This window comes from Tasmannia lanceolata, unplaced genomic scaffold (genome assembly GCF_043159265.1).
Source record: "Tasmannia lanceolata isolate RefF3 unplaced genomic scaffold, GAP_Taslan_0.1 ptg000002l, whole genome shotgun sequence".
Taxonomy (NCBI): Eukaryota; Viridiplantae; Streptophyta; class Magnoliopsida; order Canellales; family Winteraceae; genus Tasmannia; species Tasmannia lanceolata.
The window spans coordinates 40,451,056-40,523,144 of NW_027518679.1; the positions used below are offsets into that span (position 1 = coordinate 40,451,056).

General features: G+C 40.0%; 3 protein-coding genes and 1 pseudogene across 3 annotated transcripts; 2 read left to right on the plus strand and 2 right to left on the minus strand.

Moving 5' to 3' along the window:
• Window positions 1-1,324: 1,324 nt before the first annotated feature.
• On the plus strand, window positions 1,325-3,568 carry LOC143891713 (uncharacterized; annotated as a pseudogene).
• Window positions 3,569-7,656: 4,088 nt separating this feature from the next.
• LOC143884818 (uncharacterized) lies at window positions 7,657-19,499 on the minus strand. Its single transcript, XM_077388627.1, has 7 exons — window positions 19,232-19,499; window positions 19,005-19,110; window positions 9,559-10,716; window positions 9,300-9,362; window positions 8,993-9,213; window positions 8,755-8,873; window positions 7,657-8,066 (listed from the first exon to the last, which is right to left on the minus strand). Exons 1-7 carry the CDS (start codon window positions 19,295-19,297, stop codon window positions 7,955-7,957), a joined length of 1,845 nt encoding a protein of 614 aa, XP_077244742.1. The 5' UTR covers window positions 19,298-19,499; the 3' UTR covers window positions 7,657-7,954.
• Window positions 19,500-44,388: 24,889 nt separating this feature from the next.
• On the plus strand, window positions 44,389-49,747 carry CHIL (Chalcone-flavanone isomerase family protein). The gene is made up of 5 exons (XM_077376739.1): window positions 44,389-44,575; window positions 45,347-45,430; window positions 46,061-46,216; window positions 47,937-48,163; window positions 49,284-49,747. The coding sequence occupies exons 1-5, from the start codon at window positions 44,404-44,406 to the stop codon at window positions 49,443-49,445; spliced, it is 801 nt and encodes a 266-aa protein (XP_077232854.1). The 5' UTR covers window positions 44,389-44,403; the 3' UTR covers window positions 49,446-49,747.
• Window positions 49,748-59,378: 9,631 nt separating this feature from the next.
• LOC143884826 (non-specific lipid-transfer protein 1-like) lies at window positions 59,379-60,631 on the minus strand. The gene is made up of 2 exons (XM_077388640.1): window positions 60,222-60,631; window positions 59,379-59,554 (listed from the first exon to the last, which is right to left on the minus strand). The coding sequence occupies exons 1-2, from the start codon at window positions 60,569-60,571 to the stop codon at window positions 59,545-59,547; spliced, it is 360 nt and encodes a 119-aa protein (XP_077244755.1). The 5' UTR covers window positions 60,572-60,631; the 3' UTR covers window positions 59,379-59,544.
• Window positions 60,632-72,089: the final 11,458 nt, after the last annotated feature.

Sequence of the window (72,089 nt, forward strand, 5' to 3'; positions counted from 1 at the left end):
AATATTCACCCCATTTAAGGGGACCTCCATATACTCTCTATTTCTAAACAAATTCTTAGAGACCTCCACTCCATATATATTTTTTGAGAAATTTTTCTGCTCCCCTATTCGGCTTTTCCTTTTATGTTAGGGTTTGTGCGAAAAAATTGGTTCAGTTGGGCGGAAGAAGAAGAAGAAGAAGAAGAAGAAGGAGAAAAGGTTAGTATTATTCTTTTCTTTTTCCCTCGGTATTTCTAAAAAAATTTATTATTTTAGTTCTTTTTATTTCATTCTTTTTAGGGTATATATGTTAATGCTCTTGTTTTGCTAGGGTTCTTTCCTCTTCAGCTCTTCTCTTCTGATTTTTATTTTTAGAGGGAGAAGGGGAGAGATTTGAGACTTGAGAGGGGCAGAGGGCCGATTGAGATTAGTTTTTTTTAGAGTTCTTTCCTCTTCTGATTTCTGTATTTTTAGAGCGAGAAGGAGAAAATTTTCAGAATTGAGAGGGCTGTGGTGATTGAGGGATAATGGAGATGTTCTACCAAATTTGATGGGTCACCATGACACCATTGCGCAGCATTAAACAGTGAACTTTGATTAAGAAAAACCCTAAGCAACAAATAAGAAAAATGCCCTTAGGCCTAAGCCATAGAGAATCCAGTATAATTCAAGCAATGGCATAGAGAATTCCCTCTCTAGAGAATTCAATTACCTGGATCTTAAATGCCCTGAGCCATAAATATTCGCCATTAGAACAAGAAATACCCCTTTTCAGAATAAGAAAACCTAGAAAGAAGAAGATGAAGAAAACTGAGATGTTTAAACAAGAAAACTTAGTTTGTGTATGGGTTGATACGTTGAGTTATGAGTTATAAAAGGAGTCCTCTAGATGCCTAGATCGTTTAGAAGTTTTATATTTGCACAACCATGATTTAATAATTGTGCAAAGTCAGCTCATCATTTACATTGATTCCACTATCTATATTTCTATCTCTACTTCTCACAATCTTGACTCTTGAGGTGTCCTATTATCAATCTTCTTATTTATAAGATTAGTGGTTTATAAAATCCTTGAAAAATATTATACTAATTGATAGATAAAATTTTCAGGTTGTTTATTAATCCATATTCACTCCTCAAAATTATAAGTTGAATCATGGGCAAACCAAAAACTATTGATGCATTCTTCAAAAAAAAGAATGTTAATGATTCAGAAGTCAGCACACCTTCTCCATTAAATTCTGACATGTCAAATGTTGAGCAATGTCCTTCTAAGTGACCAAGAACCCATCTTGAAGAGGTTGATACCACTTCCTTAGAACGTGATCCAGGATTGCGTCATCAAATGTGGGAATATCCTGTTAATCAAAGAGATGAAATTTGTCGTGCATATCTTATTGCCGGAACATATCAATATCAACTTTCAGAGTATCCTCTTTCTGGAGCAGAGAATCATCTTCGCCGATTTCAATCTTCTTGGTTCAAAAAATTTTGTTGGTTAGAATACTCCCCTTCAAAGGATGCTGCATTTTGTCTTCGATCCTATCTTTTTTGTAAGGAACCAACAGGACGCCCGAGATTAGGCGCGTTTACAAGTGAAGGGTTTCGAAATTGGAAAAAAGTGAATGATGGATTGAATTGTGCATTTTTAGGTCATGTTGGAAAAGACCATAATTCACCACATAAAATTGCTGAGAAAGCTTGTCATAATCTATTGAATCAATCGCAGCATATTAACAAGCTGATAGAAAAACAAACATCACAAGAGATTGAGAATAACCGGTTGCGACTCAAGACTTTCATAGACACCGTTCGTTAGTTAACATTTCAAGCATGTGCTTTTAGAGGTCATGATGAGAGCTTAAGTTCAAAAAATCGAGGTAATTTTATTGAAATGATAAAGATTTTGGCAGATTATAATGAAAAAGTTGCTGGGGTTGTCTTAGAAAATGCTCCAAAGAATGCCAAATACACATCGCCTAAAATTCAAAATCAAATATTGCATATTTTCTCAAGTAAAGTGCATAGTGCAATTCGTGAAGAAATTGGGGATGAAAAATTTTGCATTGATGAAGCTAGAGATGAGTCTATGAGAGAGCAAATGGCTCTTATTTTGAGATTTGTTGATAAGGATGGTTTTATTAGAGAACGATTTTTTGATCTAGTGCATGTTAGAGATACTACTACATTGACTCTTAAAAAGGAGATATGTGATGTTCTCTCTCGTCACAGTCTCAACATTCAAAACATTCGAGGTCAAGGATATGATGGTACTAGTAATATGCGTGGTGAGTGGAATGGTTTAAAAGCCTTATTTCTTAAAGATTGCCCGTATGCATATTATGTGCATTGCCTAGCTCACCAATTACAATTAGCATTGGTTGGAGCATCCAGAGAAGTAATGTCTATTCATCATTTTTTCTCAAATTTGTCTTCCATTGTTAATATTATCGGTGCCTCCTGCAAACGTCATGATGAATTGCAGTCTAACCAAGCGGATGATATTGCATATTTGATTTCTATCGATGAGATTGAGTCTGGTAGAGGGGCTAATTAAATCGACACTTTGCAACGAGCTGGGGATACTCGATGGGGCTCCCATTATAGATCTATTTGCAGCTTACTGAAGATGTTTTCTGCTACTTGCACAGTGCTTATAAATATCATTAATGGAGGAGGAGCCACTTCTTCTCAACGTGGTGATGCAGATACCGCTTATGATGTGATGACATCTTTTGAATTTGTTTTTATATTACATTTGATGAAAGAAATCATGGGAATCACTTATGTTCTCTGCCATGCTTTGCAAAATCATTCGCAAGACATTTTGAATGCTCTGCACTTAGTCTCAACTACAAAATTACTCATTCAAAAGTTGAGGGAAGACGGTTGGAATAGTTTACTCGAGAATGCGAAATCATTTTGTGAAAGACGTGAGATTGAGATTCCTTATATGAGTGCCCCTTACACAGCAGGTCGTGGTCGGTCACGTGAATCACAGGATCCCATTACGATGGAGCACCATTATCGGGTTGACATATTTAATGCTGCAATAGACTCTCAATTGCAATAGCTAAATAGCAGATTCAATGAGCAAGCAACAGAGGTCCTTATTCTTAGTTCTGCTCTTGATCCTAAGGAGGCTTATAAATCTTTTAAAATTGAAGATATTTGTAATCTTGTGGAGAAATTTTATCCTCAAGATTTCTCAGAGCATGAAAAAATTTATTTGAGATTTCAACTGCAGCATTATAAGCTTGATATACTTCAGCATCCAGATTTTCAAAATATTTCCACAATTTCTGAACTTTGCAAGAGATTAAGTACAACGGGAAAGTCAGCGATCTATTATCTGATTGATAGATTGATACGTCTTGTGTTGACTCTTCCGGTTTCAACTGCAACTACAGAACGTGCATTTTCAGCTATGAAGCTTGTTAAAACAAGACTTCGTAACAAGATGGAAGATGAATTTCTTGCAAATTGCTTGGTGGTATACATCGAAAAAGAAATCGCTGAGAGTTTCAGTACAGATATGATCGTAGATGAATTTTATGATATGAAAAGTCGACGGGCACAACTTAAATAAAAAGATTTAGGTTTACTTTTTTTGTTTTCTTTTGTCGGCTTCAATCAAAGTTGGCTAACACGTTCGCATATTCATGGAGTTATAGCATACTCTTCGTGTATTGAAAGTCCTATCATAGTTTTAATTCATTAGTTTAAATTTATGGTTTAACTTTTTTATTCTATGAAAGTGTGTGTGTGTGTGTGTGGGTATCATGCATTTTTTTTACAACTAGTCCGGCCCCCCAGGTGTAAATTCCTGGTTCCGCCCCTGGCCACGACGTCTGTGTTTGTCCTCTTATTCTATACAGTGACAACTGACAACATTAGCACCTCTCACAGTTAATCCATTTTTACGTGGGCATACCAAACACATTGAGGTGGACTATCATTTGGTCAGACGTGATTGGCTGTGTTTGTTACGTTCAATCAACCTTCTGATATATTTACAAAGGATATTCTTACACTGACATTTCTCAACTTTCAATATAATCCATTTGTATATACTGGTGTGTGTGTGTGTGTGTGAGAGAGAGAGAGAGAGAGAGAGAGAGAGAGAGAGAGATGTTCATTGTATAATTATATTTTGCCAATCTTGCAGCTAACAATATTGGGTATTACTATCCTTACACAATACCCAATTATGTGATTATCATACATATAAATGCCTATGAGGAGTTTTCAAATATTAATATTAACAGTAATAAAAGGGGAAGTGAAGGGGAGAGATAAGGGTGAAAAATAGGCAAATTTAACGCTTTTTTACGTCAAATCACGTTATAATTAAGGGGGCGCTTGCGTAATTGTTGGGGGTGGGGGAGTGAAAATATCATCGCCCTTTTTATTTGGGTTTTAATGAAAAAGTGCAAGTAGGAGCCATTGTTTGTTGTGCATGGATTCAAACGAATGGTTGAACAACTCTTTTGTTACGGAAGGTGTTAGGCACCAACTCTGCCCTATCGCATTTACTTACTAAATATGCATGGCCATATCGCTTTTTTTGTATTGATATTTCAATAAAGGGGGTTTTACAAAAGAAGTCTTCTACTTTGCTTTATTGGCAAAAACAGTCTTCAAAATTTGCAAGTTGAGGCACCATGTTTTCATGCCTTAGATTTTTTTGACCCGTAGGCCCCGTTTGGATACCCACAAGATTTAGATTTGGATTTCTCACATTTGCAGTTGAGATTTGGTCTGGATCGGATCCTTCGATTTCCAAATCAGCTACAACGGTGAAAAAAATTTGATTTTCAAATCTTTTCTGCAAGGCATTATTTGGAAATCCATACTTGTGGCAATTACCTTCACCCTCCCTCACTGCAGCATCAGCAAGTCGCCACTCCCTCCCTCCCTCTCTCGTACAACATGAGCATGAGGATGATTGATGTATTTTGTATCCAAAACTCATATCCAAATCTAAATACAAAAACATGAGGTATCCAAACGTGACCTAAAAGACCAAAATATCTTTATATGTGAATAGACGAAAATTACCTTGTAAAAAGACCATGATGCTTAGTTATATGCACAGTTTGAAATTGAGGAAAAGGATTGTGAGCTTGAGCGTTGGAACATATTCGTGAGCTTGAGCTCAAAAACCATTGAGGCCCACATTGTTAGGATGATCCAAAGCATTCACTAGAAAGGGCCTTACATAGATAGGGTGTGTACAAAAATCAGCTCCATAGGATCATCCTAACCCATCCATTTGTGGAGGTCAAAATGGACAGACCACAAATCTGCCCATTTTTGCCCTCCACTTTTGGAGGGGTTAAGATGATTCAATGGAGCTGATTTTTGGTACACACCCTATCTATGATAGGCCCTTGCAAATGAATGGTTTGGATCCTCACAGAAATTGTGGGACCCATGTGAATGGTGCACTCAAGCGCACCATTCCTTATTAGAGCTTGAGCGCACGAACATATTCCTCTTTGAAATTTCGGTAAATAGGCGCGAAATGTCGTTTTTTTGGGCTGAAAATTTTGATAATTTCGGCTGAAATTTTGTAAAGCAATAAAAAATTAATATTTCTTTTGAGATTTCGACGAAATTATCGAAATAACTGAAATTTCAACCGAAATTCGGTACGTTTCGGGCATTTCGGATTTCGGCCGTTTCGGTGTCGGTCTCCGAAATTTCGGATTTCGGTCGAAATTTAAAACCATGCTTATATGTTTTGATAGGATGGATCCCACCAACTCAATTCAAACCCATGCACCGGGTAGAGCTCCACCATTTTGCCTCATGTTTTGATGGGGTTGGTGCCACGACCTCCGCCTGAGCCCCTGTATATTGTAGGGCCCACAATTTTACACGTCATGTTTTGATGGAGTGAACCCATTTTTTCACACCCATCGCCCATGCATGAGTATATGTAAAAATGATATTCCCACACCCTTGATTCAAAACTTATCAATGATTTTCACGGCCATTTTGGTCCTTTTAAAAGGTATTTTTTGTCCTTTCACATATTAGGACATTTTAGTCTTTTTCAATGAGTCAACAGAATTTACATGGGTATTTTGGTCACAATTTGATAGCACAACCTGATTTGCAAAATTCAATCAGACACGATGATTTCCCCATCTGCTCTGCCCTTCATCTGTTTATGATCTTGTCTTTATATTGCAACAATAAAAACAGTAGGGTCTTGTGAGCTTCCTTGTTTAGGTAAGGGATAGTCCGGGGAAGAAAAGGGGGTGAATATATATCACTTCCCTTGTGAAAATATCAGCATAAAAAGCTTTGATGAGCTATGAATAACAATGCTTCAACCTCTTTGTAATACAGTATAGTGGTTTCCACCTTTGATTGATCCAAACCATTCATTTGATAGCACTTGCTTTGGATCTCCAATGGATATCATGCAATCACAACCAACACATATTTGTACTAAAGGCAGAATGAGTCTTGATTAGCTTCATTTGGTTGTCACCACCTGCGGTCACCCTCCGATAAGAAAGATCAGACAGTTGTTACTAGGAAAATGATATAAGGACATGCGGGGAAGGCATAAGGGTGGGACAACCACTGCCTCCGCACCTCGTTCTTAGTCAGTTCGCTGATCATAGTAACAAATATCTCCAATATTTTTAAAACTAATGCAATATATAGCAAATTTTTGATAAAACGATAAAATCCCAAAAATTTTCCAAGATTTTGAAAAATCATCAAGATATCTTGATATTTTACATTTTATCATTAAAAATTCCCAAAACAATAAACTCCTAAATTTTCACACTACGGGCTGTTTGGATACACAGATTTTAGAATCCAAGTTTTAGGTTGAAAGCGGTGTAAAATTCTAGATTTTACAATCCATCATCTTGGATTTTAGGTAAGAAATCCAGGTATTAGAAATCTCTCCTCCATCCTGAGATTTCTAAAACCTAGAAACATGGAACAATCTCCTATTCTCACTCAACGAAAAGAAGGGCGAGAGATCAGAAAACGACAGATGGTCTCCTCTCGTCTCCCATCCAAGATTTTGAGGAAATCCCCAAGATTTTGAGGAAATATAGATATCCAAACAGACACTATTGTTCTAAAAAGATCCCAATTTTTCCCGAGATTATGAAAAATCATCAATTTATCTTGATATTTTACTTTGGAAAACACCTGTTTAGAAAATAAAGATGATGAAATTGACCGATGATTTAGTTAGTTTCAAATTGATTTTGGCTTTTGTGGGGATTCCTGCCCCCTTCTGTCTTCTTGCACACATGTCACAAGAGAGGCTCTGGTCTTGTTTTCCAAATGGGATTCCCGTTTTGCTCTTTTACTTTTTACCTTGAAAATATCGCAATAAAATGATGATATTATCTCTTGTACAAATTTTGTTCTTAAATTGACAGTTGTATATATTGTTAAATTTTTTATTTTATTTTTTTGAGTTTTTCCCTTCCCGAGAAATTCCTGAAGTAAATAATTGTGACTATGCTGCTGATCACGCTCAGCGCAGCGGAATTAGCTTTCCTGGAATTGGTTTCAGCCTAGTTATCCTGCGCCAGGAGTCCTCTTGCTATCAATGGATTGAGCTGAAAAACAGTGCAAGTGTGACAAGATGGAATCATCTTTCAAAATATTAAAAACAATTTGGAACCACAATTGATGAATGTAAGGAATTAATAAGCATTCTCAAATTAGAGAAATTGATATTTCATATGAATTTTTCTGCAACTCAGTGATAAAGTTCAGACTATCAGCTTACAATATGAATAGAAGACAATGGTTCATCATTTCAGATATAAATGATACAGCATGGTCAATTAAACACCTTAGACTAACGGTACAGGAGAGAAAAAATGAAAAATACTTAAACTTGTAACTTACTGGTTAATCAATGCACAACAAGGGATGGAAACAGCTCATAAAAATTAGAAGAAATCAGAGGTGATTGATAAGCTCAAAAGCATGAGACATTTTCAGCTGTCATTACCAAATTGCATGTGGAGTAAATGGAAGCGGCCGCTGCCCTGACAGCACATTCCCTGTCCAAGACTTCTGCTTTATTTGATCTGTTAGAGGCACATAAAGAGTGGTTCACTTGGTAGACAAGCAAAAAAATTCCGTTTGTTTTGGGTTTTGATAATCGATTTAAAGTTACAATGCGAACCAAATACCCAATTGTTTTAAGAATCGGTTTTGGACTCGAAATCGATTCTCAAAATCCAAAACAAACAGGACCTACTAGAGATGTATAATCCGCACAGCTTATAGACATGACATGAATTGATAAAAACAATAACAGGGTTCTGGTGTCCTATCATATTGCACCACCACCACTCCCAACCAGTGTTTAAAAAGTCAAAGTCTGACAAAAACTCATCCAAGGTGAAGGGGGTGCAACTTGGGTCCGATCGGGTCGAGCTTTTGCTAAAAACTGAATTGGAATGAACCTGACCCGATTTTATGGTACTAGCTCAACCCAAATTCCCAAAAATTGACCCAAGTTGCACCCTTGAACTCAGGGGATGCGATTAAGTTTTCATTAACTTGGGCGAGTCAAATGAGTTCTGATTGTCTTGGTAGGGCAAACCTCAGACTCGGCCAGGGTAAAAGGGAGACTACTCGGGTGAGTAGACAATTGACTCAAGATGATTTTCAACAGTGCCCCAACAGCAATATACTATAGTTCTTATAGCAAACAACATCAACAGGAATTACATATAAGTATTTGTCGTTAATCATAGAAAATTATCATACCTGGAGTCCTTTCCTGATGGGTCTAGATGTTGGAAACCATCTGTTCCTGGAATGTTGACAAATTGCAGGCCTAGCTCACAATGTGATTGCATTGCTTTCACTTGTTTCAACCAGCTTTCCTGGACCAATGACAAGCAAGTAAAGATAGAAACTCTAAAATGCAGGGGAAAAATATTAATAAAATGGTAATGGTGTAAAAGTGGTAGAATGAAACACTTGTTGTTCATATTAAACTCACCAGATGTTTTCCCTCTTCAGATAATGCCTTCTCCATCTGATTGAAAAGGGATCTCCACCTTGCCAAATGCATATTTGGATTTGCATCTTTGGAACATCCAGATCCAGAGGATTGCCCGAAATATGGGTCATTCTCTTGGTTGGATAAGAATTCTCTGGTCATTAGAGAAGGTAATTCCCTTTGAATTGTGGTCCGTACTCTCTTCTTACTACGCCGCAATGCTGCAGACACAAAAAAGAACATGAGAACAGTATATAAGGATCTCTTTCTACTCTTGCCACCCTCTTTAATGTTTAGGAAATCATGCCTGAGAGGCGTCCTCTGATGTCCTGATGAAGAAGTTCCAACCATTGAGAAGCAACAGTGGCAGCTAAAAAAAAACATCCAAATCAGTTCTGAGTATTTGTAATTTCTTCAAATTAATATATGAAAAATAATTGATGTGCAAAACTTTTTATCATCTATATGCAGTGCTTGGGGTTTCTGCCAATGCTCTTCTACTATATGCAACTACAGGAAAAGGTAAACAAAAAAATTTGAAGATTATGGTTTGGAAAGACTTTCACCTTTCACAGAAAGTGAATTAATACTTTCTTGGTTTGCAGAGAACTCCTCACTGGACCCACAGCTAGCATTTTCTGATGCCATAGTCAAGGACGATGACAATTTGAGAGTATGTGTATCAGCCTCACCCTCCGATTTAAAACGAGAAGAATTGGAAGCTTCATGGTAAACATTTTTGTCTGCATTATCAGACCAATACACTCCACCCTTGTAGTCCAAGCTTGAAGGAATCGACATTCTATTTAAAAATTTAGTGTCTCCATCCTGACAAGAGAGACCGAGTTGGCCAGCTCCTAAATCTTGTATATTTCCTCCATCCTTCTTCCTATCATTAATTTCCTTACTATCTCTTCTCAATTGGTTTGATGACCTGTCTTGATATTGATTATCGAGCCTTTCAGATTTAACTATGGCCTCGATTATAGAATGCACCTGTTTACTATTTCTCACATGATTTATAATCCCAGGATTCAGTCCAGTAAGCAATCCGCTCGGCCCTGCAATCTTTGTTACCATGTTGACCTGTGCTCTCTTTGCAATCTCAATCTTTCTCTTCAGGACATCATTTTTGCTCTTCCTTGATTGACCATGACGTTTTGGTATTGGTATGCCTCCATGTGAACATGAAAGAAAACCGTTTTGTTTCATTGCTTTCCACACTCGCAGTGGTTCATTCTCCTCTAAGGGACCAGTAGTGCTCCCACACTCTGAAGCCTCTTTAGATTTCTCATGCACCAAACTTTTGTAAGGATAAAATGGGTTTTGGTCTACTATGGTAGGGACATCTTCTGAATTAAGATCCACCCCAAGGCCAGATGAGGATATAACATTAAGGTCGAGATCTTTGTCGAGTTTGGTGGGCAAAGATGGTTTGCTAACACCATCAGCATTAGAAGAGGTGGCATTATTATTGGGTTGGTTAGCAAATTGGGCTCTGGTTTTAAGATTCATAGGATTGCTACAATCAAGACCCAGATTTAAACAAGCAGCGTCCCCTAAAAGAGAGAGAGCATTTGGGCATGTTGTTACTCCGGTGAGTCCGTCTGAAAGCACGGATACAGGGACCTCTGTAAATTGAAAAGTTTCCACCTTGTTACTGAGATGAGCATGGGCTGTGGCATCTTTGGTTGTCAGAGATTCCGAATGACGGGTTTCGCTCCCTGTCAGAAGTGAGAGGTGTGAAAAAAGCAGAAGTAATATATTACCAAGCATCCATTTCGAAAAAAAAAATATTACCAAGCAGTTTAACAATTTGAGTGGTATAAATCTGGGGCATTATTATGAAAATAACCGAATGAGACTACATTGCAACTGACTACATGAATAACGGGAAACAAGTCGGGTTCCATCATATAGACAGGAGTTTAGTTTTGCAACTTCCTAGCTTAAGAAGTGTCGGTAATAATCTGAAAAATAAAAGGAACCGAGTTGATGAACAAATGGAATTTCAACCAAATTTTAGGACAGTTTCCTCATTTTCACAGACGTGGATGGAAGATCTAAAAATTGATCTAAAACCCTGTACATAACTTAGAAGCTGTTAACTTACCAACTTCTCCAAAAGCTTAAGCTATTGGAGAAAGGCAGTATTTAATCTTTTATACTTTAACACTCCGCCGCACGTGTGGCCCACTTGGCAAACACATAGCACATGTGGTCCCACTTTAGGCCGACCATCGCATGTGGAATTGCTATCCGGGAGAGTTTGAACTCGAGACCTTTGGCTCTGATACCATGTTAACTTACCAACTTCTCCAAAAGCTTAAGCTATTGGAGAAAGGCAGTATTTAATCTTTTATACTTTAACAGAAGCAAACGATGATACAAAAGATTCTATGAATAAATGCAAAGCACAAGGAAATTTGGGGGTAATGATTACGAAAACAAAGCACAAATACCAAGCATTTACATAAATCTGTCAGGTAACCATTGACCCAAAGTTTATTGAAAGGTTATGTTAAAGTATAAAAGATTAAATACTGCCTTTCTCCAACAGCTTAAGCTTTTGGAGAAATTGGTAAGTTAACATGGTATCAAAGCAAATGCCTAGGTTCAAACCTCCTTGATAGCAAAATCCACATGCAATGGCTAAACCCAAAATTGGGGGCCACATGTGCCACGTGTAGGCCAGCCCTAGAAAGTGGGGCCACACTTGAGGGGGAGTGTTAAAGTATAAAAGATTAAATACTGCCTTTCTCCAACAGCTTAAGCTTTTGGAGAAGTTGGTAAGTTAACAGGTTACTTATTGTAAAGAACAGCACCATCATTATTACACCGATAATTCCTGAAAATCAGAACAATTGATAAATTTACAATGGCCCTATTCAATGATAATTGATAAAGAATAAGATGTGGTTACACCCCGCATCAATTTATAGTCAATATGTATAATTCCTTGGCATTTTAATGTACTAAGTACTCACAAACCAGCTAGAACCGTGGTGACCAGTAATATATTAGAAAGAGGTCAGTCTCAGTGTTCCAAAAACTCAATTTCGAACCAGAATTCGACCTCCGTGAAAGGGAGGAGTTGGCTCGGGTGAGTAAATGATTGACAAGGTCAATTTTTGTTAACTCCGACAAGTCAAAGGAGGTTTGGTTAACTTGGTAAAGAAAAACTCGGAGTTAGACGAGAACTCAGCCAAGGTTAAAGGGAGTCGACGATTGATGTAGGGAGTATTGAATCTGGGCCTAGTATATAGACCTGGCAAACGGGTGGGTCGAGCTGGGTCAACCCGCGGGCAAGGTTTTAAATCTCGGTTTCGGTTTTGGTCATCACCGAAACCGAAACGTTTCGGTTTCGGTACGAAATTTCGGACGAAATCATGTAAAAATTTCACCGAAATTTCGGTGAAATTTCGAAAATTTCCGAAACGTTTCACCGAAATTTCCAAAATTTGACCGAAATTTTGTACTTCACACTGGTCGGGTGAGGAAATGACCCGCATTTTTGCGGGTCAGAATTTAGGTGACCCGCGCGGCCCGCGGGTCACCCGCAAATTCAAACAGTAGCTTATTTTGGGAAATGTTATCACTGGATTTTGATGAGGGCAGTATGGCCAGCACCGTGGGATGATCCAAACGGTCCATTAGATGGCCCACAGGCTAAATAGGTGTTGCCCCAAAAATCATTTCAATAGGTTGATCCTAACCCTCCGATCTATAGAGGGTTAGGATCAAGTGATCAACCCTCTAACATTCAAATCGGAGGGTTGGGACCAACCTATGGTGCTAGCCATAACCTATTCAGGCATCAAACCCTTAAAAAATAGATTAGCATGACAAAATCACCATCCTTAGCATTAGAAAAAAAAGCCATCTGACTAGATTAACATAACAAAATCACCACCCTAAAAAAGCGGGTGCTCGCGGGTTGACCCGACCCGTGTTTTTGCTGGTTGGGTCACCCGGCTGGTTAGTTTTGACGGGTCACTAAAACTCAGACCCGTGCCCGCAAATTTGCGGGTGGGTCAGGTCGACCCGCGGGCACGGGTCGCGTTTGCCAGGTCTACTAGTATATAACTTGAAGTTCCATTTCATCTCCTATGAAACCATTAGATAAAATCAAATCATTAACAATCTTGATGTTGTGGGCCACCCCGATGAGGTGGCATCTCTTTAGTTTGGAAACAAAAACATGGATATACTTTCCTTTAAAACCAGTGTCCTTTCTTGACAAGTATCCTAATAGAAATAGAACCCTTAGAGAATGTGGGAAAGTGGGAGTTGGACTTACCTTTTATAAGTGGGTATTTTGAGAGTAGTAGAAAAACCTTACACCCCCTTAAGATGGTTTGGACATATCCAACGTAGGCCTTTGGATGCTCCGGTGAGAAGAGGCGACTCATGCCAAATTGATGGAGTAGAAAGAGGTACGGGTAGACCGAAAACAACTTGGGTAGAAAAAGTGAGGAAAGACTTGATAGCTAGGAACATAACAAAAAACATGACCTTGGATAGCATAGAATGGAAGAAAATGATCCACGTAGAAGAACCCAACTAGAGCCAGAATTAGAGCCGGGTAGATTCCTTTCACCTTCTTCATGAAATTTTTCTAAAGGATTCATTTAGCCGACCCCAACTAGTTTGGGACAAGGCTTTATTGAGTTGAGTAGAAAAACATTTTATCTGGTGTTATGAGGTTTTGTTCGCATTTGGAATATCTCATATTTTGGGTGACATTCTTTACCTTTTTTCCTTTGTTTTCGAAGGCACGTGGCCTTATTGTCATGAAAAAAAAATGCTCTGAAAGGTGTATGATCCATGACCTGCATAACACAAGAGCTTGGGAATATGGTATTTTCACCTTTAATACTTTACTTAGTGGATTGGGTCATTCTTTAGCAAGCTATTTCTAAATCCTGGATTTGTCATAGTGATAGGAATTGTAGGGTCCCGTTTCAGACTTATTCTAGGCGCGGCCGCAAACTTGTGGGGGCCCAATAAGTGACATAATTGACCTTTAAGATTAGTTAGTTATTTTCATTACTTTAGTACATTATCGTAGTGTAGTTAATTTACTTATCGCATTTTGTGTTGTATATCAGCACCCTTCCACCCTTGTTTATCCTTGGTTCATGAACATAGGCATCTGATCCCAAAAAAAATAGAAGACCGAATTCAATCCCTTGAAGATAACATGAACACTCTTAAAGAATCGATAGACTAAATCCACGAGGCAGTTAAGCAGTTGACCATATGTGAACGTATCATCACCAACCTTCTTCAATACCTATCCTTTATTAGTTGTTTAAAGTTTTTATTCTATAGCTATCTAATTCTATTGGGATAAATATTAGATAGAGTTTCTGTTTACTAGGACTTATAGTAGATTAGGTCGAAGAGTTTGATTTTATCTAGTTTGTTTGTAGTTGTCAAATAAAACTAAACTACTTGATGTATAAAAAGAAGGGAAAGTGAATGTGAGAAATGACTTCCACGGTTTTATTACGTGTATCACGATTTTGCAAAGCAAGTTCTCACTTTCTCTTGTAATTTCAATATTTTGCTCTTCTTCCTAAAGTACCAAAGAAGATTTACAAGTGAATCATAGCCAGATTTCGATCGGAATACCGGTTTGTTCTTTGGATTGCTTCGAGGTGATATCGAGGTTGAAATACCGGTTTGATCTTTGGTTTGCTTCGAGGTGATATCGAGGTTGGACAAAGGAGATGGCGGAAAACGGTCTGTTGGCGAGGATCGAAAAGCTCAACAATACCAACTACATCTATTGGAAGTCGTGCTTGGTGTCTTCCCTCCAAGGCCGGCATCTATGGGAGATAGTGAACGACAGCGACACCGAGGCACCAGGAGAGGGAGTGGATGCACTGCGGAAGTGGAAGATCAGTGCCGAGAAAGCGTTGTACGTATTGAAAGCGTAAATATAGGAGTTGATCGAGCATATCAGAGATGCAAAAACTCGGACAGAAGCACGAGAGGCACTTTCATCTCTCTTTTCACGGGTGAATGAAGCACGGTTGCAAATGTTAGAGAACAAGATTGGTTCAATAACTACTTTAAGTGTTTCTGCTTACTTTATGAAAGTTAAGAACTTGTGTAATGAGATCTCTCAATTGATGAGGAATCTAAGGTTAGCGAAAACCGGATGCGGAGATTGATTATATGTGGCTTAAGAACCGAGTTTAATGGATTTATCACCGCTAGGGGTGCAAGTTTGGCCCTGTCAGCCCTGACCCGCCCTGACCTTCCCTGAGCCCGAACAAGGTCAGGGCTGGATTTTCCAACCCTGAAGGCGGGTCAGGGTTCATTTTTTTAGACCCTGACTCAGGTCGGGTTGGGTTCTGGGTTAATGCCTCGGGTACCCTGACCCAGCCCGACCCTAAGTTTTCTATTATAGAATTGAACCATCTATGCATGTTTCTTTTGCTAATGTTTTCTATTATCTTGGATTGGTGTTTCTTTAGATTATTATTATTAATTGTCTCTATTGCCCGTCATGTTATTGAATTCATATTGTCTTATTTTGTTCCCTTTCTCTGTTTATTGATCATTTTGTTCTATATGATAAGTGGTTGCTTTATTTTTGGCACTCTTACAGGTATTTGCACTAGGGTCAATTAGGGCCAGCCCGGGCCGGCCCTGCCCAAACAGGGCCAATCAGGGCGGGCCAGGGCCAGCACTGAGCCCTGTAGGGTGGGGCATGGGTTGAGGTTTTTCGGCCCTGACCGTCAAGGCCGAGATAATGGGATCCAGGGTTGGGCTAGGGTTTTGAAAAACCCGACCCAACCCGGCCCTGTTGCAGCCCTAATCACCGCTATACGTGGTTGGCCAATGCAACCATCTCTCTTGCAATTGGAAAATCTTTTGATCAATCAAGAGATGCTGGCAAAACAGATGACCAGATTGTCTGTGAAAGAGAGTGAGGAACCGCTCGAGGTGACTAGCAAGCAGAAGCGCCGGTGGTGACTAGCAAGCAGAATTGGTAGAAAAATAAGAAGCCAAATGATGGCTATATGAAAGGTGATCAGGCTAAAGATAATGATAAATCACATAAAAACGTGATTTTTATTGTTATCGTTGTGGCAAGCTATGTCATTTTAAAAGAAATTGTCGAGTGAAGATCGAGACCGATGATGGAAATGTTGTCATCGAATCCAAAGACAACGATGATGATGATGAATGGGATATGCATGCTGCTTTTGCTTGTGATGTGGCAGTGGAAGAGACTGCTACGAAATATGACTTTGACAGGGAGGTTTCTTTTGCATTAAATGTTGCAGAATCCCCTATTGTGCAGAGTCGTGAGTCTGAAAAATTTGATTTGTGATCAAGATCAAGAGATACTTACGGTAGATTATAATATCTAAGAAGATTGTAAGGTAGAGGAGCTGACTTCTTTTGAAGAGGTAAAAGACACCAAGGAGTGGAGTGCTTTCTCTTCATCAAAGAAGAACATGATGATTTGTGTGAAGTACCTCTTACGATTTTAGAGATTGTGGATGTCGCCACTTTAGAGGACACAAACAATGGTGATCGAATAGTTAATTCGAGATGTTCGAATCATGAGACAGATGTTACGTTTGACAGTGACTCTAGTGGACATGATGTCGAATCAGAAAAACCTCAGGATGAGGTTATGCCTAGAGAAGAAAGCTCAGAAAGTTCAAATTCTACAGATGTGGCATATGTAGCAATATCAATTAAAAAACTCAATATTACCGAACCAACGTCTTTTGAAGAAGCCCAATGTATTCCTAAATGGAAGGAAGCAGTGGAAGAGGATATCCTAGCAGTGAAGCAGAATGAAACGTTGGATCTGGTTCTACAACTTGTCGGAGTATCACCTATCTCGTGTAAGTGAGTGTACAAGGTAAAGACGAAAGCGGAAAGATCAGTAGAGAGGTTCAAGGAGAGACTTATTGCTCGAGATTTCTTGCATAAGTACGGGCGTGATCATGATGATATGTTCAGTCCAGTAGCCAATGTTACATTGGTTCGTGTGTTCGTTGCCCTTGCTGTTTTTGAATGGCTGTGCTACAATAAGTTTGCGACGTTTATAAAGGATCTTGGCATCACCGCTAATTCATGCATGATACAAGGCAATATGCCCCTCGAAAATCAAAAAAGAAATCGGAGGGGACGGGCCGACGAGTTTGATTCGTAGTTGATTTGATGAATACGAGTCGGTGCTGAGGGGGAGAATTGTGAACGTATCATAACCAACCTTCTTCAATACTTACCCTTTATTAGTTGTTTAGAGTTTTTATTCTATATCTATCTATTTCTATTGGGATAAATATTAGATAGAGTTTCTATTTACTAGGACTTATGGTATATTAGGATGAAGAGTTTGATTTTATCTAGTTTAGTTGTAGCTGTCAGATAAAACTAAACTACTTGATGTATAAGAAGGGAAAATGAGCGTGGGAAATGACTTCCACATTTTTATATCACGATTTTGCAAAGCAAGTTCTCACTTTCTCTTGTAATTCCAATATTTTGTTCTTCTTCCTAAAGTACCAAAGAATGTTTACACAGCGGTAGGCAAGCACCCTGTCGAGAGCATTTCTCCTAATGATGAGAATGGCAGACGTAATATGTTGGATGAAGGGCACTTCCCGCAGTTTGTACAGGTATTAACACGTCCCAAAGATGTGGTGGAGTTTGATATCTCTTGCTAGGTTAGACTCCGGGGGTTACAAGTACTCAACAACAAGTGGAGCCATGAAAATCATATTAGTTCCGATGAAGAGAGAGAAGTATGGTGGATAATATTGTTGTGATGTATTGTACTGTATCCGTGTATATTTAGTTGTATTTAAATATCTTATTTCCTTTTATATCTTTTTTCTCCTTCATTAATTGTATTTTAGTCATTTGTAATACATTATTCTTCATATATAGAAAAGGAGCTCATTTTCTCCATATGCTTTTCACCATAAACTCTTTCTTATTGTGTCCATGTATATTTAGTTACCTACCAAAAATCTATATTTAGTTGTATTTAGATAGTGTGTTTCCTTCCTTTTATTTCTTTGTTTTCCTTCATTAATGGTATTTTAATCATTTATAATAAGTTATTTATATATTGACGCGGGGAATCAGTAAGCTCTCCTGCTTCTCCTTTATTTTCTTGCATTGAATCCATCTGGCAATCATTAATTCCTCCCTCCCTCCCTCCCTCGCACATTTTTCTTCCCTCTTTCCTCCCTAGCCCCAACCAGCAAGCAAACTCCACTCCATAATAAGAAGGGCGTGATAGATCTTACTACATTTAATGGCTCCCATTAGTAAGGGGTTAGACTTTATGAGTATAGTTCCATAAACCGCTTCTACAGCTGACAACTCGTCTTATTGCTTGAATCAAGCTTGGAAGCTTGACTCTCATACCTATAGCCTATAGGTACAAACAGAGGCACTTTGTATACTATTAGAGGCCCGATAAGACTTGTCACTTGCTTCAAGAATGATAGCAATAATGTTCGTTGTACAACATAAGTAAGACCTCGGACACTCCAATGGACGGTCCAATTCAAAATGGGTTGTGAACTAGACTTATAAAGTAGGATTCGAAAGGATCTGAATGGATCGTGACCAAGACATAGGTGGATCCGATCCGAATTGGATCCATTGAGATTTGAAACCACTAAATATTCAATTCTGATTTTCAAAACCTTCGATATCAGTTCTCACTGCGTGGATATATGCATCATTGCCTCAAATCACGTAAATCTTGTGTGTGAATGTGTGTTTTAATCTTTCCATCATCTTTGTTTTGCTTTGGAGTTGGATTGTGTTTGGCCCATCAATCCCCTTACTTAGAGATCACAAAACATGACTCAAAAGAAAAAATCAGCTAAAACAAACTCAAATAAAAATCAGAAAAATGCGGTAATCATTACGAACTATAACCTAATTCACAATCCATCCATAAAAATTCAAGAACCCTAACATATTTTAAACAAAAATCAGAACTTAATAAAATTACCTTTGGAACACATCACTGATTCCAGATCACGCATTTTAATCCGCTTTCGAGGGATCTCCGATCTGCCTCCAGGCTCCACGCCACTCCTCTTTTGTCGCCCCATAGACTATCATCAGAACATAAAATCACCAAAAAAATGAAAATAAAAATAAAAAAGAATAAAATAAAAATTACAAAATTCACTAGAAAGAATATTAAATTCAGAGATCAGAGAGGCTGAATTCAACCTTGGAAGTAGATCTAGGGTTTGAGACGGACAGATCTAAGTCAGATCTTGAATCCAGTCCGTTCATTATCAAAATCGTAAGAAAATCTCAGATCAACCAATGTTCAAACGAGGATCTAGTGTTCGAGTTAAGAAACCCTAAGTTAGAGAGAGAGAGAGAGAGAGGTTAGGGTTTTGATGGTTTTAGGGCTTTTGAAAGGAAGAGAGCGCGCGCTGAGAGAGGGCGCTTTTCTGGTCGTTTTGTGTTTTCTCTTGGATTTTACAACGGTGGGTATTTGTATTTGCGTTTTGAAATTCAAATGGATTGGGGAAGGAGCCTTTGCCGTGTTAATTAAAGGGTAATGATAAATTCGCATCCCCGGTAGGATAATTCGCACCACTCTATGTGGCAGACTTCACGTTACATTGGGATGAATTATCCTATTATGGGTGCGAATTTATCATTGGCCTATTTAAAACTTGGAACGATGCATGTGTCTGACGGGACCACCTTACCCCAATTTTCATTTGCGGGAGCTCTACCAACAAAACAAGGAAAAAGGGGACGAACTTCTCATTTCACTTCCATTACCCGTCAATGAACCCCTTTGTTCCCCGGGCAACCCCCTCCAGTGTATTTATGACTTCTCTTTCTACAATAAAGTGGGTGCGCAAGAGAAGAAAAAAGGCGAATACATCTTTTCATTCACATGTAAGGGTGTCAATTTTGGCTCGGGCTCGGAAACTCGCTCGGCTCGAATCCTTAACGAGCCGAGCCGAGCCCGATTTAGGCCAGGCTCGGCTCGTTAAGGCTCGAAAAAAGCTCGGCTCAAGCTTGGCTCGAATCCTTAACGAGCCGAGCCGAGCCCGATTTAGGCCAGGCACGGCTCGTTAAGGCTCGTTAAGAATTTAATATATTTAAATATATATATTATATATTAATATATACACTAAAAGGGTTGTCCAGAGAAAGAAAGGGGGAGGCAAAATATGTCACTTCATTTTTGGAACCCCATTTGTTACTTGGACCACCCCCCATAGTATAAAAAAAAGTAGTCAAATTACACTAGATAGGGCTGTCCAGGGAAGATGAGGGGTGTGAACTTAATATAACCCGAGCTCGGTAAGGCTCGCAAGCCTGGCCGAGCCTGACCGAGCCGAGCTTTTGAGCTTAACGAGCCGAGCCTAGCCTGGCCAAGCTCGGCTCGACTCGGCTCATTTACACCCCTATTCACATGTCATTGACACCAATTAACTGGCCCCACGATGTGGGACCCATTCTCAATGGGTCATACATAATAGATTAAATGACCCTTAACTACAAGATCAATCAACAGAATGTGAATTGTGGTTAAGTTTTGGTAAGAACATAGTTTTAAAAAATCAGTCCTTTAGAACATTGGTAAACATTAAGGTATATTTTTTTTCATGATAAATTAGTGTCTCCAGGTCTCGAGAGAGGGGTGAGGTGGGGGGCAATAGGAGAGGGATTTGAAAGGGCGCGATTGAGATGATGGTGAGAAGTGGCCAAAAATCACGAAAAAGTCCATCTTATTTTGAGTAGAGTTTTTTGTTTCCTAATTTTTAGTCACTTCTCACCACTTGGATATGCAAGTTTCTTCATTTTTGTTTCCTGATTTTTTTGCCACTTCACCTGCCCAACACCTTTCTCACCACTTGGAGACACTGGTTTATCCTGAAAAAAAAAAGAGATCAAGCTAGCCAACCATGGAATTTTTTTTCCTGGTATATTAGCTTACCGGGAGAGGATTAGATACGAGAGGGACGGAGCAAGGAGAGGGTAAGGGAAACCTGAAAAACAATAAAACAAAAAACCTTACTCAAAATATGATCGAATTTTTCCTTGTTTTTAGTCCCCTTCTCACCCTCTACTCATTCGTGCCCTCTCTCCTCCTCCTAATGGCACTACCCTTCTCTCGGCACTTCGAGAAACTAATTTATTTATTTTTAAAAAAAAGATGGCTATACATTTTTTAGAGATTTTATATGGTGTATAGGGTTAAAGTCTAGTATTTTTTAATAAGTACAGTTGGTTCCTCTATAGATTGTCGGGTTACGATCATCCTAAGGAGACGATCTAAAGGGGTACAGCCATAAAAGCCTATTTACGTCATGGCTCAACAAGTGAACGGTTTGGACCATCCTATGAAGTGAGCCCCACTATACCTTTTTTGCAAAAATACCGGACTTTAGTCTGAAGTGCGACAGACCAGCCGTAAAAAACCTTTTGCGATGGAGCTTAGCAAATCCCTAACAACAATAATGCTTATAATTGAAAAACGAAAAAAATCTTTTGTGACAAAGGTGGGAGCCTCATGCACTGGGCCGCCCTTAAATTTTGTTATGATCAAGTTGGGCGCATTGTAAATGTGGTTTGCGTTCCAAGCCCAACTTCAACCTATGAAATTTATCAAGCTTGGTCTGGCGTCAATGAGCCTGATCCACATGCTAATCGAATCCAAAATATACCTTCTAATTGGTTTGAATCCAAATTTTGGGTATCCATTTTTTAAACAAACTGGTAATTGAGTCCGATCCATTGAAACTCTTAAATGCGATCTTGACAGGCTAACCATCTTGACTAAATATATGTAAAATGATTTGGAGAAGATACATGTTTTGTTTTGGTATAGTGGTGTTTTTCATCTCTCTACTAGCTGTTCGAGTCCGAGATGAGGAGGTTTCAAATTCCAAAATTTGAAATTCTAAAAGGGCCATGGCATGGACATTAAAGTCTCTCGTGGGCCCATTTGTTGTTGTTTTCCATTGAATACATGGCCGTGTGAAAAGCCACGAAGCATAACAAGAAGTCAAGACCACTACGAAATCCAGGAAGCCTAACTTCAGAAGCACCTCGCGTTTTCATCAGAAATAACAAACATGCCCCACAGCTCTCTAATGAAAGGGGCCGGAGGAATGCTAAATTGAAGGGCGCTCTTACAGAAACAGGCTACTAGGGCGCCTCCATTGGGCCATCTCACCAAAGTGCATTATAATTGCACTAATAATTGCAAAGAAAAATATAAAATTAAATGAATAATAAATAAAAATTGGTGAGAAATGCTAATTATAATGCTAAATTGAAGGGTGCCCTCACAAAACCAGCTTGAAGCGTGCCCGGTCTCACCAGAGTGCATTTATAATAGCGAAAAATATAATATTTAAATGAATAATAACGGCACTATGGTGAGATGGTCCAATGAGGAAGCCCTTCTAGCCGATTTTTCACTTTGGTGACATGGTCCAATGAGGGAGCCCTTGTTGCAGGTTTTTTGTAAGAGCGCCCTTCAGTTTAGCATTCCTTTTGCAACAATAGTGGCTCATCCATTTTTCAATCTCGTTAGATTATCTTACTATCTCATTGATTGACCGCAAAAATGTATGGTCATAATAATTGATGGACTCAAAGTAGCTTAGCCCCATGGGTCACTCCAATATGTGGTATGCTAATGAGAATGTGGCACAACACTTTCTTAATTGTGGCACTGTAGGGTTCGTTGGGGTTACTATTTCAAAATACAATACGATTAAGGTCTGTTTGGTTGTCTTATGTCCCTGTAGAGTAGCGGTTAAATGCACTCTTAGTGAAACAGTAGTGAAGTTGTTATCAAATAGTCTTCAACTGGACCTCCCAACGCAATACGTTAGTATCTTTTTGGTTGTTATGTAAAGGTCTAGTAGAACTAGAAAAGTACAAGATGTTCCATTTGCTAGTAGTTGGTGAGGTCTAGGACTTTATCAGGAAGAGAAGGCCTAGTAGTTTTCGAAATAGGACCGACAAAAACAATGCCTTGGGACCATGGTCTGAAATTTTGGTTTCGGTTTCGGTGAAAATCTTATAATTTCGGCTGAAATTTTTAAATTTTAGTCCCGGCAGAAATTTAAAACCATGCTGAGGAGTTGTAGAATCTAAAAACGTAGAAAACCCTATTATTTTTTCCAGGACTCTTGCTAGAGGTTTAGTGGTTAAGTTGGATGCCTGCTAGGTCAAACGGGTAAGTAGTCTTCTAATAGTCCACCAACTATGTAGCAGGCAAACAACCCTAGCTAGTTACTGGCGTGGCACTCCAAGACCGAGAATAACACCTAATAAACCCGAGCTTTCGGGCAACCAAAAAGTGTCTAGGAAAGCATTGTTTTCGTCACTTCATTATATGATACTAAGCAGAGGACCGTTAAATTGAAGGGCGCCCTTCCAAAGAAGTAGGAGCAAGGGCCACCCATTGGATCCACATCACTCATTAACTACAGTAGTAAATGCAAAGTTAAATGTAGGTGAGTGACATAGATCCAGTGGGGGCGCTTTTGAAGCATAAATGACTAAATAAACCAACTCTATCAGCTTAAGCTTTTGGAGAAATTGATTGTTTCACATAGTAAACCCAACAACTCCTTGATATTAAAAATAAATCCACATGTATGGCCGACTAGAGAAGAGGGGCCACATGTATTCATGTAAGGCCGATCAAAAAACAGGAGCCACGCGTGAGGGGGAGTGTTGAGGTATAAATAATTAAATAACATCAGCTCTATCAACTTAATCTTTTCGAGTAATTGCTTGTTTAACAGGCTGTCCTTTTTTATTTTTTGCAAGCACGCACTTCAGTTTAGCATTCATCTACTAAGTATGTGTTATTATACTGTTCTTTTTTCTTTTAAATTAGTACTAGAATTGTGAATCCTGTAGACTGGGGGGGATCATTTTATGAGAAGAGTACTGAATGTGGGTAGCAATTACGGATTTAGGGTACTTTTTAAAACAAGCATCAAACACGGGTGATTCTCCAAAAAGGGGTGGGGAAAAGACAGCAATACCCTTCCGACATGATCAAAGTCCTCGTATGTTGCCCTTCTTGGTGGATGAGAAAGTCAATCATTATTTTTAAAAATTGGGAAAATTACATTTACACCCCGTCTAGTTTCTGACACATCCACTTCCGCCCCTATAGTTTAAAACGTGACAAATACACCCCTGTAGTTTCAATTTGTTTAAGGTAGGCCCCCTCAGCTGAAGGTTCGTCCATAGATTGAAGGGTTAGGATGATCCGATGGAGCTGATTTTTTGGGCACACCCTATCTATGTCAGGGCCCATCAAATGAAAGCTTTGGATCATCCAAACAATGTGGGCCCACATTATTTGGATGATTTTTTAGTAGTGTTTGGATTCGGGTATGGGCCCACATTATTTGGATGATCCAAAGCGTTCATTTGATGGGTCCTGACATAGATAGGGTGTGCCCAAAAAATCAGCTCCATTAGATCATCCTAACCCTTCAATCTATGGACGAACCTTCAGCTGAGGGGGCAAACCTTAAACAAATTGAAACTACAGGGGTGTATTTGTCACGTTTTAAACTATAGGGGTGGAAGTGGATATGTCAGAAACTAGAGGGGGTGTAAATGTGTGGGACATGATCCCGCGAGAGGGGCGGGGCGCGAGCCGCCGCGCGCTCTCCTTTGGTCTCTCGTTCCCACGCGATTGGCGTGTGCATTTTAATATGAGAAAACATTTCCTACACACTTGTGTAGGTAAGTTACCTACACACTAGCTTAAAATACAGTGGGGGCCTACATTGTTTGGGTGATCCAAACCATTCATTTGAATGGTCCTCATAGAGATAGGGTGTCCACAAAAAATCAGATCCATAGGATCATCCCAACCCTACGATTTGTGGAGGTAAAATGGACGTGTATAAACCTTCACAAATTAGTCCATTTTTTGCCTCCATAGTTTGAATGGTTGGGAGGATCCTATGGATCTGATTTTTTGTGGACACCCTATCTATGTGAGGACCATTCAAATGAATGGTTTGGATCACCCAAACAATGTGGGCCCCCACTGTATTTTAAGCTAGTGTGTAGGTAACTTACCTACACAAGTGTGTAGGAAATGTTTTCTCTTTTAATATTGATTTGAATTCGTCTTTCCTGTGGACTTGGGATCACTAAGGCAATCCGAATTCCACACGAAAGAGACTGACAGAGTCGCCACCTAGATGTGGGATCTAGGACCCGTAATTAACCAGAAATCTAGACTCGCTACCTGGTTACGAGAATGGAAGGTATGGGGAGTTATCCGCCACATGCACCATTCCTGCCCGATAATCGGTCTTCGATTCCAAAAGCTAACTCTTTTAAATTTATTTTAAATGGCTCATTCAACTCTATGTTAATGTGCGAACTAAGTGACATGCATCCTAGAATCTAATTTCAATGTGAATCCTAGATGTGTATCTTGATTTATTAATTTGTCTGGATTCATTCTACGTGAAAGTTCTCCTAGAATTCTAATTTCATGGAAAACCCTAACTGATTTGATTAAGTATTTACAAGAAAATTAATATACAAAACACCACAATTTGTTGTGGTGCCGACTCGCGGGTGGTATGCCGTCAGACATCCAAGCTGCCTACGTACCCAAGCCTCACTGGGATCAGAGTCGACGTAGTTCGGTGCACCTAAGCCAAGCTACTTATGCCTAACTCAACTAGGACACCGACCTAGACAGAATTGACTGTTTCAACAGTTTTGAGAGAAGTTATTTAATTCAAGTTGAGGATTTTATTATCTTAGGATTTCATCTGAGATGCTATATGATTCTTATCTAAATGCAAATTGTTCCTTAGACTAATGCAGGTTTGCCTACATCCTAGGTTACTAGGCTCGTCTTAAGGAAAGATTGGGTGACTAGTGTGACTAGACCTATGGCACGGTTGTTATACATAACAAACGTCCGTGATGAGGCTGGACTCCTAACTCTAGGACTCCCTAAAACTTAGGACACGACACAACACTAGTGTTCCTAAATTGGGCTCTAATGGTTCTTAGATTGGAAACCATAATCCAATGGTTCCGGAAGACTCGAGACAAATCGATTTAAGTTCTCGAGGTTAATGAGTTTCAGATTTCGAAGATTTTCAGTTTCTAGACATTTAAGGATTACCAATGGTTCTAGGGTTCACCAATTTCGGCCTTGAATGGCATCCAAAGGAGGGAATCGTGCGCTCTTTCCTTGTGCAATTTAATACTTAGGTTATAGCATCTTATTGCCTGGCAGAATCTCAGGATTTCCGTGGACAATAACCTCGGAGCCAACAACATGCTATAACTTAAATATTCAAATTGTCAAAGATCAAGTTGCAATTGGGATACGATTATGGATGCACTGGCCATTTTTCCAGGAAAATCTAAAGATCCTAAAATTTCTGTTTTAATGGATTAAGGAGTGAACATGTGACAGAATTTTAAAGTTCTTTAGGAATTTTTATATGATTTTCAATTAATTTCGAATTTTCCATGGATTTTATCAATTTTAAGCATATGAGCGGTTTTACAAGTGAAATTGTTGCAAATAAATTCGAAATGATTTGAAATTTCTACAGCAGCAAGATGAAAATGTATGTAGCTTACAGGATGAGTTTTGCATATTTTTACATTAAATTCACATTTAATCTTGATTAATCCATTAAATGTCCAGATTGCACAATTAACACATAAACTAGTAGAAATACAACTCTAAATTCTATGAAATTTCTACAGAAATACTATATGAATCAAAATAGCATGCAGTGAGATTTTCATGAATTTTAGAAATTATTTACTACCAATTTCGGATTTTACAATTTCCAGACCAGATTATAAATTAACACTACATCCCATATTAAAACAGATCCAAATAACACGAAAATTTTACAGTAACAAGTAATATGGAAGATAAGACTACTGTAAAAATTTTATGAATTTTAATGATGATCTGATGTTAGTAAAAAGTCTCCTAAAATCTGATAAGTTTCAAAGAAAATATTAAATAATATACCAAATAAACTCCAAAAATCTTTATAAATTCATGGTAAAATGAATCAGTAACATATTATTTTTCCACAAAATTTCATTAATTTTAGAATCTGTTTGGTATATAATTTAATTTTTCTTCGTCAAAAGATGTTTTTTGAAGAGTTTTCCATTTTTAAAACACAATTTGCGGAAAAAATCAGAAAAATTCGGAAAAATACAGAAATATTTTGAGAACAATGCACCTACCTGTGGTGAAGATCTCCGCCCAATCCAAAAAAATATAAAAAATCCTGCCGCCGCCGATCCGCTCCGCCGTCTTTCGCTTTCTCTGGAGTGTTTAGAGGGAGTGATTGAGGGAGTGAAGAGATAATGGAAGAAGAATATTAGGGAGAGGGATGGAAGAATATATTGAGGAAAGGGATTGGAGGGAGTGATTAGAAGAGATAATGGAAGAGAAAGAGATAATGGAAGATAAATTTCTCTTTTTCTTTTATGGATGGGAAGGAAGATATATATAGGGAGAGAAAGAGAGAGAGAGAGATATGTTGGTGGAGAGCTCATCATGTTGTCCCTCTTAGTGGAGAATCCATCATTATTGTTCTTAGTGGAGGGCCCATCATGTTTCTTAGTGGAGAATCCATCATTATTGTTCTTAGTGGAGGGCCCATCATGTTTCTTAGTGGAGAATCCATCATTATTGTTCTTAGTGGAGGGCCCATCATGTTTCTTAGTGGAGAATCCATCATTATTGTTCTTAGTGGAGGGCCCATCATGTTGTCTTAGTGGAGAGCTACCATCATTGCTCTTCATAAGAGGCCTCACAAGAGGCCCCATTGAGGCCCCACAACGCGGGCCCCACAACGCGGGCCCCACAACGCGGGCCCCACAACACGGGCCCCACAATGTGGGCCCCCGGTTGATTCAATTTTAAACAAATGTTCAATGCGGGCCCACCAAACGGGTACAAATTCTCCCTTGCTCGGATTCTCACGAATAACCCTTCTCCGCACTTTAGCGAAAAAAATCAGAACAATGCAGAAATGACCAGAAAGATTTGAGAAAGCGTAAGGGACGAACACCGGAATAGAAAACATTGAAAAATTGACAGCGAAACCCTAATTTCTTTTTTAATCAAAGCAGAGCAAAATGGGGTGTCTACAGATGCCCCTCTTTGGTAGAGATGACGTAGTCATCGAATACCAAAGTCAAAATGACAGAACCATTTTGCGTAGCTTTAATCGACAAAAGACTCTACGGAACCTAGACGCAAGCATTTACTACCTAATGTAAAACCCAAAACGAAGTCCTAGAATTGGAATGTAGTAAAAAAATCCCGCTGCGGTGCCGCTCGACATCACATTTATATGATGTTCAAAGAGAAAAGACCATTTTTGAATGGACTCAGAATGAAATACCATATTTTTACGGCTTCCAAGGAAATGAGACATCACATTTGTATGATGCTCAAAGAGAGTAAGAGACCATAGTTGTATGGACCTGAAGAGAATGGAATACCGTATTTTTACGGAGTTCCAAAGAAATGAGGTATCATATTTGTATGATGCTCAAAGAGAATAAGAGAACGTAGTTGTATGGACTCGAAGAGAATGGAACACCGTATTTTTTACGGAGTTCCAAGGAAATGAGGTATCATATTTGTATGATGCTCAAAGAGAATAAGAGAACATTTTTGAATGGACTCAGAAGAGAATGGAATACCGTATTTTTACGGAGTTCCAAAGAAATGAGGTATCATATTTGTATGATGCTCAAAGAGAATAAGAGAACATTTTTGAATGGACTCAGAAGAGAATGGAATACCGTATTTTTTACGGAGTTCCAAGGAAATGAGGTATCATATTTGTATGATGCTCAAAGAGAATAAGAGAACATTTTTGAATGGACTCAGAAGAGAATGGAATACCTTATTTTTTACGGAGTTCCAAGGAAATGAGGTATCATATTTGTATGATGCTCAAAGAGAATAAGAGAACATTTTTGAATGGACTCAGAAGAGAATGGAATACCGTATTTTTACGGAGTTCCAAGGAAATGAGGTATCATATTTGTATGATGCTCAAAGGGAATAAGAGAACATTTTTTAATGGACTCAGAATGAAATACCGTATTTTTACGGCTTCAATCTTCGGTTGAGATTAATGAATTTGGAGGTTTTTTTATGAATTTGAATTTGACGTAGAATTGGATTTGATGAATTTGGGGAATTTGAATTTGACGTATGATTGGAGTTGATGAATTTTGGGATTTTGAATTTTGACGTAGAATTGGACTTGATGAATTTTGGGAATTTGAATTTAACGTAGAATTGGATTTGATGAATTACGGAATTCCAAGGAAATGAGGTATCATATTTGTATGATGCTCAAAGAGAATAAGAGAACATTTTTTAATGGACTCAGAAGAAAATGGAATACCGTATTTTTACGGAGTTCCAAGGAAATGAGATATCATATTTGTATGATGTTCAAAGAAAGAAGACCACTTTCAAATGGACTCAGAGAGTATATGATAACAGAGATTATCAGGAAAGGGGGAACTGGAATCTCCAATTAACAATTTTGGAAGCAAATGATTCAATACCACCATGCAGCAAAGGTCTTTCAAGGCTTGAATATGAGATGCCACTTTATTAGCAACCTGCCCCAGTTTAAGGCCTTCTAACCTTCTTCTATTCATTGACCAGAGATCATTCTTGCAACGATTTTTCACCATTCGTGACAGTCGCACCTTTTCCAAGTTTCTCGGAATCCGTTAATGAACCTGCCTTCAGAGTGATTGCACCCTACAACAATTCTTTAAAATAGCATTTGTAAATTTTTCTAAAAATAGAACCACAGACATTGGTAATAAAAAGACAAAATAAGAAAGATTACTCAAGTGATCTCGTGATGCTTCTGACTTATCAGTATTTTCTTTTGGGTTAGGTTAGCCTCTTTTAAAGAATGTTTCTCCACTGATAAACATCTTCACTTATTTTTTAAGACAGTGATACTTCATATATCCTTCTATCAACTTTCGGATTGTTTTGAAATTAATGCCCTTAGTTTCGGGAATCATTGTTATTTTTGCCTGACCTACTGAGAGTTCAGAGGTCGATGTAATTCTTCTGGCGTGAACCCCATCTTACCACGACCAAGTATTCTTTTTTAGATTTTCAACTTGGCGGACCGTTCAACCTTAACTTTTGCCTGAATCGCCTTTTAGGTTTTCAACTCAGCAGGCTACCCCCTTAACTTTTGCCTAAGCTGCCTTTTCAGGTTTTCAACTTAGCAGAGGAATGATCCTGAATTTTGCCTAGATCGCCTTTTCAGGTTTTCAATCTAGCGGATTTTCAAGCTCCATTTTTTTTTTTTTTTTTTTTTTTTTTTGAACACCAAAAGGACTTTACAGGTGAGGTAGAGCTTTTCAAAGAATGGCTTAAGGTTTTGCAAGAGTTTCGACCGAACCTGTGAACAGGTTGCCTACGTATCCCAGTGTAGGAATCAGGTCATGCGTAGTTCAGGGGAATGCCCCTAGTACATTGGGTTTTGAAGGAAAATTTTATGTAGGCTCGAAAGGGTTTGCAAAAGGTTATATATTTTTTGATTTTGGGTTATGAATTTGGGTTTTATTCGGCCAAAAGACGGCCTTCTGGTGTTCAAGCATAGAACCTCTTGAGTTGATCAAGATTTGTTGGTTCCGGCAATATTTCTCCATTTAAATTACGGAGCTTGACGGCTTTTCCGGGTAAGATTTGGTCCACGATGTATGGCCCTGACCAATTAGGCTTGAATTTGCCTCTTGGGTCAAGCACTGGTGCTCGATTTTCTTTTAGAACAAGATTGCCTTCTTCGAGATCTCTGATTTTAACCTTTTTATTAAAAGCCCGGGCTATTCTGCGCTGATAACCCTGCACATGGTAAAGTGCTTTTAACCTCTTTTCATCTAGCATGTTCAGCTCTTTATATCTGGCGTCTGCCCATTCATTTTCTGGCAACTTGACTTCAGTCAATACTCGGAGCGAAGGTACACGGATCTCCACAGGTAGCACTGCTTCCATACCATAAACAAGCGAGTAAGGGGTTGCCCCAGTTGAAGCTCTAATTGATGTTCTGTAAGCCCACAATGCGTACGGCAACTTATTCGACCAATCCTTATAAGTTTCTGACATCTTGCTAATGATAGTCTTGACATTTTTGTTTGCAGCTTCCACCGCTCCATTTGTCTGCGGCCGATAAGGTGAAGATTTATGATGCTTAATCTTGAACTCTTCGCAAAGAGTGATAACTTCTTTCTTGAAATGAGATCCGTTATCTGAGATAAGTTCATGGGGAATTCCATATCTGCATATGATGTTGGTTCGTATGAATTTAGCAACTGATGCGGATGTAAGCTTTGCATAAGAAGCGGCCTCAACCCACTTAGTGAAGTAGTCAATTGCAACGAGTATGTACTCGTGACCACTAGATGACTTAGGGGAAATCTTGCCAATTATGTCAATTCCCCATACCGAAAACGGCCAAGGAGAAGTAAGAGAATGCAATTCGGTAGGTGGTACATGAATGAGATTCGCATGTATCTGACATTTATAGCATTTCTTCACAAATGTGTGACAATCTGCTTCCAATGTTGGCCAATAGTACCCCAGACGTAGGATCTTCTTTGACAACATCCTCCCATTCATATGAGGTCCACACACCCCTTCATGAACATCTGCGAGAATTTCTTCTGCCTGATCTTCAGTGACACATAAGAGTTGGATTCCGTCGAAGGACCGTCGATACAGCTCTCCTCCACAAATGACAAAGTTAACTGCCAATCTCTGCAAAGTCCTTATCTCCTTATTCGACGCCTCATTGGGATGCCCCTGGCCCGAGATGTAGTTCTTTATGTCCGTATACCATGGTTTACCATCGGGACATCTTGCAGCTATCTCTATAGCATCAACATATGCAGGAGCCCATTGCTCTTGAACCGTGATGGGCCTCATCTTCATATTGTGAGGTATGTCAATCATAGAAGCTAACGTCGCTAAGGCATCGGCGAATCTATTCTTCAACCTTGGCAAATAACTGAAAGTGATGTGCTGGAATTGCTTAGCGAGAACATCCAAGTATTCATGATATGGCAGCAACTTTTCTTCTTTGGTTCTCCATTCTCCTTGGGTTTGGCAAATGATTAACATTGAATCTCCATATACGTCAAGATTCTCTATGCCTAAGGCCAATGCAGCCTCAAGCCCAACAATGCATGCTTCATACTCTGCCATATTGTTGGTGCAATTGAATTGTAACTTAACGGCAAGGGGGACATGCTCATTTCGGGGTGACACAAGCAATGCCCCTACTCCTTGCCCTGTTTGGTTTGCTGCTCCATCGAAATAGAGGGTCCAACCAGTTTCTGGATATTCATCTTCTACCATCATGATCTCTTCATCTGGGAACATCGTCTTAAAAGGCTGATTTTCTTCTCGGGGTGCTTCTGCCAATTGTTCAGCAATGGCTCGGCCCTTTACTGATTTTTGGGTTACATGGGTGATGTCAAATTCAGACAACAATAACAACCATCTGGCAGTCCTACCTGTCAGGGCTGGTTTTTCAAAGAGATATTTTAGAGGATCCATCCTTGATAGGAGCAAGACCTTATGTGATAAAAGGTAATGCCTGAGTCGCTGAGTAGCCCAAACCAAAGCTAAGCAGGTTTTTTCTAGGACAGTATACTTCTGTTCGTACTCCAACATCTTCTTACTAAGATAGTATACAGCCTTTTCATGCTTGGTTTCTGGATCTTGCTGTGCTAACATACAGCCCATTGTGGTTTCTGTTACTGACAAGTAAAGTAGCAATGGATGCCCCGGTATTACTGGTGCTACTATCGGTGGTTCAGACAAACTTTGCTTTATTTTCTCGAAGGCCTGTTGACATTCCTCTGTCCACTCTTTGGAAGAGTTTTTCTTTAATAGCTTGAAGATAGGTTCACAAGTTGAAGTCAGATGAGCGATGAATCGTCTTAGGAACTGTATCCTTCCTAGGAATCCCCGTATTTCCTTCTCGGTTCTAGGCGGCGGCATCTCCTGGATAGCCTTAATTTTCTGAGGATCCACCTCTATGCCCCTTTGACTCACCATGAATCCAAGCAACTTACCAGAGGTAACCCCGAATACACACTTGCTAGGATTCAAGCGAAGCTGGTATTTGAGTATTCTTTCAAAGAACTTCTTGAGGTTCGGGATGTGATCTCTCCTTTCCTTGGCTTTTACAATCATATCATCGACATAAACTTCGACTTCTCGATGTATCATGTCATGGAGTAAGGCTGTAGCTGCTCTTTGATATGTTGCGCCAGCATTCTTAAGACCAAATGGCATTACCCGATAGCAATATGTCCCCCATTGTGTAATGAACGAGGTTTTAGCCATGTCTTCGGGTGCCATCTTAATTTGATTGTAGCCCGAGAAACCATCCATGAAGGATAGTAATTCATGCCCGGCCGTATTGTCTACCAGGATATCGATATGTGGTAGAGGGAAATCGTCTTTCGGACTTGCCCTGTTCAGATCTCTGAAATCTACACACATTCTCACCTTTCCATCTTTCTTCGGTACAGGTACTATATTTGCAAGCCATTCCGGATATTCCACCACTCGCAGGAACCCAGCATTCAACTGCTTAGTAACCTCTTCTTCTACTTTCAAGACCCACTCGGGCTTCATTCTCCTTAGCTTCTGCTTTTTAGGTTTAATTCCTGGCAACAAAGGTAGCTTGTGCTGAACAATGTCTTCGCTCAACCCGGGCATATCTTTGTAGGACCAGGCAAAAACTTCCTTATATTCCTTAAGTAGGTTTATTAATTCATCGCGCTCTTCAGAGGATAGAGTATTTCCAATTCGTATTTCCTGTATTAAATCTTCTGTTCCGATGTTTATAATTTTGATTTCATCTTTAAGAGGCTGGGCTCGGCGCTCCTCCTCTTGTTTGAGCATATGCTGCAATTCAAGGGGAGTTTCGTCGATCCCTTCTTCCTCGTCTGAGGAGGGAGTGTTATCATTATTAAAGTCAGAAGCAAACACAGAGACATACTGAGAATCGGATTTCATTGAATTGAAAGAAATTACATCATTATTCTTGGACTCATCCTGAACAGGCTCAGGATTCATATAGTAAATAAACTCAGAAAACGACTCGCCTGGACTAGGCACTGACACTGATTCAGTTGGCTTGACTAGACTTGACTTAGCCGTAAAATAAGATGGAAAAATATCAGAACTCCAGTTGGAAAGATTTTCTGTTGCAGGTGCAATTTGACTCTGAGGTTCAGTAAAGGTAGCATCGCCCTGAATAACCGCCACTAGCACATCTTCACAGTCAGTCTCTTCTTGCTTTTTAGAATGATCTAAAACGGGCAACTCCTGACAAACAACATCAGGCACATCTTCTTCGAACAAAGACCCCAACATATCTGGCTCAAGGCAGACTATCCAATCCTCAACAGTTTTTTCAACACAATATACCGGCGGTTCTGTTTCTGGGAGAGCAAGGCCACTGAATATTTCAAAACCCGGTATCATGATCCCTGTTACTGAGTCATACCATGGTTCAGAAAACCCATAGTATGGAGAAGTCTCACCTTCTTTGATAAAGTGACCATTCATTGATAAGGAATATGGAGTCATTGGGAGTACCCTTCCAGTGCGGCGGATTTCTTCCTTCAATTTCAACAATTCTTTCATGGATTCCTCCTCCTCCTCAGTAGGTATATACCCTAGACCGAAAACTCCAGAGTTTGCTTTGATTGGGCGCCAATGAGACGCTTTGCTTGGATCACGGCCTAAATTCATACCCGGAAAGTAGTTCATTTTTCTCATCATCTTGGCAACCACAGGACTGATGGCAAAAGGCAAATACAACTCCTCCCGAGAGGCATCTTCATAGGAAATAGCAGTAACATCGAATGCGAAACCATTCAAGTTGTAATCATCTGCTTTTGTAACTGGAAGGATCCGAGTTTCTCCTGTTATCTGCCCTATTTCTGGCTCTTCGTCGCCTCTGACAGTGATCAATTTTCCTTCTTTAATGAACTTCAGTTTTTGATGAAGGGTTGAGGCAACAACACCTTCCTTATGCAACCAGGGTCGTCCCAGAAGTATATTGAACGAGGCCTTGATATCAATAACTTGAAATTCCACCTCAAATTCTTGACCGCCTATAACGATCCTGGTGGTAAGGACTCCGACCACATTTCTGCGGGTATTGTCATATGCGAGGATACCAAGGGTTGATTCGGCAAAATCAGTGGGACCGAAACCCAAGGTAATGGCAGTTCTTAATGGACATACATTCAACGCGGATCCATTATCTACCAGCACAGACGGTACTTTCTTGCCTTCGCAAACAACAGTGACATGAAGAGCTCTAGCATGATTCCGACCTTGAGGAGGCAGCTCCTGGTCTGAGAAACTAATGGCCCTGGTGGCGTGTGTCAGAGCGACAACTTCAGCTAGTTGCTCTGGAGATATTTCTGAGGACACCTGTGTGGTATTCAGTTCTTTCAACACAGCCTCTCTGTGTTTCTTCGATGCTATCAACAACCCCCAAACAGATATGACAGCCTGAGTTTTCTTCAACTGCTGAACAACTTCATCATCTGGGTCCTTCACGTATTGCGGCTCCCCTCCTCGAGCCAATGCCCCTGGATTTTCGACTCTTAATTCAGCAGGTTTGAAAATTCTTCCACCCCTTGTCACATGTCTGACTTCATCCAATTCTGGCTCACCATAGGTGATAATTTGAGGGACTTGTGGCTCATAGGTGATTACCAAGGGAGGTACAGACTCCCTCAGGTATGATTCATCACAGAAGATGATTTCGGGTTCAGAAATGGGTTCTAAAGCACATATGAGGGTGAGAGGGTCAAACTCAGGATCTCCTATGGTTATGGCATTAACGGCAGCGGGAGGATTAGCATGACCAGGTAGCGGGTTTTGGGTAACATTGGGTCTTGGTTGGAATGCAATGACTTTCTCATCAATAAGTTTCTGGATTCTGAATTTCAAGGCGATGCAATTGTCTGTAAGATGACCAGGACCCCTGTGATACTCACAGTGTAGGTCGGCTCGCCAATTGGCAGGTAAAGGATTGGGGGGAGGCCGGGTGGCAGGTAGGGTTATGCGACCTGAAGCCAGACACTGCTTAAGCACCTCCGAAGATGGAATGGGAAGAGGAGTAAATTCTACCCGGGCTTGTTGCCGAGGTGCGGTCGCAGGTTGAGCATAGTCCATTACTAGAGGTTCCTGGGATTTAGAGGATTGAGCATTGGAATGGGAGATACTACTGACTTGGGCTGGTGGGGATTTTTTGAAATCTCTAGGATTTGGGTTGCTACGGTTGAATACACCTTGAGCCATAGCCTCCTCTATCTGGGTGCCAGCCACAATGAAGTGTTTGAAGTCTGGATAGTATTGCAATGACATGTGATACTGGAGCTGGGGGGAAATATTTTTCATGATTATCTGGATTTGCTCCTCCTCAGACGGGCGCTCCATCATCTGAGCTGCTATTCTCCTCCATCTTTTCACAAAAATCAGAAAGGATTCTCTCGAGTCTTGTTTTGTTCTCTCTAAATCCTTTCTGGTGATTTCTGTCCCATCATCATATTTGAACTGCCTGATGAATTGCTCGCCGATATCCTTCCATGTCCTGTAACGAGTCTTGTCCAAGACCATGAACCATCTCCTAGCAACCTTGGTTAGGGAAACTGGGAACAATTGAGCCATTTGCTCAGGAGATAAGCCTTGAGGCTGACACATGATGGTGAACATTTGTAAATGTGTGATTGGACAACCCACACCATCATATTTGTCGAAATCGGGCATTTGAAAATTAGCAGGAAGGCGGATTTCGGGAAATAGAGTAAGATCACTGGGATTGAAACTACCCTGGTCTTGAAACTGAATGTCTTGAACTTTTCTGGTAAGAGTCTCTAATTTCTCCATAACAGACTTATCAACCATGGACTGAGAAGGTCTACTGCGATTCTCGCTATACTGCTCTTTTTCCAAATCTTCTTCGGTTTTATCATGGATATTGATGAACACTGGCTGGACAGGTGCTGCTGAAGTAGCTGCTTGGTGCACAGGCCCTTTATCCTTGGACAACGATTGTCCGAACTTCTCAGAAAGTTGAGCCTTGATAACTTGGTTCTCTTCCTTGAGTTCTTGAAGCTGCCGGAGAATCAAGGTAAGAGTATCGGTGATAGCAGCGAGTGGAGGACTGTCCTGGTTTTCTGCCATTGGTGAGGATGAGGACGGGAAAGAATGAGATGCTGGGGTTCTCAGAGAAGGTGGCGGGGATACAGATTTCCTCTGTAATCGAGAAGAGACCCGAACCCAAGGAGTATTAGGGTTAGCTATGGTGTCTACGGCCCTGTAATATTCGAAAGACATATTTAAAATCAGAAAGAAGTAGACACTGATGTATGCATAGACGAAGATACTGAAAGAAAAAGGTGAACTTTTATTGATAGATCATTAAAGCTTGAGTACATGGTTCGATCTTTCAAAGATAGACTGATAAGAGAAAACATGACATTAAGCACTCTTTCTAGACTTCTTCTTTGGACGACTATCTTCCTCAACTGACTCCTTGAAAGATTTGATGACTCGAACATCCCAAGCAGATGAAACGGCTTTGACAATCTTGGGCTTGAGATCCTCAGGCGGATAGAAATGACGAAGGGGAGGCACAATGGATTGCTCCCTTCCATACTGACGCTGAATCCTGGCAGGAATATAAAAGGAAGTCTTTTTGAGGCCAAGAAGGCGAACGTAGTTAGCTTCTCCAGTATTGAAGACAGCTTCTTGGATTCCAGGGATTTGCCAATAAATCTGATCTTCATGGCGAGAACTCAACCACTCAGCCCAATCGCCTTTATGATTGAAAGAAACATCATGACGCCATTCACTGAAGGTGTATAACGTATGATCAAAATGCACAGGAGCTGCAATTTTTAGCTTGTGGCATAACCACACGTGAAGTAATGCAGGACATCCTGAGAAGGACCCAACAAAAGATCGAACATAAGAGCCTGGACCTGAGCTGGCACGAAGACGAGCCATCTCATCCAATCCATTGAAGGTTTCTGCAAGCATAGTAGGAATTGGATTAGCGCCACGATCCATCTGATCAACGAGGTCCAAGAGAACAGCTGACGCACAGCGAGAAGGCTGGACAGTGAGGAACCTAGCAAAGGAGCAGAATCTCAGAGCGCGACCTCGGGCTTTTTGAATATCAACAGCACCAATATGCCCAACAGGAGGGTAAATGTCAATCAGTTGTTGCATGGACACTTCCTGGTCTTTGATGAAAGAGTTCATGGATTCATCTGGATTATTCATCAAGCGAAGGAACAAAGGACGATAATCCGACACGTAAGATGGCTTCACCAGAGGGCCATCTACAGGATATTCCAATAAGGCACACCATTCTTCAAAGGTGGGACACATTTCTTGGTTGCCAAAACGGAAGACATGATGATCGGGATCCCAACACTCTGATGCAGCATAGAGTAATCCCCAATCGAGCTTGATGGTGGCCACGTAACCGAAGAGATTTTTCTCTTGCTCACTTATGGCATAGATATGGGATTCTCTTAATGTACCACGGATCCAATCAAGAATTGTACGAGTAGACATGGTGTCTGTAAGCCAGGAGAAAGGATACAGGGATAATCAGGATTACATGAACATGAGATTAGGATGAGTTCCTACCAATATAAAGGAAGTATGGATACTCGATCGAATCAGATAATATAAGATTAAAAATCGTACGATCGAGATGAGATGAGATAGCATAAGATTGCTTTCAACGGATGGATCATGAATGACTAATCCTATGAGATCTTTGGAAATGAATGGGATTTAAATCCTAACCCCAAAGGGAAAGTTTTTTAATCTTTGCACATTTTATCAGTGTTACCTGAAGGCATCAACCCTAATCCTAATCTAGCGGAGTGGAGAGAGGATCTCGACTCATGACTTTGTTTGTGTACCTAGGACCGATCGTAGCCATTAGAAGATGGTCTACGGCCTAATCTAGACACAAATAGGTAGGATATCCTAAACTAGGCTCACACACGTGATGCACATGTGTTCGTATACTACATGCATGTGTGGGTTAATCTAGGGGTAAGGCCAAGAGTTCCCTTAGCGCGAATCCCTGTTCGATATACTGTACCAGTGTCCGGCGTATCAGTACGTGAACAAGAGATCCGTTTACGTACCATAAAGGTACTAGGCTAAGGGTGGAATGCTTCTCTAGCACAGAGGCACCAGGTGATGAAATCCCAGTCAACCATGCTAGATAACACTCCGGGTTCCTAAAATAGGACGTGTGTGCATGTGAGATGCAGGGGTTTAGATGAAAGTGATGTAAGTGTGTGCAATAAGTTCGCGCAATCTATGATGCCTTCAGGTTTTGTTAGATTAAGTTTGAGTATATGTGATGAGAAAATAAAGCATACAAACTAATCTAACAAGCATAAAAGAGATAGAGTTTTCATGAGCCAGTTAAAATAGATTCAAATGAGTTATCCTTTGGAATTGTAATGAAGTTAGGTGGTCCCCAGCAGAGTCGCCAGACTGTGGGACATGATCCCGCGAGAGGGGCGGGGCGCGAGCCGCCGCGCGCTCTCCTTTGGTCTCTCGTTCCCACGCGATTGGCGTGTGCATTTTAATATTGATTTGAATTCGTCTTTCCTGTGGACTTGGGATCACTAAGGCAATCCGAATTCCACACGAAAGAGACTGACAGAGTCGCCACCTAGATGTGGGATCTAGGACCCGTAATTAACCAGAAATCTAGACTCGCTACCTGGTTACGAGAATGGAAGGTATGGGGAGTTATCCGCCACATGCACCATTCCTGCCCGATAATCGGTCTTCGATTCCAAAAGCTAACTCTTTTAAATTTATTTTAAATGGCTCATTCAACTCTATGTTAATGTGCGAACTAAGTGACATGCATCCTAGAATCTAATTTCAATGTGAATCCTAGATGTGTATCTTGATTTATTAATTTGTCTGGATTCATTCTACGTGAAAGTTCTCCTAGAATTCTAATTTCATGGAAAACCCTAACTGATTTGATTAAGTATTTACAAGAAAATTAATATACAAAACACCACAATTTGTTGTGGTGCCGACTCGCGGGTGGTATGCCGTCAGACATCCAAGCTGCCTACGTACCCAAGCCTCACTGGGATCAGAGTCGACGTAGTTCGGTGCACCTAAGCCAAGCTACTTATGCCTAACTCAACTAGGACACCGACCTAGACAGAATTGACTGTTTCAACAGTTTTGAGAGAAGTTATTTAATTCAAGTTGAGGATTTTATTATCTTAGGATTTCATCTGAGATGCTATATGATTCTTATCTAAATGCAAATTGTTCCTTAGACTAATGCAGGTTTGCCTACATCCTAGGTTACTAGGCTCGTCTTAAGGAAAGATTGGGTGACTAGTGTGACTAGACCTATGGCACGGTTGTTATACATAACAAACGTCCGTGATGAGGCTGGACTCCTAACTCTAGGACTCCCTAAAACTTAGGACACGACACAACACTAGTGTTCCTAAATTGGGCTCTAATGGTTCTTAGATTGGAAACCATAATCCAATGGTTCCGGAAGACTCGAGACAAATCGATTTAAGTTCTCGAGGTTAATGAGTTTCAGATTTCGAAGATTTTCAGTTTCTAGACATTTAAGGATTACCAATGGTTCTAGGGTTCACCAATTTCGGCCTTGAATGGCATCCAAAGGAGGGAATCGTGCGCTCTTTCCTTGTGCAATTTAATACTTAGGTTATAGCATCTTATTGCCTGGCAGAATCTCAGGATTTCCGTGGACAATAACCTCGGAGCCAACAACATGCTATAACTTAAATATTCAAATTGTCAAAGATCAAGTTGCAATTGGGATACGATTATGGATGCACTGGCCATTTTTCCAGGAAAATCTAAAGATCCTAAAATTTCTGTTTTAATGGATTAAGGAGTGAACATGTGACAGAATTTTAAAGTTCTTTAGGAATTTTTATATGATTTTCAATTAATTTCGAATTTTCCATGGATTTTATCAATTTTAAGCATATGAGCGGTTTTACAAGTGAAATTGTTGCAAATAAATTCGAAATGATTTGAAATTTCTACAGCAGCAAGATGAAAATGTATGTAGCTTACAGGATGAGTTTTGCATATTTTTACATTAAATTCACATTTAATCTTGATTAATCCATTAAATGTCCAGATTGCACAATTAACACATAAACTAGTAGAAATACAACTCTAAATTCTATGAAATTTCTACAGAAATACTATATGAATCAAAATAGCATGCAGTGAGATTTTCATGAATTTTAGAAATTATTTACTACCAATTTCGGATTTTACAATTTCCAGACCAGATTATAAATTAACACTACATCCCATATTAAAACAGATCCAAATAACACGAAAATTTTACAGTAACAAGTAATATGGAAGATAAGACTACTGTAAAAATTTTATGAATTTTAATGATGATCTGATGTTAGTAAAAAGTCTCCTAAAATCTGATAAGTTTCAAAGAAAATATTAAATAATATACCAAATAAACTCCAAAAATCTTTATAAATTCATGGTAAAATGAATCAGTAACATATTATTTTTCCACAAAATTTCATTAATTTTAGAATCTGTTTGGTATATAATTTAATTTTTCTTCGTCAAAAGATGTTTTTTGAAGAGTTTTCCATTTTTAAAACACAATTTGCGGAAAAAATCAGAAAAATTCGGAAAAATACAGAAATATTTTGAGAACAATGCACCTACCTGTGGTGAAGATCTCCGCCCAATCCAAAAAAATATAAAAAATCCTGCCGCCGCCGATCCGCTCCGCCGTCTTTCGCTTTCTCTGGAGTGTTTAGAGGGAGTGATTGAGGGAGTGAAGAGATAATGGAAGAAGAATATTAGGGAGAGGGATGGAAGAATATATTGAGGAAAGGGATTGGAGGGAGTGATTAGAAGAGATAATGGAAGAGAAAGAGATAATGGAAGATAAATTTCTCTTTTTCTTTTATGGATGGGAAGGAAGATATATATAGGGAGAGAAAGAGAGAGAGAGAGATATGTTGGTGGAGAGCTCATCATGTTGTCCCTCTTAGTGGAGAATCCATCATTATTGTTCTTAGTGGAGGGCCCATCATGTTTCTTAGTGGAGAATCCATCATTATTGTTCTTAGTGGAGGGCCCATCATGTTTCTTAGTGGAGAATCCATCATTATTGTTCTTAGTGGAGGGCCCATCATGTTTCTTAGTGGAGAATCCATCATTATTGTTCTTAGTGGAGGGCCCATCATGTTGTCTTAGTGGAGAGCTACCATCATTGCTCTTCATAAGAGGCCTCACAAGAGGCCCCATTGAGGCCCCACAACGCGGGCCCCACAACGCGGGCCCCACAACGCGGGCCCCACAATGTGGGCCCCCGGTTGATTCAATTTTAAACAAATGTTCAATGCGGGCCCACCAAACGGGTACAAATTCTCCCTTGCTCGGATTCTCACGAATAACCCTTCTCCGCACTTTAGCGAAAAAAATCAGAACAATGCAGAAATGACCAGAAAGATTTGAGAAAGCGTAAGGGACGAACACCGGAATAGAAAACATTGAAAAATTGACAGCGAAACCCTAATTTCTTTTTTAATCAAAGCAGAGCAAAATGGGGTGTCTACAAAATGTAATTTTCCATTACAAATTTTAAAGGATGAGAACATCAATGCAGGGGGTGAAAATATCATCAAAAAGCGATAAAGTTGCCCGGCCACTTTTCACATCAAATCACGTCATAAGGGGAGCGCATGCGTATCTTTTGGATAATAATGGCTCATGTCTCTTTTGGTTTAGAATGGCGACGTTATTGAACATTTAATTATTTCCCACATCTCTTTTGGCTTAGAATGCCGCCGGAATATCAAGTATGCCTCCGGATTCAAGAAACATCCATCGTTCAAAGATATCAAGTATGCCACCGGATTTTAGAGTACGCTGCCAGATTATCGAGTACATTGCCGGATTTTTTGGGTTCAAACATGTGTTCCAAACGCATTGAATATGCCGCCGGAATATTAAGAAGTACGCCGGCGGAAAGAGGGTGTAAGTGGAAATAGAGTGTACGCCGGCGTAAATAATGGGTACGCCGGCGGAATCTCATACAGAGAGGCGGTATTATTAGAAGACGCCACCGTTCCATATTGATGTCAACGTGTCGTGGATCCGACCGTCTATGCATATTGGCAACGACCAAGATTAAAACGAACCCAAGGGATTCTGGGTTCAAAGAAAGATTTCAAATCCAAACCAAACCAGCTGTGTATAGAGGCGCCAGGGTTCCAAAAAAAATTTCAACACGTGTAAAGCATCCATCCGTCTCTAGTTATTTCTGATGGCCAAGATAGAAACGAACCCAATGTTCTGTCATTTCAAATACACATTCAGACGAACCAATAGAAGCCTTGTGAATAGGGGTGGCAAAATTGGCCGAACTGAACCGAAACTGACCCGAAACCAAACCAAAAATTCGGTTTTGGTTTGGTTAAACCAAACCGATTCAAATTTTGGTTTGGTTCAGTTTGGGTGTCAAACCGAACCGAAACCAAATCGTTGCCCCTGATTTCCATTGATTATGAGTAAGGGGTGGTAAAATTGGCCGAAGTGAGCCGAAACCGAGCCAAAACGAAGACCAAACCGATTCAAATTTCGGTTTGGTTCGGTTTGGGGTCAGACCGAACCGAAATCGAACCATTGCCACCCTTACTTGTGAGGCGCAAATTTAATGGGCAGTAATGAAAAAGGAAGCTCCTTCGTATTTATGTTTATGTCAGAAGGGTATTGGGGCTTTTCCCCACTCCCCTTCGAATATTTTATGCGTGTTTTAAAAGGTACCCGAAATCCGCAATTGCTTGAAACTATTACACTTATTCCGTACTTTTCTCTCGTTTTATTTCTTCCCAAGTCTCACCCCAAAGTTCGAGAACGACATTTTTAACGATCCGAAACAAAAATATCCACGAATGGGATCGTGCGATCTTTATCGCTCAATAAAAGAGGTTTTGCCTGATATGACCACCCTCTTTTGTTTGTCTTTTCCATATTAGAAGATAAAGAGAAGAAAAGAAACTCTATAAAAAAAACAGAGAAAAGTGGGTTGAAAATTTAAGTTAGGGGTGCTTTTGATAATCCCATGTTAAGTATAGTGGCAATTTGGGCCTGGTCTATATCTGCCAGTCAAAGTGAAAGAAAATGAGGTGAATCACAAGTTGTGGTAGTTAATGAAAAGGTTAGGTGCACCATGCCATCTCCCCCCATTATATCTCCTCTCTCCCATCCATTACCAAACACACATTTCAACTTCCGTTTCTTCTCCTCCTTAATTTTCGTTCCTTCACTTCTCTCTGCAAATCCATCTTCTTCTGCTTTCTTTCACTTCTCCCAACAAAATCTAAGAAAATCAACGCCACCCAGTATGTCTCTCTCTCTCTAAACCTGTATTTTTTTTCAGAAAGTACAGTATGGCCCACATCATATTGTGATCCAAGCCGTCCACAACTTATAGGTTGTGCCCAAAAATTGTTTCCATAAGATGATCCTAAGCCTCCGATCTAGAGAAGTTTCCATATATAGATCAGAGGAGTACGATCATCCTATGGAAATTATTTTGGGGGCAAAAACTATTTACGTTTGGCCCAACAAATGGACGTTTTGGACCATCCTATCATGTGTCTGGAATTGCTAGGCAATTTTGCGTAAAGCCATTGTATGGCTCACTTTTGGAGGAGAGAACAGCCACAGGCTCACTTTTTAGCGAATTTTGTCTTATTCATTTAATTCATCCCCGTTACCTCCTAAAATAGTGAGCTACAAAGTGGCTTTCCGCAAAATTTGCCTGGCAAAATTTTGGTATTAAGCCTCTAGCTCAATGGTAAAGGCTTTGTTCTTCAATCTGGAGGTCGGAGGTTCAATCCCAGCTTACCTAGCAAATCCCCATACTTATCTACATTCTACACCCTTTGGCTTGCATTAACTAAAATTAAAGATGCTAGTTTTTAGGGCGATATTTTTTCGCCCCTATGTAGTATTATGCGCCCCCTTTTTAACGTGATTTGACGTCAAAAAGCGTTAAAGTTTGCCCACACTTCAGGTTAACAGTGGGGAGCATCATCCTCCAGGGGGCAAAAAAATCATCTCCCTATTTTTTATCATATTGTTTTTTTATTATTGTGTTTGTGTGGCAGTGAGCTCTGAAATGGTGATGGTGGATGAAATTCCTTTCCCTCCGACTATCACGACGACCAAGCCATTGACGCTTCTCGGTCATGGTAATAATTTCTTTTAATTTTAGTATTTCATTTTTTAATTGGAGATTTTTACATATAAATCCTTAATTTTCAAAATATTTCCCAACCAGTCACTAAAAAAGTATATGAAATGTCCAAAATGTTTAATTTTGGGGACATCCTTTCCAGAGAAACCATTCATTTTTTGGGCTCCATCATAAATAGTTTGTGCTCCGAAAATGATAAAGGAAGTGACACATTCGCCTCCCTTTTTTACTTGGGACAGCCCCATTTAGTGTTTCTGTGACTACTCTTTTACACTAGAGGAGGCTGTCCCAAATAAAAAAAATGGGGCGAATCTATCATTTCCTAATCATCTCCGTAGGAAGATCCTAACCCTCTGATCTGTATAGGTTTCTATATGGGGCAGTGATATCCGCCCCCACCCCTCATGGATATTCTCTCCCCCCCCCCCCCCCAACAGTTTTCGTTAACTTAAACTGTTAACTTCACTGAAGGGGGGGAGAAGCAACCGTTAACTCCAAAAGCATAAAAGTTAACGATTTCTGTTAGGGAGGTGGGCGGGTGAATATGACACCCATTATATATGGTATCAAATTGATATTTTATGCTTGTTGCTATTGTACGCTTATGATTATCGTGCGCACGCAGGTATTACCGACATAGAAATACATTTTCTCCAGATAAAGTTTACTGCAATAGGGGTATATTTGGAACCAGAAATCGTGGGGCATTTACAGCAATGGAAGGGTAAAACAGGAAAGGAGCTCACCCAAGACGACCTCTTCTTTGAGTCTCTTATCTCAGGTAAGGGTATTTTGGTCATCAAAATTTAAAAGGGTACAACTTGGTTTGGATTAGTGGTGTCAACGGGCCGGATTTGGATTCCATACATCGCAATCAATTCGGACCCTAATTTGTTCCGATCCTAATAATTCCTTCGATCCTAGGGGTGCAACTTGGGTCGGGCTCAACCCGGATACGTTCCATCTGATTTTTGGCTCGGGTTGGCATTTCCAATTAAGGTTGGAAAAAGCTAACTCGATTTAATTTCTGGTTGAGTTAGGGTTGAGAACTTGGGTAGTCCGACCCTAATACAACCCCATCCCCTTAGTTTTAATGTGATTTTATTGCGACCCAAATCCCGCCCACCTCATCCCCATATCTTTCTATTTTTTTGAATTTTTGCCCAGGCCCACCCGAACAACCCAACCCAATTTGGATAATTGGGTTAGGTTTCAGAGATTTCGAAGAGGTATGGGTTAGAGTTGACCCTCTTCAACCCGAGGTTTGGGTTGAGTCAGGTTAGGGTTGAAGTAATGATACCTTGGATTAGGTTAGAGTTGACTATAACCTGACCTTAGCATGTCCCATAGTGACCTTAATCTATTCCATACCAGGCTGGGTCCACGTAGAACCGTACCTAGGCAGGCCCCCACTTAACTTTATAAGATTTTCTTTTAATTTGTACGAATTAATGTTACAATCCATTACAAAAATATCCCTATAAGTTTTAAAAAAAAAAGTTATACTAAATCATACAAAGCAAGTGAGGGTATTTTTGTACTATTCAGAGCTACTCAAATCTGAACATACCGCAAAATCCTGATTCTGGATTCATAATTTTTTTTTGGACCCTAATTAGATCCTTAAATATAGCAGTGTAAATGATTTATCAAAGTAAAATTAGTTTGGGAAATGATAAATGCGTCCCTTTTCATCACTTGGGACACCCAGCTGCATTGTACAAGGAATGAAGTGACCTGATTGCCATGTACAATTCAGCTGGGTGTCCCAAGTGATGAAAAGGGGCGCATTTATCATTTCCCATTAGCTTTCTCATCCATTTTAATCGAAATGGATCTAAGGATCCACTGGACTGTCCAGGTCCATTGACACATTAGTCTGAATGGTCTGAGATTCCGTCAAAATTGGAGTGGACTCAGCACATCCATCCCAATTTTTACAAGACTAAAAGCTCAACCATATGAATCCATAATCTTGCACCCGATTAGCGACCCATCGGGCAATGAGATAACCTAGTTCTGCAAATGGGCCTGGGCACTAACCAGCATATTGGGACCGCCTGATTCAAATTGCGTCAAGCTCAGCTTTGAGGCTCGTTTAAATATTGTGCTAGATGTGAGCCTTGTTTATATGATGAAAACCACACACAGCTGGTCCTAAATCATCAAACAAGTTTTAATTTGGGCCAAACATAAGGCCCATTTAAAACTGAGCCAGGTTTTGGCGGGCCTTATTCTAGAGTGATTAAATTGTTTGTCATGTTAACATGTATTTATCTATTTAGGGTTTAGGGTTTGGGGTTTAGGGTTTGAGGTTTAAGATTCTGGTTTTAGGGTTTGGGGCATCTATGTAATTTCAAGGATTATGAAGAAAGGACTTTCTAACTAAATTTAGAAAGTAGCCTTTAGTATATTTAAATATTCCATTTTTTCTGAATTTTAGAATAATTAAATCATTTAGTCATGTTAAAATATTTATTTCTCATTAATATACTTTGCAGCCCCTGTCGAAAAATTCTTAAGAATTGTTGTGATAAAAGAGATAAAAGGCTCTCAATACGGCGTGCAATTGGAAAGCGCTGTGAGAGATAGGTTGGCGGCTATCGATAAATATGAAGAAGAAGAAGAGGAAGCATTGGAGAAAGTCGTTGAATTCTTTCAGTCCAAATATTTCAAGAGGAACTCAGTCGTCACTTTTCATTTCCCGGCCGCGTCCCACACTGCAGAGGCAAGCAATTTTGACGAATTCTAATAAATTTCCAAAATTATTACAAATATTTTTTTTTATATTTAAGAACAGAAAATTGTAAATATTATTAATTGGTCTTGCAGTCTCTTCAGTCTAACTTGTAGCATATTCACAAATATTTCTGACATTTTCACAAATGATACTTACGCCCCTTGTATCACCAGGGACACCCATTTGCCAGTATACTCTGCAATCAAAGCCATTGGATTTTTCTAACATAAAGTACATTAGCCCCCTTTTGCCATTGATACACTGATGCTGGGTGTCCCTGGTGATCAAAAGGGGCGTAAATATCACTTCCCTTTCAAAAAATATTGCAGTATTTTGTAATTTTTTGTTAAAAACAAGTAAATCCCAATATTTTCCAAGATTTTGAAAATTCATCAAGACATCTTCATATTTTAAGTTTTTAGTGGTAAATATAATGAAATACTGCGTAAATTCATGATATTTTTTGTTGTCCTAATTTAGTTCTTAAATTTTATATTTTTATATATTTTAAGGGAAATGATTTCAGCGCTACCATGTTTTGATAAAGATGCACGACGCATCATGTCGTTTAGTATTTAAAGGCTCGTAAAACCTTTTTGAGAGCTGTAATATACTTCTGACAGCCCTTTAAATACTACACAACAAGATGCTTCAGGACGTCGACATTGGCCAAAGAGGAGATTAGGCGGCAGTATCATTCATAGAGAACGGATTAAATCCAGACCCAAAGTGATGTCCCGTTCCCCTTCCAGTATGCTTCGCGCATCTTTATCAGAACATTATAGCGTTGAAATCATTCCCCTATTTTAAATAAGGAGGTGATAAATTAGCCCCACCTTTCTTTTAGTTAGGACAGCCCCCTCTAGTGTATTTAAGACTACTCTTTTACACTAGAGAGAGCTGTCCCAAGTAAAAAAAGAGTGAACATATCATTTCCCTTTAAATATTATATATTTTTTATTCTTCCTATATAAACCTGAAAATAACAAAAGAAATTAAAATATTACCTAAAAATGCCCCAGACAAATAGTTGTGCTTGACTTGTAGGCCTCCTCGAGGCCACACTAGAAATTACTATATATTAATTTTGTGGGTTTTCTTTGTGCAGATCGGATTCGTGACAGAGGGAAAAGAGGAAGTGAAAACCAAAGTGGAAAATGCTAATGTTGTGGAAATGATCAAGAAATGGTATTTGGGTGGGAGCAGGGCAGTGTCTGAAACAACTGTTGCATCCTTGGCCAGTGGTTTGGAAGCTTTGTTGTCTCAGTGAATGTACTCTTCTTAGTGCCTTTGTAAAGGGATCTCTGTTATCCCCACATGTTTCTCCTCCTAGTGAGTGCTTAAATAAGATTGTTTGAAGAGCTTCCCTATTATGGTCTGAACCAATTTGGTTTTCTTTCTTATAAGTTCCTGCTTACCTAAAAAAAAAGAATATTAGGATTTGAGTCTTTTCACAATTGATCTGCTGAAAAATGGAGAAAAGAAATAGAGATCTGTTGGTATTTACTGTAGCTTGATTTCACCACATGAACATTAACAATCAAAGACTTCTATATATTGTTTTGAGGAGCATATATGTTGCATTCCCTAATGTGATTTTGCCGTCTGATCTACAGCTCTCCACCCATGGATTGTAGCCCAATTCGGAGACTATTCTCCCCCATTTTGCTTCTTTAGTTGATGAACCATAGAGTTAATTTGAACTACAAGAGCTTGGAAAAGATGTCCAATACTCAAGGCCCCTCCTCAATTCATCATTTGTAAAACGAAGTTTCAATACATCAAACAATATGAGAATGGAAAGATTCAAAGACTACTTAAAATGGGTTGTTGCATTCCTTTTCGGTGCCTGCGTTGTATTTAGATGTTGGAGCAAGGCAAGCCCAAGGAACATATAGGTTATCTTCCAGTTCCAACTCAGCCGGCATCTTGCTATCAAGGGGGCGGGGTCCTAGAGCGAACGATTCATGTGCCGTGTTGCCCCAACCCAAGGGCATTTGGCGAGGAGCTATGGTCAGGTGGTGTTGACAAGCCAGCAATCAACTCCCTATCAATTAAGTTCAAAGCCCGCCCTAAGTTAAGCTCAAAGCCTGCCATATTAGTTTACAAAGCCCCCTTATGTGATTGGCCCCCTAAATGCTCGTATTAGTCCCTCTTAGCCCTAATAGTAAGTGACCAAGTAGTAAGGAACGCACCACCTTATGTTTTGAAGCATAATAAGGGCTAAGAGAGCCCTCTCACATAAGGCCCCCTAAACGAGCATGATGGAGGCCAACAAGACATCATTGATCAGTCTAATTAGACCCCCACATGAAAATTCAAAGTATATGGTCACATTTATCTGATCATTAAATCTAATAAACATCATATTACATCGGAATTAAAGATCACTTAGCATATACTCTTTAGTCGTATGTTTGATGATTTTTAGCAGGAAAACAAAGCCCCTAAGAGCTAAAAATTCAAAATATTATGATATCGAATCCGACTCATACCTCCCCTTGCCTGTAGTGTACATATGTCCTTGTACGACATAGCCATCTAATGGTCAGATATGATTCAGTCCAAAAAAACCGCACGTTCTTGATAGTTTTCGTCCTCATCAGGATAGCATCGGTTGATGTGTCAACTAGAGAATGATTGAAGGCGAGCCCCGCATACTTGTCACCGCGTCAACTAGAGAATGATTGGAGGAGAGCCACCGACCTATCACCATTGTTGCGGCCAAAATCTGTAATCGTCTGAGATGGCTTTGAAGGTGAGAAGAATTGCCCGCGTACATGAACAAACAGTCAGAAGACCATCAGGAATTCGTCCTCTGGAAATGCCCTCCAATGCTTAAGTTAGTGACTAGTAACAAATAAGTAAGAATAAAGAAAGCAATGTTGGGTTTCAGTCCCTTACCTTTGAGCCTAAGGGGGGCCTTGGCTTTGGGAAGCTACATTACGGTTTTTGGTGGTTTACACAGTGTGAAATTACCCTATTAACCCTGTACATGTGGCAGACCACAATTGGGTGCTATTCTCTAGGGTTTCCACACATTGGGTCGTTTTTTTACCCCCTATCAATGGCACATTGTAAGCCCAATGGTTTTTACCTTGGCATTCCCATCTTGTTTTGATGATTCCAATACACAAGTGATCATTTATCACTAATGTGTTTGTTTGTCTAAGTTGTAGATCTTGATAAAGTAAGATCAAGGATGCGTGGATTGAAGGCCAAGAAGCCCACATTGGACCACTAATTGGAAGGCCAAAGTCATCAAGCAAGAAGTCATGAAGACTTGAAGACATGAAGAAATTAATATTGAAGACCATTTTTTGTCTTTTAGAATGTAATTGATCCAAACCTAGATTAGGTTTTTAGAGGCATAATTAAGGTAAACTCACACACCCTAAATAAACAAGTGATTGTATTTGTGGAGTTCCAACACCTTGGAACCCTCATAGCAATCCCATCTTGGTTGAGAACTGGAAGCCGAAAAACAGAATTGAAAATCTGCTCTGCATAGGCTTCTCGGAACTCCGAGAGTTTTTCTCGGAACTCCGAGAATTATTCTCGGAACTCCGAGAAATGGTCCAGTAGACTTTTTCCAATTTCTGTGTGGCTTCTCGGAACTCCGAGATTTTTTCTCGGAACTCCGAGAATTATTCTCGGAACTCCGAGAACACTCCAACGGTCTGAAAAAGAGCCATTTGGAATTTTGCTGGAATTACCGTAATGCCACTGAACGGTCATATTTTGTTTTTCCTATAAATATGGGTGTTCTAAACATACAAACTATCAATCCTAACACTCTTAAACTTCATTTGAATACCCAAGAGTGAATCAAGCTTCAATTGTGCCTCTCATCACCAACTCTAGGATTTGGATCATAGGCTCTCAATTGTACATCTTTTGTAACCCTTTTGAAGGGATTTTTTTAGTTCTTTCTTTCATCTTTCAAGATTTGTATTCGGGCGAGTATTCGGAGAAGCGGAGCCCTTTTTCTCCGTGGTGAGGATTGCCACCAAGGTTAAAGCAATTGTAATTGGCACCGATCTTCGCCAAGGTTAAGAAGATCAAATAGTGAAGCCATCAACGGGTTTGGTTGGTGGAGTGGAGTAGGCCTCGGGTTTGAGGACCGAACCACTTTAAATCTCGGGTGCACTCTTTCTATCTCTTTGCTCTTTCATTTGCATTGCACCATTAGATTTAACTTGTATGCTTAAAATATTGTTTTTGATCTCTTAATCGGTTTAAGTTTTTCGAATTGGTAAATTCTAGTTTTCTTAAACAACCGTATTCTCCCTCCTCATAGTTGCCATTTATATTTCAACTTGGGACCCCCTATATCGGATTTTCACTTGGTATCAGAGCCTTGACTCTTAAAAGATTTTAAAATTTTTTGTGAAAGTTATTTCAAAATCTAACTAGGAAAAGATTTTATTTGGCAACTTCTAATTGTGAAATGGCACACCAAATTGGAACCGGACTTCCGGAAGGCCATTCCACAACTAGACCTCATTTCTTCAATGGGTCAAACTATGGACATTGGAAAACAAGGATGCGCATCTATCTTCTTTCGATAGATGTGGAACTTTGGTACATTGTTGAAAATGGATACAATGTACCTTCCAAACCATTTGAAGAATGGAATGTGGTAGAGAAAAGGCAAGCTAATTTGAACTACAAAGCAATAAATTCCTTGTTTTGTGCCTTAGCTACCGAGGAGTTTAATCGAGTTGCTCTTTTTTATTCCGCCAAGACTATTTGGGATACCCTTGCGACTACCCATGAGGGTACATCACAAGTCAAGGATTCCAAAATAAACTTGTTAAAGAGCAAGTATGAAATGTTTAGAATGAGTCCAAACGAGAGTATTTCGGAAATGTATACTCGTTTTTCTATTATTTCTAACGAACTGGCTAATCTTGGTAAATCTTATCCTACTGATGAGCTTGTAAGTAAGTTGCTTAGGTCTCTTCCTCCACATTGGGATCCAAAGGTGACCGCGTTCAAGAGTCAAAAAATCTCAAGACGCTAACCATAGAGGAGCTTGTAGGATCCCTCATCACCCATGAGATGCTCCTTACTAGCCGACAAGAGGAAAAGAAGCCAAAGGAGAAGGAGAGGGAATTTAGATCCCTAGCACTCAAGGCTTCCAAGGAAGACTCATCAAGTGAAGCGGATAGTGACGAAGAAGAAGCTTTACGAAGATTCAAGAGCTTGTGGAGAAAGAAGCATAAGAAAGATAAGAAAAAGAAAGAAGAAAGTGATGTTGATGGAGCCTTAAGATGCTTCAATTGCAAGAAGATTGGACACAAAAGACCGGATTGTCCTCTTCTAAAATCAACTTCCTCTAAGTACAAGGGTAAGAAGGATTGGAAGAAGCATAAGGCTCTTGCCGCCGGTTGGGATGCGTTAAGCACATCGGGCAAAAGCTCAAGTGAAGGGGAAGAAAATAAAAAGGATGATCTTTGCTTCATGATATTCACCCATGAAGTTGAGGTAAACTCTAACCCCTCATATTCTTCATCTAGTAGTAAAAGTGATAGCATACCTTATGATGAATTGTGTGAGACCTTGCATACCCGAATTTCCAAAAACAAAGTTCTTAAAAAATCCATTTTAAAGTTAGAAAAAGAACTTGAATTTTTGAAAATTGATTTATCTTCTTCCATATCTCAAGAACAAATTACACTTGAAAATCATAAACTTGAGATTAATACCCTTAAGGGTAGTTTGGATGAGAAAACTTGCCAACTTTTAAAATTTCAAAATATGGCAAGCTCCTCCAATTCTTATGAAGATGAAAGAAATGAGCTTTTAGTTCAAACATCCCATCTTCATAATGAAAATGAAAGACTTAGATTATGTTTACATGGATTTCTAAATGGAAATAAAATTATTGACATAATCCTAAGTAAAACTAGTCTTAGACCTCAACATGCTTATCATGATAGGACTAGTGTATCTAACCCTCTTGTTAGATGCCATTTTTGTGGAATGAATGGTCATACCAATTCCAATGTGCATCCAAGAGTAGGGCTAGATGTGGGACCAAGAAATCTTGGGTTCCCAAAACCCCCATATGATGTTATTCATATTGTGTAGATTAGGGGTTTTTGAACTTAAAATTGAATATATTTCATTTGTATGTTTTTTTTTTTTATATATAACCCCTCTTGTATTGTAAAATTATTTTAACTAGGGGGAGTTAAAATTGAAATTTTCTTTGAAAAAGGGGGAGCTTTAAAATTGTAAATTTTAAACCCTTTGTTTTTCTTACCCCTTCTTTTTGTTGATGACAAAGGGGGAGAAGAATCTAGAGTAAAGACTCTAGAGTAAGAAAAATGTGAAAAGAGTATATGCTTTGATTTGTAAATCTCTTGTGCTTGTCATCATCAAAAAGGGGGAGATTGTAAGCCCAATGGTTTTTACCTTGGCATTCCCATCTTGTTTTGATGATTCCAATACACAAGTGATCATTTATCACTAATGTGTTTGTTTGTCTAAGTTGTAGATCTTGATAAAGTAAGATCAAGGATGCGTGGATTGAAGGCCAAGAAGCCCACATTGGACCACTAATTGGAAGGCCAAAGTCATCAAGCAAGAAGTCATGAAGACTTGAAGACATGAAGAAATTAATATTGAAGACCATTTTTTGTCTTTTAGAATGTAATTGATCCAAACCTAGATTAGGTTTTTAGAGGCATAATTAAGGTAAACTCACACACCCTAAATAAACAAGTGATTGTATTTGTGGAGTTCCAACACCTTGGAACCCTCATAGCAATCCCATCTTGGTTGAGAACTGGAAGCCCAAAAACAGAATTGAAAATCTGCTCTGCATAGGCTTCTCGGAACTCCGAGAGTTTTTCTCGGAACTCCGAGAATTATTCTCGGAACTCCGAGAAATGGTCCAGTAGACTTTTTCCAATTTCTGTGTGGCTTCTCGGAACTCCGAGATTTTTTCTCGAAACTCCGAGAATTCTCGGAACTCCGAGAATTATTCTCGGAACTCCGAGAATTATTCTCGGAACTCCGAGAATTATTCTCGGAACTCCGAGAACACTCCAACGGTCTGAAAAAGAGCCGTTTGGAATTTTGCTGGAATTACCGTAATGCCACTGAACGGTCATATTTTGTTTTTCCTATAAATATGGGTGTTCTAAACATACAAACTATCAATCCTAACACTCTTAAACTTCATTTGAATACCCAAGAGTGAATCAAGCTTCAATTGTGCCTCTCATCACCAACTCTAGGATTTGGATCATAGGCTCTCAATTGTACATCTTTTGTAACCCTTTTGAAGGGATTTTTTTAGTTCTTTCTTTCATCTTTCAAGATTTGTATTCGGGCGAGTATTCGGAGAAGCGGAGCCCTTTTTCTCCGTGGTGAGGATTGCCACCAAGGTTAAAGCAATTGTAATTGGCACCGATCTTCGCCAAGGTTAAGAAGATCAAATAGTGAAGCCATCAACGGGTTTGGTTGGTGGAGTGGAGTAGGCCTCGGGTTTGAGGACCGAACCACTTTAAATCTCGGGTGCACTCTTTCTATCTCTTTGCTCTTTCATTTGCATTGCACCATTAGATTTAACTTGTATGCTTAAAATATTGTTTTTGATCTCTTAATCGGTTTAAGTTTTTCGAATTGGTAAATTCTAGTTTTCTTAAACAACCGTATTCTCCCTCCTCATAGTTGCCATTTCTATTTCAACTTGGGACCCCCTATATCGGATTTTCACACATTCTCCAGTCCCGCCGATTCCTCTCCATTATTCCTTTGGAGAAATCTAGAATTTACCTTTATAGCTCAAGCATGAGGGTGGTCCATGGATGCTGAGTGAAGGTCCCAAAACCCTACATACAACAATTCCCCTGATCACCAGACAATGTGTAGGCATAAAAGCAACCAATGAATTGGGTTTTTTTCTTGTGGGGCGGTACCTAAAATTAAAAAGAAAGACCTGAAACAAAAGAGGGTTGAGATTCGATTCCATGTCCATAACTCAATGTGGGGCTGAGTGAAGGTCCCAAAACCCTACATACAACAATTTCCCTGATCACCAGACAATGTGTAGCCATAAAAGCAACCAATGAATTGGGTTTTTTTCTTGTGGGGCTGTACCTAAAATTAAAAAGAAAGACTTGAAACAAAAGAGGGTTGAGATTCGATTCCATGTCCATAACTCCATGTTTCCAAGTGCTCCATATGCTCATGGGAGAAGTCAAAGCCATGCATAAAGTAGCTAAACTGAAGTGAGGGGAAGGATGTAAGAAAGAGCTAAGAAGTGGTTGCCAACTCTACTTGTCAAAATAAGGGAATGGTATACTATTAAGAGATGCACTTATGTGTGGCTCTCATGAGACCCATTGTGATTGGGCCCACACTCAGCATAATCTGGACTGTTCATTCAATGGGTCCCACCAAGATGGGATTAATCCAATGAATTGTGTAAATCAAGTTCATGATATGTGGGCGGGCCCAATCACAGTTGTCACCTGTAAGAGCATCTCAAAGAATCATTCTCTTCTATAATTGACCCCTTTTTCTGGTAGTTAAGAAATTAACCATATTGATGCGATATTATTAGATGAGAGAAAATGATGGAGAACTTTTGAAAGTAGGGTGGCAACAAACTTTGTTAAAGTATAAAAGATTAAATAACGCCTTCTTCAACAGCTTAATTAAGCTCCGGAGTAAATGGTTATTTCACATGGTATCGAGCAAAGGCCTTAAGTTCAAAACTCCTTCATATTGAGAATCCACATCTGATGACCAACCCAAAACATGTGCCGCATGTTGGCCAAGCCTAAAAAGAGGGGCCACACGTGAGGGGGAGTGTTAAGTATAAAAGATTAAATAACTCCAACTCCAACGTCTTAAGCTTTTAGAGTAAATGGTTATTTCACATTCTCCACTGTTCTTAAGTCAGCTTACTTTAGCAATGGTTAGTTTTTTATTTTATCTTTTAAGCCATCTTGCATTTTTAACTTTTAATTAGTGATTATCAAATCTTGTATGATCATTTGCATACTCAATTCATTTGGAATGTCAACCCATTGATTTCTTGTCCTACGTTCTTGCCCCAACACCCTTTAATCACTCAGTCCACTGTTCGGACCAGCTCTGCCTCTTCTCTCATTTATTCTCCTTTCTAAACATATGTGGAGCAATCTAAAATAATTTCTAAATACCTCAAGAGTCTAACCAAACTTTTGACATTTGGATAAACATAACATGATCATTGGTTTTAAATCACAAGCAAAATTAAAATAAAGTTTAGGGTATTTTTCTCGTATTTCATCCTCTTTTTTCCCATGTTACCTCCATATAATCAAGATACAAATTTACTTGGCTTGACAGTGTGGCTACATCTAGGGGTGATGGAGAAGAAAATTGGGTTTACAATCTCTTGACTTCACCTGCGTTGTAAAAGATAGAATTTTCCTTGACAAATCCCTAAACATAACTTGGTTATGCATGTCCCATACAAAGACTTAAATTTAGGGCAGTGATAAATAGACCGCCAAATATCTTAAATCGACCCCCTATGTCTCTTTATCTCTCCTCTGGGTTAGGGAGAGAAAGACACATAGGGGTCTATTTAAGATACATGGAGAAAGAGACATAGGGGGTCGATTTATCACTGCCCTAAATTTATTGGACGATCAATCGCCAACAAAATATAAGGCACTAGGACAACACCATGCGACTATGACAAGGACATAAGGGTCATATCCACGCGATTGGCCTTCTTTGAGTGGCTTGACTAGTACACTATTGTCCTATTTAAAAAGCCCACTTCCACATTAGTGCTTGGGCCATCATCCTTACTCACCATCAGTCCCTTCTACTCTCAAATCTCATCGATCTCAATGCTTTTCAAATAAAAGTTACCATGAAAGCTCAATGGTAGAAGCGATTCCTAGTTGAGAAGGTATATTTTAAGGTTCTCCTAGTCCAAATATCACAAATATGGTCAAACAACTTCACATTGATGTTAAATTTCCCATCATCATTTTGACTAGAGAAATGTTCATGTGGGATAGTTTGTGTAGGTTCATGATAAAATTAAGATGGTAATGTGTATGGGTATAACCCTAAAAAATTGCATGGACAAAACATGAAATCTCTATGACATGAGATCCTGGAACAAGTTCTGCAAAACCCATCTCAAAAAATGCATAATTTTTACTTGGAGACCTCTTTTAGTAGTCCTTGGATTACAAATTCAGGTAGTTTGCCCCAATCTCTAGTTCCCTATAATGACACCATCTTTAGGGTGACCAATGTTCCATGCGGTCAGATGGGTCAGGTCCGAACATCTAAACAATCGGATGATCTTACCCATTTGATCGGTGGTGTGACAATGGAAAATAGTCACAATTTGCAAGCGAAATCCATTGATCGGACGGTTGAGATCATCTGACGGTGCAATATTTGAGAAATGGCTCATCAATGACAATGGGTCCAATTGGAATGGCTCATCAATGCATTGAAGTAGGTTCTCTTCTTGAGGAATGTTTGGAAACCATAAAAAAAAATCATGGAATCCATGTTTTTGGACCTCGATTCCATGGAATTTTGTTTTCATGTTTGCCAAACATGCTCTTCTTAAATTGGTGTTGTCCTTAGAAAAACAAGGAACACAAATCTACATAGAACTCAAGTGCCTTATGCCCACATGTCAAAGCTTGTGTTAGAGCGCTTCGAATATTGTTATTTTCAAGGAGACGATCAGGGAGCTTCCAAAAAGCCATCCCTAATTAATAAGCTACTTGAATACCCTTGTGTATTTGATTTGGGGAATGCTAAACTGAAGGGTACCCTAGCAAAAATCACCAAAGAGCATTTACTTTTACATTTTTCAGTGATAAAATTTTTTCACTGAAGGGTACCCTAGCAAAAATTACAAATGCACTTTGATGACGTGGATCCAATGGGCGCCCTTGCTGCTGGTTTTTGCAAGGGCGCGCTTCAGTTTAGCATTTCTCATTTGAAAAATGATAAACATATCCTAGAAAAGATTGTGGGTTCCAAAACAGCTCTCACACCCCCTGTTTGAGAGAGAGAGAGAGAGAGAGAGAGAGCAAAACTCCATTCATTTTATATGAGAGAACAAAGCTCCATTCATTTTATCAGAGAGAGAGAGAGAGAGAGAGAGAGAGAGAGAGAGAGAGAGAGAGAGAGAGAGAGAGCAAAACTCCATTCATTTGATATGAGAGAACAAAGCTCCATTCATTTTATTTATAAAGACATACATATAAGCTAAGAAACAAGGTCACTCACAAAAGATGCCTTCAAACAAGAGCACCCACATCATCTAATTCCTTATTCTCACCTACAGAAAAACCAGCTAAGAAAGGCTCCTCTATATTTTACTTCACCCTGCAAGCCATATTCAAGAAAAAAATTACTTAAGTAGAAATTAGTAAGCTATTCTAATGGAATTAAATAAAATAAAAGATCTAATAGATGGCAGCTAATAGAAGAAAAAAAATGTGGAAACTATGTAGAAATTTTGCTTCCTCAATAAAATTAGGGTTTCACTTGATATATACAAAGAAAAAAAAAATTGAACCCATATTTTATTTTGTCCCAATATATCCTAGTAACTTCCAGCATTTTACACTGATGTAAGGCTTCAAATCTAAGTAAAATTATCTGCGAATAACGGCTAAAATGGCATTATAAATGATGTAGCTAGAGGCAGTTCGAATGAAAGGAAAATTTTAATTTCATGAAAAATAGTTCCCTTGAAAAAGAGTTCCAATATTACTTCGATTTATAATTCTATCTCCATAAATAAGACATAACCATATTACTTCCCTTTAAATCATCAAAATAAAAATAGAATAGCTAGGAAATTTTTTTCCACAAGAAATGTTTTCCCTGCAATCCAAAGAAGGTTAATGAATTCCTAAACATGCCTTAGCATCCCACAAGGCCTTAAAATAACCAATGACATTGTTTCTCATTTGATTTTTTAACAGATTTTCATAGTAAAATTATATGTAAAAGTTAAATAAAAAGAGATAAATAGAGAGAAATTTACGTAGTGCAATCAGTGGTAGGACTGATCTTGTAAGGGATGTTAACACCACATTTGCCGGGGAGCGAGGCGGCAAAAGGAAGCTGGAGGCCGGAGATTCCGGCCGCAGCAGATTTCATGCACCCGCATGCTGTTTGGCGGTCAGGAGTGGTCTTAGCCACGGCATTGAGCCCCTGCACACCAGTGCAGCATGCGGGTGGTACAGCTCCACCCATGCGAAGGTAATTGAGGCACGGGGTAAGTTTCCCAATTACCGTGCCGCACGAGAGTGCGGCCTCTGCATAGGAGGAGCTGAGTAAGATGCATACAAGCATTAGGCATGATGAAAGAGTATGAACTCTAGAGCCAACCATGGTTACTAACACTTTTAAGGGTTTTTCTTCTACAATACACTTGCTTGCTAGTAGCTGAGTGTTGTACATTTTGCCTCTCCATGGTTGTGTTTATATAGAAAGAGGGATGGGTGTTAGGTGAGTAGTGGTAGTTGGGTTTATTTATGAACTTCCTTTGGGCCTCTTAGGCTCTGTTTCCATTACAAGAAATTTGCTGAAATGTTTGGAAAGGAAAAATATTTCTAAATAATTGGAACAAACCCAATTCAATTTTATTTAGAGCTAGCTACAATTTATGATGATATCACTCTAAATTAACCATAATCACATCATTTCTCTAAATCATGGGAAGAAAATTTTTTCCATCAGAAATGTTTTTCTTGGAAAATCCCCTACTCGGTCTCACTCTCGGTCTCACTAGCATTACTTATATTTTAATAATATTACTTCACTTTATAGGGGAATAGTTTATCCTTCTCTCTCCTGGCATTAGGAAAAGACAAATAGAAGGAGGTGAAAATTTAGGCAAGACAAAAAAAAAAAACAACAAAGTAAAAACGCTAGGAAAAGAGGTGGAAATATCATCTGGCCACTTTAATTACACTTCTGTATTTAGATGTGAAACGTTACAAAAAATCTATGGCCCACGCCTTTCTCAAATTGTGGAGTGTCATTATCACGATTTCTCTGTCTTAAGCTTTGTGCCAAAAAAATGCTAAATTTGTGTATCTTATAAGGGACTTGCTAGGGACCATCGCATAAAGGAATTTCGGGGATGGCTGTTGCATGTGAGAGCAGCCATATTGTAGGGGTGCAACTTGGGCGGGCTGAACCCGAACCCGACGGGTTCAACCCAGAAAAAAGTTGGGTTGGGTTGAGTTCAAGTCGGGTTCGGGTTTTCTCAATCCGGGTTGAGTTCGGGTCTGGTTCGGGTTGAGGGCTTTGGCAACCCGACCCGAGTGAACCCGACATTTTTAATAATTTTTTTTGTTTTTTAAGCTTAAAATCCCGGGTCGGCTCGGGGCTCACTTTTCAGCAGATTTTGTCTAATTGATTTTCTTTTTATGAGGTCGGTGCTTTCACATGCAACAACCATCCTTGAAATGCCATTCTATGAAGATCCCTAGCAAATCCCGTTTTTAATGGTTTATGGTTCATTTTATTAAGGTTAGAGTACTATCTTCAATTAAGATAGCCTTCCTCCCAACCAACTTCATTAAAATGTGTGATACCTTCTTTACTTTTGTCACTTTTTTCAATTTCACATTCAAGTGCACTCAGGCCGGGCTAGTCCTTAGGTCTGATTACGAACAAGTGGCACAACCAAGCCCAAAACAATGTCTTCTATGCTGCTCGGGCACCAGATAATTTCTCTAGGTGCCTGCCTGGGCATGCTTGTGTAAGTGGTAGATGGAAGTTCGACCCTTGGATCAAATATCAAAGGTAGTGCTTCTTACACGAGCATGAGGTTAGTTGGCATGAATCTCTAATCCATGAATATCTTTCTTGGATCTGTGTTGACTAAAAAGGTACTATTGTTGCCCGGTCCCCATCCATTTGATGATCCAAACCGTCTATTTGATGAGCCACACCGTAATAGGTTGCGCCAAAAGAAAAAGATCATTACAATAAGATGATCCTAGCCCTCCGATCTTGGAGGAACTGTATATCATGGAAACCTCAATAGATTTGAGGGTTTGTATCATCCTATGGAAATGATTTTTGGGCCACAAGCTATTTATGCCGTGTCCCATCAAATGGACAGTTTGGATCATCCTATGGTGTGGCCCCTACAATACTTTTAAAAAAATACTCAACTATTTGGGCTTACACAGATAAGATTTGTTTCTTTCAACCCGTACCCATGTGGCTCTCTGGCTTAAAGTCATGGGTAAGTGGGTATGCATGGTCCCACCCTAAAAATTGGTGTGGGGATACCCTATGTCATTAAAAAAAAAAAAAAAAAAAGGATCAAGGGCGATGATAAATTCACACCCCCTGTAGGATAATTTGTACCCTGTAATATGGTCCGAATGTGGTAAGTAAGATGTCAGTGACATGTCTACGTAACGTGTAGGCTTCTATGCAGCTTTAATTTCTCTGCCACATGAAGAGAGTATTCGTACCAAAAATAACTCAGCCGTGCAACACAGAAGGCAGGAACCTTATGGCAGGATTTTGACCCTGAATTCAATGGGTGGGTCCCACATGCACGGTACGTCTGTACAGGATCGCTATCTGCATTTTTTTTTGTAATGGCACTATCTCTTCATTCTGTAAAGGGAATTGATACGAGCACAGCCATATTTTGATTTAAGGCACGAATTCACCTTGTCCCCTGTGCTTAATCGGCTGTTACAGTTTCCAAAAAATGGTTCAACTGACGGCTTGTTATTAAAGCATATATATGACAAGTTGAGTTTGTGTCGGTTATCAAACTTGGTTGTGCGGAGGTCATTTCCCTCTGCAAAACCAAGTGATTAGTGATTAGTGATACGATCAAAATACTGTAGTGCAAAGGTAAAGCTGCTAATTAAAGGTAATAAAAAGGATATTGTAACCGAGAGCAAGACTGATGAGAGAAACCAGCAATCAGGTTGCACCACGTGTACAGAAATGTACCTTTTTCATTGGATAGTAATTCTTTTGTCTGGCTCTGTTTCTTTTGACGCAACATAGATAAAAATGAGTGTAAAATTCGTTTTATAGACATTTTATAAGTGGAAAGTAAAGGAGCTAAGGAAAGTAACTCGAGTCTAGAGCAATCAAATCCATTAAAATTTTCAAGTACAAACAAAGTAGAAGGGTCTGTTTGGAGACCACAAAACTAAGAAAGTGAAATGAAACAACCATCTTCGTCTCTCGGGACCTATGGAAGGAATATTCACATGTTATACATCATCAACTACGTCTTTGGCATGAGGTTAGGCCCTGACCTATCCTTTGTTGACGAACCTTGTTGACAGATCTCCAATGAGACTTGTGAATAACTTTTTGGTTTTATGATAATTTGTAAAATAAAATGTGCTTGGGATAAGTAAGACAAGTCATTGTATGTTAGAATATGTGGGATCCAACGGTTGGATTGGGTTAAGATCTCACCGTTAGATCATCTTGGAGGTAGATTGGGTAAGTTGGCTAGACGAAGCAACTAGATAAATTAGACAATGGATAGAAGAGGCAAGCAAGAGAGATTAGAAAGTATATTTGATTGAGTAGATTTGATTAGGATTCTTTACCTCCATAACTATCTTGATTTGATTCTATATTTATCATGTAAGTGCCCTGTATAAGCACACACTGATCCTCTTGTAATAGTATTCAAGTTTAGTGAAAATTCCTAAATTTGTCATGGTATCAAAGCGGTCGATCCGAGTGACCTGCTGATCACCACATCCGTGAGTGCATCCTCCGGCGGATGGCCGATCTAGCCGTCCGCCGGGCATGCACCCATCATCAATACTTCTACCAGTTGTCATGGTATCAGAGCGGGTCGAGTCTACTTCAGCCTGATCAAAACACTCATCTTTTCGTCCTCCGGCGGACGGCTAGATTAGCCGTCTGCCGGGCCTCCAACAATCTGCAATCCCGCTGCAACTCATAGCCCTTGCTGCCTTCTTCTTCTAGCCGTCATCGCTCGCCCAAGTAACACAACCCTCTCTCTTCTGTCCTACTTTGCCACATCAATTTTGAAGAAGACATAAAAGGTGGGTTATTGGCCTTTCTTATATGAACTCCTGGAGGGCAAAATACTGCATGGATGCACTCACGATGGCTTCAATACAAGATGGAAGTTGACGGTTTAGAAATGTTTAATCTCCCGTTCATTATGGCTACAATCGAGGTTTCAATTCCAAAACAGAAAGTTTTCTGCCATGTTACTCGGTGTGCCCTCCCTTCCATCTTTAAGCCAAATAGCACTCCATTATTGCTCAAGGCATCCACCTCTTTTGGCTTAGGCAAAATATCTCCCTTCCTATGTATCGGAATAACACATTTTCCTTTACCTCCAGCAAAACAGCACCCATCCAGTTTTCTTAGGAAGGATTTCACATCTCGTCATTGATAATGGCACCCTTTTTCATTTCTAATGCCAATTTTCTTTCCACTATTCCTTTTTCATCATCCTTTGTGAAAGACCCCCCAAATTCAATATCAACACCCCTTAAAAAAATCGTTGCACTGTCCAAATTCTTATGATGTTTGTACTGCCATTGATAATTATTGCGAGCCATTTGTTGTCACTTATTTAGTGAAATTTTAGATTTTATCATGGAGGATTGGTACTTGCTGACCCATGATGTCTCGCCCGTTGAGGTCTATTCTCGCCCATCGAGGTCCATTCTCACCCATCGAGGCTTTGGTCCATAGTGACCCAATTCTTGCCTATTCCGGCATTGGTCCATAGCGATCCCATTTCTTACCCATTCTGGCATTGGTCCATAATGACCCATTTCTACTCGTCCATTGAGGCTTGAGTACCATCTAGTCCCATTGAAGCTATGATTTATTGGCTTTTAAGCCCTCTTCGTGACACATCAGCATCTTCTTCGACAACCATCATCAATGATCATTGGCAGCAACATCAATCTTCATCAAAGGATCTTCATCATAGACTTTTGGAAGTATGCCTCAAATCGGTTGATTTTGATTATATTTGTAATTTGGGAATTATATTGTATTGGGAATTTTTTTTATTGTTATCAAACGTATATCGATTTTCAATCCATATACGTTTGAGGGGGCATGTTAGAATATGTGGGATCCAACGGTTGGATTGGGATAAGATCTCACCGTTGGATCATCTTGGAGGTAGATTGGGTAAGTTGGCTAAATGAAGCAACTAGATAAATTAGGCAATGGATAGAAGAGGCAAGCAAGAGAGATTAGAAAGTATATTTGATTGAGTAGATTTGATTAGGATTCTTTCCCTCAATAACTATCTTGATTTGATTCTATATTTATCATGTAAGTGCTCTATATAAGCACACAATGATCCTCTTGTAATAGTATTCAAGTTTAGTGAAATTCCTAAATTTGTCATAGTAAATATGAGAATTATTATTTCCAATTTTCAATACATAAAGTGACTTTCTTATAGTCGAAATTGATTTCACCCTCTTTGTCTGAGAAGCCCTTTGTGGTGCGCTTCAAATCTTGGTAGGAGAAACTATAGCGGCCTGATGGGACACAGATACGGCGTCGCCCCCAGATATCGCAACGTGTCGCCCATGCACAAAAAAGGCACAGATCATCATGAAGAAAGGCGTGGGAAAATGGCAAGACCATACGGTCACGACACGTGTCGCTTTCTTGCCGTTCAGGCCTCATCATCACAAGTTATGGAAGGAAACACCCGGCAAAGCCACGCGTGCCGGCAAAGCAGGGGAACGGCCAAATCTCGCAAAGGAAGGTTTTCTTTCCATAATGATGAAAAGGCCCACCGCCTCCCTTTAAAAGAGAGGGAAGGAAAAAAAGGAAAGGATCGGCACATTTTTGGAAAAAGGCTTCCCCCATTCCCAGCTCCACAAAACAACCGGAAAAAGAGGCGAGGCAACAATAGAGGAGATTAGGAACTCGATCCTACTCTCCCTGCTAGTCCCCTCCGACCCATTCATTCTCACCCAGAAAAGAACCCGCGTTTTGGTCCTAGTAACCCTGATCAAACCCCTTCATCTTCTCGCTGTCCTTTATATTGATTGGTCGAAGGATCTGACTTGGGTGTCGAAGTGGTCGTCCGGGACCCACCCCGGACCCCCTGACCCCCTTTGTTTGTGATTGCAGACCCCGCGGAGGCCCTCTACCGATTGCGCGATCGCAGACCCGGATTCAGACGCCATCATATTGGCGCCATCCGTGGGACCCGTCGAGTACCGAACGCCTTATGACGATGAGAAACCACACCCAACAGCAAGAAATATGGGTGATGACCAGGAGCCAGGCCCAACGCCCGCAAACCGACACCTCGAGCTCCCGGGAACCCAACTCACCGCTCTCGGGCCGACACCAGCCCTCCTCTAGCGCACCACAAATGGTCCCCACCATAGAGATGTTCAATGAACTCCGCCGAGAACTACTCCAGCGCTTGCCTCCCCCGGCCCCGGAGAGGCCCCTGGCAACGCAGGACCAAACAGAAGCCTATGACGAAGGCAATGAGGAGGAGCCAGGGGAGCGTCACCCCCGGCGAAAGCAAGCACCGACTCGAGGGTCCCCATCGGCGAATAGCCCTTTGCCCCCCGCGGCTAGGGGACACCAGCGAGACAGCGGGAAGCAGGCTACGCTAAGCCGCGCTCCCTCTGTCCGGGCTGCCCGTTTCCAAGAACCGCCCCCAGCTCGGGCGGAAGAAGTAGCCACCTCAGCGCAACCGCCCAGCATGGATCCGATAGCCGACCTGCAGAGGCAAATCCGAGAGGTAAAACTGGAAATGAAAAAGTCCTACGCCCAAGGCATCCTCGACGAATGGGAGAGGGAAACGGCATCCCCATTCACCTCGGAGGTCTTAAAAAACCCAGCAGAAGCAGGGATAGACCTCTCCCGTTTCGGTCTGTACGATGGAAGGACAGACCCCCTCGAGTTCCTCCAAACTTTCAAAAGGGTGATGACGCTCCGGGGCACGTCGGACGGATTCATGTGCAGAGCCTTTGCCTCACTGTAAAGAAAGACCGCTAACGACTGGTACATGAGATTAGAGCCCGACTCCATCGCATCCTTCCACGAATTCGGGAGGAAGTTCAGCGCAAGGTTCGCCAACAACCGCCTCCGCCATGATCCAGCGGACGCCCTCTTAACCCTCTGGTAGGGAAGAAACGAGACCCTAAGAGACTTCATGTTAAACTCAACGCCGAATTGGCCCAACTTTCTAACATGGACGTCCAAATAGCAGTCGCCACACTAAAACATGCCACCACCGATCCGAATCTCAAGCTGCATCTCACCCTCAAGCCACCACGGGACCTGCAGGAACTTGAACCCAAGGCTGACAAGTTCGTACGAGCAGAAGAAGCCTGTGCCCGAGAGAGCGAAACCAGCCCGGCCCCGATGAAAGAAAAAACAACGACGGCCGAAGGATCATGAGGCCAAGGGCCGAGGAGAAACAGGCGAGCCGGAACCCCATCCCCATCTTCGAAAGATTGGGAAGCGCCCCACTAAAGGTTCCCCTCTCCCATGACCTACTAGCCATCAGAGATAAGGGTCTCCTGACCCCCCCAAGCGAATGGCCACAGACCCAGAGAAGCGGTCCGCCAAAAAGTTCTGCGAATTCCACGGGGACCACGGCCACGAAACTGACCATTGCTTCCACCTCCGCCTCCAGCTGGAAAAGCTGGCCGAAGAAGGGCACCTGAATCAATATCTTAGGAGCCCTGGCGAAAGTTCGCGCGACGTCCAGCATCCACCCGACGAGCCCAGAGGCAGGCGTCAGTCACCCAATAGGCGCCGGTCCAGCGGCCGCCGCCGATCCACTAGCCGACACCGATCCCCGAGCAAGCATCGCTCCCGAAGCAGACGTCGATCCCGCAGCAGGCACGACGCACACCGCCACCAGCGCCCCCGGAAAGATGAGCCCCCCGAACAACCGCAGGCCCGTGAACAGCCGCCTACCATCATAGGAAAAATCAATATCATCACGGGAGGGCCGGCAGCGGGAGGGCCGACAACAGCGGGAGGGCCGACAACAGCTGGTCGGCGGGCTTATGCAAAGCGGGTGTTCTCCATGGAGATGCCTTCCAAAAAGGCCCGAACGGGTCCGTCCCGACAAGACCAGATCATCACCTTTTCCAACGAAGGCCTCGACGGGCTACAAGTCCCGCACGATGACGCACTGGTCATCAGGCTAGTCGTCGCCAACTTCGACATAGGAAAGATTCTGGTCGACACAGGAAGCTCCGTCAACGTATTGCACCTCGGAACCTTCGAAGAAATGACACTGGGCCAAGAGAGGCTGGGACCCGCAGAGTATTCCATTTACGGGTTCTCCGGGGCATCGGTACGGATCAATGGCAAAATCGACTTACCCGTGACTTTCGGGACGTACCTCCTCCAAAAGACCATCCTGACCACCTTCATGGTTGTGGATATACCCTTCACTTACAACGCCATTATTGGGCGCCCCGCTCTAAGAGATTTAGGAGCAGTAGTGAAAATCCGATATAGGGGGTCCCAAGTAGTCTTAGAAATGGCAACTATGAGGAGGGAGAATATTGTTGTTTAAGAAAACTAGAATTTACCAATTTGAAAAAACTTAAACCGATTAAGAGATCAAAAACAATATTTTAAGCGTACAAGTTAAATCTAATGGTGCAATGCAAATGAAAGAGCAAAGAGATAGAAAGAGTGCACCCGAGATTTAAAGTGGTTCGGTCCTCAAACTCGAGGCCTACTCCACTCCACCAACCAAACCCGTTGATGGCTTCACTATTTGATCTTCTTAACTTTGGCGAAGATCGGTGCCAATTACAATTGCTTTAACCTTGGTGGCAATCCTCACCACGGAGAAAAAGGGCTCCGCTTCTCCGAATACTCGCCCGAATACAAATCTTGAAAGATGAAAGAAAGAACTAAAGGATCCCTTCACAAGGGTTACAAAAGATGTACAAATGAGAGCCTATGATCCAAATCCTAGAGTTGGTGATGAGAGGCACAATTGAAGCTTGATTCACTCTTGGGTATTCAAATGAAGTTTAAGAGTGTTAGGATTGATAGTTTGTATTTTTAGAACACTCATATTTATAGGAAAACCAAAATATGACCGTTCAATGGCATTGAGGTAATTACAGCAAAATTCCAAACGGCTCTTTTTCAGACCGTTGGAGTGTTCTCGGAGTTCCGAGAATAATTCTCGGAGTTCCGAGAATTCTCGGAGTTCCGAGAAGCCTCACAGAAATTGGAAAAAGTCTACTGGACCATTTCTCGGAGTTCCGAGAATAATTCTCGGAGTTCCGAGAAAACCTCTCGGAGTTCCGAGAAGCCTATGCAGAGCAGATTTTCAATTCTGTTTTTTTGGGCTTCCAGTTCTCAACCAAGATGGGATTGCTATGAGGGTTCCAAGGTGTTGGAACTCCACAAGTACAATCACTTGTTTATTTAGGGTGTGTGAGATTACTTTAATTATGCCTCTAAAAACCTAATCTAGGTTTGGATCAATTACATTAAAAAAATGGTCTTCAATATTAATTTCTTCATGTCTTCATGACTTCTTGCTTGATGACTTTGGCCTTCCAATTAGTGGTCCAATGTGGGCTTCTTGGCCTTCAATCCAAGCATCCTTGATCTTACTTTATCAAGATCTACAACTTAGACAAACAAACACATTAGTGATAAATGATCACTTGTGTATTGGAATCATCAAAACAAGATGGGAATGCCAAGGTAAAAACCATTGGGCTTACAATCTCCCCCTTTTTGATGATGACAAGCACAAGAGATTTACAAATCAAAGCATATACTCTTTTCACATTTTTCTTACACTAGAGACTTTACTCTAGATTCTTCTCCCCCTTTGTCATCAACAAAAAGAAGGGGTAAGAAAAACAAGGGTTTAAAATTTTCAATTTTAAAGCTCCCCCTTTTTCAAAGAAAAATTCAATTTTAACTCCCCCTAGTTAAAATAATTTTACAATACAAGAGGGGTTATCAAACAAAACATACAAATGAAATATATTCAATTTTAAGTTCAAAAACCCCTAATCTACACAATGTGAATATAATCATATGGGGGTTTTGGGAACCCAAGATTTCTTGGTCCCACATCTAGCCCTACTCTTGGATGCACATTGGAATTGGTAATGACCATTCATTCCACAAAAATGGCATCTAACAAGAGGGTTAGATACACTAGTCCTATCACGATAAGCATGTTGAGGTCTAAGACTAGTTTTACTTAGGATTATGTCAATTATTTTATTTCCATTTAGAAATCCATGTAAACATAATCTAAGTCTTTCATTTTCATTATGAAGATGGGATGTTTGAACTAAAAGCTCATTTCTTTCATCTTCATAAGAGTTGGAGGAGCTTGCCATATTTTGTAATTTTAAAAGTTGGCAAGTTTTCTCATCCAAGCTACCCTTAAGGGTATTAATCTCAAGTTTATGATTTTCAAGTGTAACTTGTTCTTGAGATATGGAATAAGATAAATCACTTTTCAAAAATTCAAGTTCTTTTTCTAACTTTAAAATGGATTTTTTAAGAACTTTGTTTTTGGAAATTTGGGTATGCAAGGTTTCACATAATTCATCATAAGGTATACTATCACTTTTACTACTAGATGAAGAATATGAGGGGTTAGAGTTTACCTCAACTTCATGGGTGATTGTCATGAAGCAAAGATCATCTTTTTTATTTTCTTCCCCTTCACTTGAGCTTTTGCCCGATGTGCTTAACGCATCCCAACCGGCGGCAAGAGCCTTATGCTTCTTCCAATCCTTCTTACCCTTGTACTTAGAGGAAGTAGATTTTAGAAGTGGACAATCCGGTCTTTTGTGTCCAATCTTCTTGCAATTGAATCATCTTAAGGCTCTTTCAACATCACTTTCCTCTTTCTTCTTCTTATCTTTCTTATGCTTCTTTCTCCACAAGCTCTTGAATCTTCGTAAAGCTTCTTCTTCGTCACTATCCGCTTCACTTGATGAGTCTTCCTTGGAAGCCTTGAGTGCTAGGGATCTAAATTCCCTCTCCTTCTCCTTTGGCTTCTTTTCCTCTTGTCGGCTAGTAAGGAGCATCTCATGGGTGATGAGAGATCCTACAAGCTCCTCTATGGTTAGCGTCTTGAGATTTTTTGACTCTTGAATCGCGGTCACCTTTGGATCCCAATGGGGAGGAAGAGACCTAAGTAACTTACTCACAAGCTCATCGTTAGGATAAGATTTACCAAGATTAGCTAGTTCGTTAGAAATAATAGAAAAACGAGTATACATTTCCGAAATACTCTCGTTTGGACTCATTCTAAACATTTCATACTTGCTCTTTAACAAGTTTATTTTGGAATCCTTGACTTGTGATGTTCCCTCATGGGTAGTTGCAAGGGTATCCCAAATAGTCTTGGCGGAATCAAAAAGAGCAACTCTATTAAACTCCTCGGTAGCTAAGGCACAAAACAAGGAATTTATTGCTTTGTAGTTCAAATTTGCTTGCCTTTTCTCTACCACATTCCATTCTTCAAAAGGATTGGAAGGTACATTGTATCCATTTTCAACAATGTACCAAAGTTCCACATCTATCGAAAGAAGATAGATGCGCATCCTTGTTTTCCAATGTCCATAGTTTGACCCATTGAAGAAAGGAGGTCTAGTTGTGGAATGGCCTTCCGGAAGTCCGGTTCCAATTTGGTGTGCCATTTCACAATTAGAAGTTGCCAAATAAAATCTTTCCCTAGTTAGATTTTGAAATAACTTTTACAAAAATTTTAAAATCTTTTAAGAGCCAACGCTTTGATACCAAGTGACAATCCGATATAGGGGGTCCCAAGTAGTCTTAGAAATGGCAACTATGAGGAGGGAGAATATTGTTGTTTAAGAAAACTAGAATTTACCAATTTGAAAAA

Coding starts and splice junctions, on each gene's coding strand:
- LOC143884818 (XM_077388627.1), bottom strand. CDS start 19,297: ATGAACGGACTGGATTCAAGATCTGACTTAGATCTGTCCGTCTCAAAC. Junction 19,111..19,231: donor ACCCTAGATCTACTTCCAAG/GTTGAATTCAGC, acceptor TTCTGATGATAG/TCTATGGGGCGACAAAAGAG. Junction 9,363..9,558: donor TAATTCACTTTCTGTGAAAG/GTGAAAGTCTTT, acceptor GTTTTTTTTTAG/CTGCCACTGTTGCTTCTCAA.
- CHIL (XM_077376739.1), top strand. CDS start 44,404: ATGCCATCTCCCCCCATTATATCTCCTCTCTCCCATCCATTACCAAAC. Junction 44,576..45,346: donor AAGAAAATCAACGCCACCCA/GTATGTCTCTCT, acceptor TTTGTGTGGCAG/TGAGCTCTGAAATGGTGATG. Junction 46,217..47,936: donor CTTTGAGTCTCTTATCTCAG/GTAAGGGTATTT, acceptor TATACTTTGCAG/CCCCTGTCGAAAAATTCTTA.
- LOC143884826 (XM_077388640.1), bottom strand. CDS start 60,571: ATGGTTGGCTCTAGAGTTCATACTCTTTCATCATGCCTAATGCTTGTA.